Consider the following 70,256-nt stretch of genomic DNA (forward strand, 5'->3'; position numbering starts at 1 on the left):
CGGTTCTGAAGAACTCTGCACTCTGAACTAGGGATGCCAACTTGGGGCTGGGAATTTCCTGGATATTTGGGGGTGGAACCTGGGGTTTTGGGAGGGAGGGATCGTCATGGAATATAATTTCAGACAGGCCAGTCTTCAAAGCAGTCGTTTTCCTCACACCTTCACACACAAAATCGACGTCTGTCACATTCAGATGGCAGCCCTGCTGGGATCCTCACCAATACTACGCCGGCACATTACAACATCCTAGGTGAGGCTTGAATTGTAATGAAAGGCCAGGAACCCACTAAAGAATTAGCAGCTGTGATATTAAACAAAATTAAACAATAAACAAACAAATAATAAAAAATACCATGATTTGAAGACAGATTCAGAAACTATGGCACAAACCAGCTGAAGGTGTCATCAGCATCCTGGGCACCATTCCAAATACAGTTGGGCTGCACTTGACACACCTGCCAAATCGACAAAATCAACACCTGTCAGATTAAAAAAGGCAGCTCTACTGGGATCTACACGAATATTATGCTGATACATTGCAATGTCCTATGTATGTATGTATGTATGTATGTATGTATGTATGTATGTATGTATGTATTTAATTAATTGAATTTGTATACCAGGGCGGTATCCAACAATCATATACAACCAGCTAAAACAATCACATACAACATTTAGATTAAAACAGTCAATCCCCACTAAAACGGAACCATAAATATATAATTTCCATACTTTCAGACGGCATTAAAAGTACTCCCTCCCTCCCTCCCTTGCGCCCATGGGAGGCCAGCTGTTTATTATAGCAGATTTTCGATGTTATCCCGGCTGGCCAAACACCTGACAGAACAGGCCCTGCGGAAACTCCTAGGCCTCTGGCTGGGCCTCAAACTGTAATGAAAGGGGAACCAGCAGCGAAAGAATTGGCAGCCGTGATATTAAACAAAATTAAATATTAATAATAATTTCGTATACTAAGGGTTGTAAACAATGTATGTTTAATGTATTATCGAAGGCTTTCACGGCCAGAATCACTGGGGTGCTGTGTGGTTTCTGGGCTGTATGGCCGTGTTCTAGCAGCATTCTCTCCTGGCGTTTCGCCTGCAGATCCTCTGAAGATGCCAGCCACAGATGCAGGCGAAACGTCAGGAGAGAATGCTGCTAGAACACGGCCATACAGCCCGGAAACCACACAGCATCCCAATGTATGTTTATTCGGAAAGCTGGGCTTTCTCTCCAAGTATGCAGCGAGGATCGAAGCTTTGCGGTGTTACATTCTGGGTGACAAACCCGATGGACTTGCGCATCCCACCATAAACGCGCAAACTCCAGCGCAGGTGGTAGAGAACTGCTGCAGGAGAGGAAAAAACACACGAGACCATGCTTTGGAACTCTGCGAAGACGCAGGAAAGAGCTTTGCAACGCCGCCGCCCAATCACAGCGCGTCTTGTCCCCTTTGGAACGCCCGCATTGGACAAGAGCTTTTCCGAACGCCACAGGTGGGAACCTTGTTGCCCAATCACAGAGCAGCCTGCCATTCCGGCTTCCCCTTCTAGGGTGGGAATGGGGCGTTTGCCCGTTTCAAATATGGCCGCAGGAGTGAGGGCTGGGGGAGGGAAGGTGCTTTGCTGGAAACCACTTCCCGGGGAAAACAGGGTGGGGAGTAAAATGGCTGCCCCCATCCAGCTCGCAGATGTGACCGTGTAGTGGAGACCAGTGCAGCAGCTGGTGCAGCCTCTTGTCCTTTGCACGCTGCTTTTGCACGGTTGTTGGTGTTTATGGGGTTGCCTCGGTGAGGTGCCCGCTTCCCAGGGAGTCCACCCACCCTCCATGCATGCCCTGCACCTTGCAAATGTAGCCTTGCCTTGGGTGCAAGAGCATGAACAGAGGGATTTCCCTGCTGAGAGTCCTGCCTGTCACTTTGCTCCCACGTGCAAAAAAGGCGCCGTCTTTGCAGACGCCAGATGTTGCTGGTGTGTTTTGAAGCTTTAAGGGGTTGGCTTTGTGCAGGGTGCAATCGGGCCCATGGGGAACGTGTTTTACCCTGCGCCCGTCCTGCACAGGGGGCCACGCCGAGAGGAGCCTCTGGCTAACCCGGGCAGTTTTGATGAGCTGCACAGGAAATGCAAAGGTAAGGCCTGTTTGCTTTACTTTTGGGGCTGGGGAACAGGTAGGGTTGGGTAGCAACTTGAAGGCTGCTGAGCTGGGGGCAGGATTTGGTGCTGCTGCTATTCTCCAAAGTGGGGTGCTGCAGAGTCTGAACTCCTGTATTGTTGGAGGCTTTCTCAAGTGGCTGCTGCCTTTTCTGGGGTGCGTAGTCGTGGTCTGGTAGTTTTTCTTGTAACGTTTCACACGCATCTGTGGCTGGCATCTTCAGAGGTTCTGGCAGGACTTCTCTGTCTCTCAAGGGTACATGATGGGCAGCATAGGCGAGGTTTCTAACTGGTTGCTGGTGGGAAGGGCTATGGCTCAGAGGTCGAGCATTTGCTTGAGCATTTGCCCAGCATCTCCAGGTACTAGGCTGATGTAAACATCTTAAGACCTTGGATATTTGCTGCCAGTCTGACCAGACAATATTGACTTTGCTGGACCAATAGTCTGGTTCCGTATAAGTTAGCTTCCTGTGTTGATCTTGTTAAATTTAGCACAGTGGGGGCCCAAGATGTTCTACTGCAGCCAAGAATCTAGTGATACTTTGAAGATGGATGGATTTATTGTGGAATCAGAAAGCTGTACACTGCTTTCTCGACCTTTAAGGAGACTGAAGGCAGATTACAAACTCCTTTCCCTTCCTCTCCCCGTAACAGACACCTTGTAAGGTAGGTGGGGCTGAGAGAGTGCAGAAGAACTGTGACTAGCCCAAGGTCACCCAGCAGGCTTCATGTGGAGGAGTGGGGAAACAAGCCTGGTTCACTAGGGTCCCATTCCAAATGTCAGGGATTCTCATTCTGTCCAGTATGGGCTGGTGGAACTCGCATTTGTTCCACAAGCTTAACAAGCTGTCGTCTGTCAATAAAGACCTCTGATTGGAATCATCGTGTCCGTTATTGGTGACAGAGTCAGGGCTTGACATGCTGAAATAACCACTGATGCACAAAAGCCGAAGCTGTTACAAAAACCTTAAGTCACCTCATTAGAAAAGGCTGAAATAGAGGCCTGTGATTTGAAAAGCTACTCAGCAGGTGCACCTGCTGAGTAGCTTTTCAAATCACAGGCCTCTATTTCAGTCTTGATAAGTTGAGGAGAAACTTTACCTGTTGAATTTCTGCTTTTGGGGTAACTTAAAGTCACCAAGATCCTGCCTTCAAGCTCTGTGTCTTATATGAAAGAGCAGAAAGTATGCCGCCAGATGAAACACCCTCCTCAAAAACGCTGATTAAAAAACTAAGCTTCTAGTCCTCTTTCATATTAAAAAAAAATATTTACTTTGGATTTATATCCCGCCCTATCCCCAAAGGGCTCTGGGTGGGTCACAGCACAATACAAACATTCCACATCTTTGCCTTCTCACTCCCTTTATTCCTGTCTGTTACCGGGTTCCTTGCCAAGAGGAAGGGGAAATCCTATTTATTTTATATTCTGTATTCTGACCACAGCCACAACAAAATCCAGATTCTGCAAAGTATGCCCTGTGACAAAAGAAGATAGCCCTTTGTTTATGTGATCCGACTTAATGCGACTACTTTTCTTCCTTATTCTAGAAGTTTTCCCTCAGCAGATGGAAGGGGTCAAGCTGATCATTAACAAAGCCCTCAGCAGCCATTTTCAGGTTCGCGCTCTTGTTACTGTCCTTAATAACGGGTGGGCGAGGAGGGTGAATTTTCGTAACCACGTTGTGGAGAAATTAGCCAGTCTGTTAGGGTTTGGTATGGCCTGCTCATTGTCGATGGGATGGGGTTAATTAGGGCTTCCTGGGGAAGTGGGGTTGAGGGAGGGGTAGGACCATAAAGCGGGGGCCTCCAACATGGTGCCCACCTACACCTTTTCTGGAGCCTGTCACGTGTTTTTAGGAAGTGAGCAGGGCCCAGCAGGGCTTTTGCCCAGCAAGCCTTTTGACTGACTACTGGTTTAGCTGTGCGGATTTTTAAAAAAATCCTGCCTTGGCAACGGGTGCCACCACAGCACAAGGCCATGCACTGTGTTACTGAAATTAAACTGTGTCAAATAGATGTTGGAAGCGTCAACAGCAAGAGAGGTCTTTCTTTCATATGTGGTGGACACGTAAAGAGGCTGAGACCTTTTCGGAGATGATGCTTAAAGAAGTACAAAAGATTCTAAAAACAAAATTTTTTGAAAAAAACCTGAGGCTTTTTTGTTGGGAGTAATTGGGGAGGACTTTCCTAAGCAATATAGAACCCTATTTGTGTACATGATGACTGCAGCAAGGACTTTGCACATGCAAAAAATGGAGAGATAGCAAGATACCGACAAAAGAGGACTTGATTCTGAAAGTCACAGAATATTTAGAAATGGCGCAGTCGATGACATTATTAAGAGACAATAGTTTGGACAATTTTTGCTATCTGAGAGTCCTTGGATATCTTAGTCACCATCTGCGAATGCTTTGAATGTTTTAATTATTTCTTTGTTAAATTGGAAACTGTTTTATGACTGTGGTTGGAATGATGTGTCAACCCCCCTGAGATTTGCTCTGACTGGGTAAGCTGGGATATTAAATTTAATAAAATATCTTTTGCTCCATCCTTTTAAACTGGTTATCTCTCTCCAGGTGTCCCACACCATCCACATGAGCACAATTGGGCAGTCAAATTACCACCTAAATGCCACATTTGTCGGGGATCAACAGACCAGTCCCACAGAGGTTAGTGAACAATTGTTTCGTTGTTGTTGTTGGTGTTCCTACACATGAAGCCTGCTGGATGGAACAGTTCTCTCAGAACTCTCTCAGCCCCACCTACCTCACAAGGCGTCTGTTGTGGGGAGGGGAAGGGAAAGGAGTTTGTAAGCCACCTTGAGTCTCCATACAGGAGAGAAAGGTGTGGTCTAAATCCAAACTCTTCATCTCTTCTTAGCCTAGCCCTTTACATGCTATCCTGGCCAGGGGTACTTGGCATGCAGCAGGTTCAGGTTCGGCGTCTCCGGTTAAAGGATTTGGCAGCAGGTGATGTGAAAGACACCTGGAGAGCAGCTGCCAGTCTGAGTACACAATACAGACCTTGACAGGCCAAGTATAAGGCAGCTTCATGTATTCATTATAGTGCCAATTGGCCATGCTGGCAGGGGCTGATGGGAATTGTAGTCCATAACATCTGGAGTGCCAAAGGTTCACCACCACGGATGTAGGGGTTCTAAATTCCTTGCCTGCAATGGCACAGTCCTTTCTTCCCTTTCATTCTGGTGTGTTAGTAGTAGATCAGTGGTTCTCAACCCTCCTAATGCTGCGACCCTTTAATACAGTTCCTCATGTTGTGGTGACCCCCAACCTTAACATTTATCCATTTTACAGATGGAGAACACTGAGGCAGAGAGTCTTAGGCGACCCCTGTGAAAGGGTCGTTCGATCCCCAAAGGGGTAGTGACCAGTGGTGGGATCCAAAAATTTTAGTAACAGGTTCCCTCGCCAGCCCCCCTCAGCAAAGGGGGTAGAGGTGTACCTAGGCAAACCTGAGCCCTGGGCAAAACCTGAGTTGGATGCCCCCCCCATGGGCAGCCACCCCACCACGACCCCCCAAATTTTTTTTGCACCAGGTCATTTCTAAATCATCATCACATTATAGAAAATGCCCCAACTCACAAATCTGAACACAGCAAGGGTGAAACACACAGGTTCTTTGATAGAGACTGGTGAGATAAAAGGTATGAAAGGCTGAGAATCAATGAATTGCAGCATCTGAAAGGGATTAACCCAGTTCAAGGAGTTACATTATTAGTCACAATTCCTATATGGAACCTTCACGTTCAAAGGCAGGATGCCTCTCGGGGAGGCGAGGGTGTGGAGATGGAAAAGCGAACCCAATTAGTAACCCCCTCTCAGCACACACAAATAATTAGTAACCCACACTCGGGAACTGGTGAGAACCTGCTGGATCCCACCTCTGGTCGTGACCCACAGGTTGAGAACCGCTGTAGTAGATGGAGCCACAAAGGACTCTCATGCTGTTCATTCCCTCTGCCAGAGGTGGAGTAATACTTCCAAGGGATGTGTGTGTGTGTGTGTGTGTTCTCTGCTTGTTGACTTTGGCTTCCTAGAGTGGTCAATTCGCTCTTCAGCCTGGCTTCCACTTTCCCGGTTCATTCCGCCTTCCTTCCTGCTTCTGCCTTAGGCCTTTCCGACCCTCATTGGGGATCTCAACACCGCTGGAAATCTCAATGCTCAGGCGCTGCTTCTATTGGCAGAGCGAATCCGGACGAAGGCTGTCTTCCAGGTACATGCCACATCTGGCCAGGCTTGGATGGGTGGTATGGATGGGAGGAGTTGCCAATTTCCAGGTGGGTCCTGGAGATTGCCCAGATGTTGTCTGTAGGCAATAGGAAATGGCTACTTTGGAAGGTGAAGGGCACCTTGGTGTGTTCTACCTTGCCCTCCTCAAGCTCCCCCCCGCCCCCAAATTTCCAGAAATTGGCAACTTCACTCTCAAGATTGGTCTGGGCCTCTTCATTATTGCGAGGCTAACAATTCAGTTGCATTCTTCTCTTGGCATGCCGTCTGTGCCGAAGAATAATTAGCGGGTAAGAGGGTAAAGCAGACAGCTCCTCGTTCGAATTGTGCCTCCTTTCTGGGCTGTTTCCTCCTCCCTTTTCTCGTTCTGTTCCAGACCCAGCAATCCAAATTTGTGACTTGGCAGTTTGATGCCGAATACCGGGGCAATGACTACACGGCCACCCTGACGTTGGGCAACCCGGATTTGATCAGCGAGTCGGGTGAGTGCTGCCACTTGACCAGTGGGGATAAAGTTGCACCTTGTTCTGGCGTCTCAGCTCGCAGCTGCCCAAGGCTTATAGGGGGCAGGACCAACCTGCGCGGGCATGGTGGGGAAGCTGGCCCGCTTGGCGTGTGCCGTTGGCACTTTGGAGCGTATCTATCTCCTCCTTTGGAGTCGTCTTCTTTGGAGGTTTCTAAACTGAGGTTGGATGGCAGTCTATCAGGAGTGCTTTGCTTGGGTCTTCCTGCATGGCAGGCAGGGGCGTAATGCCCATTGGGCAAGGTGGGCAGCTGCTCAGGGCACCACCTTGTGGGGCGCATCAAAATGCAGGGTTCGTTTTGGGGTATTTTTAGTGGTTTTCCGTTTTTGGCCTGCAGGGGGCTCAGTTTTTAGGCTAGCGGCACCAGAATTTCAGCGTATCATCGGGAGACTGTCCTTATGCTACTCCCCAAGTTTGGTGAGGTTTGGTTCAGGGAGTCCAAAGTTATGGACTCCCAAAGGGGGTGCCCCCATCCCCCATTGTTTCCAATGGGAAACAGGCACCAATGTCCTGGTGCAAAAAAAATTTGGTTGTGATGGAGTGGCTGCCCATTGGGGGGGGCATCCAACTCAGGTTTTGCCCAGGGCTACAGTTTGCCTCATTACGCCCCTGATGGCAGGGGGTTGGACTTGATGACCCTTCTGGTCTCTTCCAACTCTATGATTCTACCTGTCCTTTTTTAAATACGTGATAACCCTGTATCACGTGTGAGAACTCTGTGGACATTTGCTTCTGTGCTGTCTGTGTGGCTACCAGTCCTGCCAGAATTTCTGTGCCTGCTGGTGAGGGAGCCATCCGATTTTCAGTGGGAATGCTGCCAGATGTGGTGCTTCTGATATTATGTGATTATTTCAGGGACTCATGCTGAGGTGAAAATGAAGGTGAAAATCCTTGCCGGTACAGAATAGAAAACCCATGCTGCGTGTAACTTGGCAACCGAAACCCACAATAACCGGGGCCCTGTCACTTGTTTGTTTGTTCCGTAGAGTGGGATAGAGAATTGCCATCCTTGGAGGGTGGCGGTAGAACCGTGGCTCCTGCGGTACCCCAAAACCATCACAAGAGGGCGCAGGAATTCTATGACCCCATAAAATGAGCCTGTATCCTAACCCTTGGGAAACCTAGCAACTGTTGCTAAGGACAGGACAGGCTGTATGTAACCTAGCAACTGCCTCTGAAAGGGGGTGGATAACCATGACGTCTCTGTGGCTTAGAGAAAGTTGGAGCATCGCGCCTCCAAAAGCAGCTTATCTGCTGTTATGTGGGAGGGGGAGCACCGGAATCCTGCTTGACTACTGTGTGATGTACAGCAATGTCACCTCAGGGTGAGCAGGGGGTATCATAACCTCTGAGCAGTCTTGGGGGGGTTATCACTAACCCTGGGGTGTTTCTGGAGGCAAAGCTGGGCACTGTGCAGTGTGACATGATGTCACTTCCGGTCACGTAACCAGAAGTGACATCACATGTTGCCTGGACTCCAGCAACCCCCCCAAAACTTGCTAGATCAGGGATGCCCAACATGGTCCCAATGGGCGCCACCAGTACCTGCTGACTTACCTGGCGCCTGCCAAGTGTTTTCAGAAAACGGGCGGGCCCATGTTGGGTTCTGCCCAGGAGGCTTCTGATTGGCTGCTGGAAATCTGGCTGCGCAGAATGAAATGTTTCACTTGCGGTAGCCACCACAAGGGTTAGTTCTATTTTCTCACCTCTCTTCGTATTCAGTTTCTTGGATCATCCCTCTTCTCCCCTGCGCTTGAGTTTTCTCTCTGTGTGTGACTTTGCCTCGTGCAGCAAGCAATTTTGTCACTGACTCGGCCTCCTGAGGCAGCCATTTTGAAGTTGCATCTGCCGCCTTTTGTCAGAATTCCAAAGGTGCCCCCAGGCTCAAAAAGGTTGAGGACCTCTACTAGAGTTTCCCAGTACTGTGTGATGTCATTTCCTGTTACATCACTACAAGTAATGCTGTGAAGTCACACTTTCACCCACGTTTCTCTAGGGCTAAATGGAAGGTCTCCCACTGTAGCTAGAGACTTAATCACAATAGTTATAGACCACTGTTCTCCAGTGTGGGCTTAACCAGTCATTCAGGTGCCTCAAGTTCTATTTTTTGTCCTCCTGGGGTAATTCCTAAAGCTCTGAATAGCTGTATTTTGGGAGGATGACCATTTCCTGTCTGCCATTTTGCAACAGAACAGTGGTTGCTGTAATGCTCTCAATGGGGCAGGGAAGCATTCTTGATGTATGACAGTCACTATGTTTCCTTCCGTCCAGTTATTGTCGTTGCACACTTCCTGCAGAGCATGACTTCGCGATTGGTTCTAGGGGGTGAACTGGTCTACCACCGGCGGCCAGGTGAAGAAGGGGCCATTGTCACATTGGCCGGGAAGTATACAGGTTGGTTCCTGCGGTGAATCTTCCAGGTCTGAAATCGAGAAGCCTCCCTTTCTATGTATCTTTTGTACCTTGCGTGACCTGTGTGGCTTTGGAAGGGCAATTTTGTGTCAAATAAGACCAGCAGAGGGGCACAAGAATCTGATTCGAATCTTTGGAAGAGGACCACGGTTCGCCTTAGGGGTGTCAGCCCTCAGGCGGGACTTGGGGATCCTCCTGAATTTCGACTCAACTCCAGACTACGGGGATCAGTTCTCCTGGAGAAAATAGATGCTTTGGAAGATTAACTCTGTAGCCTTGTATCCCACTAAAGTCCCCTTTCTCCCCAAACTCCATTCCGAAATCTCCAGGAGATTCACAGCCTGGATCTGATAATCCTACCTGCCCATCTCGTGCCCATGGACGGGGGGACCTGGCAAGCTTTCAGCCATGTTGGATTGTACCATTTCAGAATGTGGGGGGGGGGGGGGGGGGGGATTGAATGTTTTAAATAATTTCCCTGTGTCATAAACTAGTGTTGAGACCAATAAAGATATCCATGAAGAGACAGGCAGAACAGAAATAGCTATTGTCTAGTTCTTCAGCAGAGATTGTCTTGTAGACGTTATGAAGAAGAAGAGTTTGGATTTATATCCCCCCTTTCTCTCCTGTAGGAGACTCAAAGGGGCTTACAATCTCCTTGCCCTTCCCCCCTCACAACAAACACCCTGTGAGGTAGGTGGGGCTGAGAGAGCTCCAAGAAGCTGTGACTAGCCCAAGGTCACCCAGCTGGCATGTGTGGGAGTGCACAGGCTAATCTGAATTCCCCAGATAAGCCTCCACAGCTCAGGCGGCAGAGCGGAGAATCAAACCCGGTTCCTCCAGATTAGATACACGAGCTCTTAACCTCCTACGCCACTGCTGCTCCTGATCCCTGTAATGTATTAATCAAGGCTATAAGCAATTAGAAAAAAAGATCTTTCATATTTTTCCCCCAATAGTCTCTGGATACGGATTCCTTTTTTTGACCCATTCTAGCTCCTGACCAACATTACAATAAAGCTAGAACATTACACTTGGAAAAGAAGACCTTGTTTAAGAACTTAACCCTCTTGCCGTGCCAGCTGTCTATGTGTGGGAGATTTTTTACATGAACAAGTATATCTCCCTCCCTCCCTTCCCAATCTGCCGTAATAAACTCCAGGAAAGTCTCAATCTCAAGGGTTTTTTTTTAAAAAAAAATCCCTGAATGTGTAATATATCTTTTCATTTACAAAATTAAACTGTTCAGTTGGAACGAATTCCAGTCTGGAGTGTTTAAAATATCTGATCAGAAGAATCCTTGGCCTACATTTTGTATTAGAGGGGGGAGACCTATATGCTCTATCCCTGTCCCCATCTAAATCCAATTTTCTAAGCACATAGAGCCGGAAGGGGACTCAAGGGTCATCTAGTCCAACCCCTTCTTCACTCCCCCTCTTCACTCCCTCAGTGACCCCAGCTCCATGCCAAGAAGAAGATAAAAAATGCTCCAGAATTACTAGCCAATCGAGTACACTGATATCCGGGTCTTTCTCCGAGGAGTTCACGATTCTTTGTTCCTCATTTTGTCTTCAGAACAGCCCTTCGAGGTAGGCTTGGCTGAGTGGTGGTGTCTGGTCCATGGACTCGCAAAGTCCCAATGCTTTTCCAACTCTAACCACTACGCCAATGCTCCCCCTGTCAGATCAATCATACTACAATGTATACACGGCTTACGTTACCCCCTTTCTTCTTCCTCTTGTAGCTCTCAAATGGGTAGCCACGCTTAACCTCGGCTATGGTGGGGCTCACGCCAGCTACTACCACCGAGCCAGTGACCAGGTGAGATGAGAATGACAACCTCCACCCCATCTCTGCGATCAAAAACTAGTCCCTTGTTTTTTTTATCTCCATCTTCTCCTCTTTACAGATACAAGTGGGGGTAGAATTTGAAGCTAGCACGCGACTGCAGGATACGAGCTTTGCTTTTGGTTATCAACTGACCCTTCCTCAAGCGAATATGGTTTTCAAAGGTGAGCAAAGAGTGGAGATTCTCTCTGGCCTAGGCAGGAAGTGGTCACTTGCCCTTGACATTTCCCATACGGCCATGCTTCGTAGAGTCTCAGTCTTCATGCATTATCAATTCTGGACACTGGTGTGGCATTTATATATGACATAGGGGAGCCTTATTTTTTTTGTGGTGGTCTCCTGACTTATTTTAAATAGCTAGTGGAGGTGGAATTGGAAAATCTCCAGAGACAGGGCTGGTGGTGGTGGTGGGGGCACTTACTAGCAGCAGGGAAAGGCCTAGGCCCTTGGTGTGAACCTTTGGCACTCCAGATGTTATGGACTACAATTCCCATCATCCCCTTCCAGCATGGCCAATTGCAGGGGCTGATGGGAATTGTAGTCCATAACATCTGGAGTGCCAAAGGTTCGCCACCACTGGCCTAGGCTGACATTGCAGTGACATCACTTCCCACACACACGAGAAGTGATGTCACTGTGCTGCCTGCAACGAAGGACATCTGGACAAAAACACTACAGCAGATGTCTTTTTACCATAGAGCAGTGGTGGCGAACCTTTGGCACTCCAGATGTTATGGACTACAATTCCCATCAGCCCCTACAATTGGCCATGCTGGTAGGGGCTGATGGGAATTGTAGTCCATAACATCTGGAGTGCCAAAGGTTCACCACCACGGCCATAGAGTTTCTGCCCAAATATCAGAGTGTTCCACGTTGCCGGAAACTCAATGATGTCACTTCCAGTACACACTGGAAGCGGTGTCGCCTTGTCACTGACCGTGTCAGAGAGATGCTGGCTAATTTCCCCCCACCCCCTGCTGATAGTAAGTTCCCCTCCACTAGCCAGCTGCTATGCCTGGTGGGAGCCTGCCAGCCCTAAGGAATTCCTTAATTGCACCCATGCCTGTCTCTAACCAGAATTTTTAGCCCTGAAAAGGAGCCAATTATATTGCTTGTGACATCACAGTTTCTTTTGGTTCCCCAAATGCTTTTTCTTCTGCCCTTCCCAGTGGAAAGAAGACCATTTTGACTGTCCATGGCCAAAGCGGGTGGGGTTTCTGTGCCTCTTCAACGCAGGACACCATCTTTTTCCTGACAGAGTATGGATCCTCTTCTGAGGCAAAGTTCCCTGCAGTGCTCCTTGAAAGAGGGCAGAAAAGACTATTGCGATACGGAGCTGCCTGGGTTTTGCCTGAGATCTTGGGGGAAGCCGGGGAGAGAACCGCTGTTGTCTTTTGAGGCTTTTAAACCGTTCCTTTCTTTTTGAGGTTTCTTGGATAGTAACTGGTGTGTGGGGGCCGTGCTGGAGAAGAAGCTGCCGCCTCTGCCCGTCACCCTGGCCTTGGGCGCCTTCCTGAACCACTGGAAGAATCGGTTCCACTGCGGCTTCAGCGTCATCGTTGGCTGAGAGCTCTGGGACTTGTCTCGGTGGGGAGGGACGCCGCTGGGTCCAGCCATTGCCGAACTGATTGGTACGGCTGGCCCAGCTGTGTGTGAGTGTGGTGGGCCGGTTCACCACAAGACTTGCACGTGGGGTGGGGATTTGGGGCACGCCACGCCCTCCCCTGTGGAGCCTTTGCGTGGTGTCCTGCCAGAATGGGGCTTTCCAGTCAGCCTACAAAAAGACGGCGGGTGCTCAAAGGGACGTCAAAAAGCGACTGTGGATTGCCCCTGTCCCGATCGGCAGGGTACCAACTTTGCGGCGGGAGATGTGGCAGGAGACAGAATGATGTCCTCCGATTCCCGCCCTCATGGATGTCTTCCTGCCTTCGTTCGCTGGGGATCGGAGGATGCCGACCTCACAGAATCAATGTTGTTTCTACGTCGGACCGGTGCCGGAGTTCGGGATGTGGGAGAGAGGCTGTTTATCTCCCCTCCTATCACGCTACGATTGGTTTGTGGGTGCTGTGTACCCCCCTCCCCCCTGAAATGGTTGCTGATTCCGTGTATGATACCTTGGAACGTGATTAAAATCATACTGGAGACTATTCCTTTCCTTTCCCAAAGGCCATTTCACTCTCAGGCCTTTTGAAAACCTTTCAGCTGCCTTGGAATCATTGAAACACAGAGTTGGAAGGGATCTCAGGGTCATCTAGTCCAACCCCCTGCACCTTACTGAAAATGTGCACCCCCAATGACCTCCTCCGTTCCCAGAGGATGGCCAAAAAAAAAAAAAAAAAAAAACCTCCAGGATCTCAGGTTAATCTGGCCTGGAGGAAAATTTCTTCCTGACTCAAAAGTGGCGATCAGAACTGTGACCGGCTCATAGTCACCCAGCAGGCTTCATGTGTAGGAGTGGGAGAAACAAAACCAGTTTCCCAGACAAGAGTCCACCACTCATGTGGCGGAGTGGGGAATCAAGCCTGGTTCTCCAGATTAGAGTCTGCCGCTCTTAACCACTACATCACACTGGCTCTCTGAGCTGCAGATCTTTCAGGCAGGTGCTCAAGTTGTTCAATCAGTGCTGAACAGATCAATTGGTTGGCTTGTATCTGATCGTGGTGACCAAAAATGGCGCATGTGGCTGCCAAACGTGTTCCTGGCATTCCTGATTTAAATTTAGAACTGTGCTTGAATATATATAGAGAGTCCCTAAATTCAGAAGTTCCAGTGGAGTCAGTATGTGTGTGTGTGTGTGTGTGTGTGTGTGTGTGTGTGTCTGTCTATAAAATATACTGACTCCGCTGGAACGTCTGAATTTGGGAAACAGTGAGACCAGGCCCGTCCTGGCTACATAGCAGCAGACCCATGGTCTGTGATCCCTGTTTTTAAAACATGAATATTTAGATCAGCGTTTCCCAACCTTTTCGATGTTGCGGTACCCTTGACCTCACTCTTCATATCTCAGGGTACCCCTTGAGATTCATTTGATTTAAAAAAAAAAAACATTTTTAGGGTTTTTTTCCATTTTTGGCCTGTAGGTGGGGGGAGTGGCAAGCAGGGGGAGGGGAGGGAAAGCAGCGTTGACAGCCGCTTTGTTTGTTTGCCTAAATTTGGCATGGATTGGGGGGGGGGGTTAAAGGGAGAGCTCCCTTTAAATCTACCCCCCAATCCCTGCCGAATTTAGGCAAATAAAACAATGCTGTTTTTCAGTGTTGTTTAAAGGGAGCCCATGAGGCTCCCCCCCTCAAAATCCATTTAATTCCGGTGGTGGTGGTGGTGGGGGGGACAGCAGTAACATTGTCATAGTACCCCTGGGACGTGCTCATTGCACCCCAGGGTACCACAGAACCCTGATTGGGAGTCAATGATTTAGATGCTGCTTCTCATCCCATGCTTTGAAAGTGTAGGGGATACAGTCTTAAAACTTGAGGACTGGTATATCAATTTAGAGGTAGGGAGGTGTCTGTGACTGAGAAAGAGATGGCTGCAGAGGTGGAAAATAAAACCAGCTTTTTTAATTCATCTTTTGTGGCTGTGCTGAAGCGGCCATTTTCTCCAGGGGAAGGGATCGCTGTTGTCTGGAGATAAGTTGTGACTCTGGGAGATCTCCAGATTAGAGTCACACTGGCTCTCTTAGCTGCAGATCTTTCAGGCAGATGCTGAAGTTGTTCCGTCAGAGCTGAACTGATCGCTTGTTGGGCTTGTGTGGAGGGTGGCAACCGTGAGATCGAACCTCCAACTGTTCCTGAATGCCATGAAGATTACTCTCTCTGTTGAAATGAACATCATCTACTCTTGAGTAGGAAAAATGATTTTTGACTGTGAACCTGGAGGACGTGTGATGGATCTAAGCAAGGGGTGGAAGGGATGGATCTTGGGCCTTGTCCTCGGGTCCTGTGAGCAGAGTTCATGGTTGCTTAGCAACGCTGCCTTTAGCCAAGTAACTCTGGTCACTGAGGCCTGCAGGCCTAGAGCAAAACCCAGTCACTTAAGTTCTGAGGCTGGGGAAGGGAGTAGAGTGCTCTGATTGTAGTTCAGCACACTAACAGCTACACCACACTGTCTCTTCTGCACACGGGGGGGGGGGGGAATATGTTCTTCCTTGGGGAGCAGCTGTGGATTAGTGGCAGAGCATCTATGGGGCTGCAGAAAGGACCCAGGTTCCATCCGTGGCACCTCTAGCTGAAAGGCCACGGTGGCAGGTGACGTGAAAGGCCACTGCTTGTGACCCTGCGGAACCACTGCCAGTCTGAGTAGACAGGACCTGCCATCTGTCTCAGTATAAGGTGGCGTCAAGTGCTCTTGTCAAGGGAAGGGGGCTGTGCCTGAGTGGCAGAGCTTTTCCTTGGCATGCAAAAGGTCACAGGTTTGATCCCAGCAAGCTGACTGCACTACTATTGAATGTGCCCCCTGTCCCCTGATAGCTGTGTTCTCAGTCCACACACTGGATGTCCGCCATACAGGAACCAATGTGGGAGCTTATATTTTCGCCTTTTTTAGTTTGGATTTATACCCTGCTTTTCTAAACCATAAGGAGTCTCAAAGCAGTTCACAAACTCCTTTTCCTTTCCTCTCCCCACAACAGGCACCTTGTGAGGCAGGTGGGGCTGTGAGAGTTCTGAGAGAACTGTGATGAGCCCAAGGTCACCCCAGCAGGCTTCATGTTTAGGAGCGGGGAAACCAATCCAGTTCGCCAGATAAGACTACCGCTCAGATGCAGAAGCGTACCAAGGGCAAATGGTGCCCGGAGACAAATTGTCTCCAGGACGCCCCCAGGCTCTGCCCCCACCACCCTAGCTCCACCCCTGATTCCACCAGGCTCCACCCCCACTGCCCTCAACCCTGCCCATGTCACCATGGACATGGGCAAAGTCTAGGGTGCCCACCTCCCCCCCAGACTCCCCCTGCTGGCTGGGTTCTCAGCCGGCAGCCTGCAGTCTCTTTTGAAGAGAGGGGGGAGTCCAGAGTGGGGTTGAGGGTGCTCGTCGTTTTTTGCGTGCCTCGAATGGGGTCGAGGCACGCGAAAACAATGAGACAGCAGGACTTCCTGGTCACGTGGGGGCCCGATTTTGCGCCCCCCCCCCGTGTGACCAGAAGAGTGGCGCCCGGGGACAAGGGGTACCCCTTGTCCCTAGGCAGATACGCCACTGCTCAGATGGAGAAGTGGGGAATCAAACCTGGTTCTCTGGATTAGAGTCCGCTGCTCTTAGCCACTACACCATGCAGGTTCTTTAAAAAAATCAAAAACTATTTTAAAAAGATATTATTTTCCTATATATGTTTACCGAACAGTGAACCCCAAGCTCAGGTTGTCCTGGGCTCCCCAGTTCAAATGTGTTTGCTTTCTGTAGTGACTTCAGCGGCTTTGAAAACAATAGCTCTTTTAATGGTTCTTAAAATGTGGGTGAAATAGAACCTCTATTCGCAGAGTACCTTTAAATACCTGTCAGGAGATAATGCTGTTGTCTTTATGCCCTTTGCAGGGAAAATGGAACTGGTTGGCCATAGCTGGAAACAGATTACTAGAGTAGACAGGTTCTGATTCCACAAGTCTCTCTTTCATTTTATGCTTCCGGCACGGGGCAGAAATGGTAGTGGAATTTTTTTTGTACCATCAAGTCACAGCTGATCCCGTTGAGTTTTAAAGGCAAGAGGAGTTCAGAGGTGGTTTGCCATTCTGCCTCTGCGTCACGGCCCTGGTGCTCCTTGGAGGTCCATCCAGATCTCCAAGGAGTCAAGGCTGAGAGAGTCTGTGACTGTCCCAAGATTCCAACGCAGTGTATTGTCGAAGACTTTCACAGAATCCACTGGCTGTTGTGGGTTTTCCAGGTTGTGTGGCTGTGGTCTGGTGGTTTTAGCTGCTAATGTTTTGCCCGCATCTGTGGCTAACTTCTAGAGACACAGGAAGATGTGTTTCTCTCCATGGCACAGTTGGGATTCAAACCTGGCTTCCCCAGATCCTAGTCTGACAACTTCACCACTGCACCACCACGCCTCTGGTCCTGAAATAGCCGAACCATATTTGTTAAAGAAGAGATGAAGAAGAGTTTCGACTTACACTCCCCCTTTCCTCTCCTGTAAGGAGACTCAAAGGGGCTTACAAAATCCTTTCCCTTCCTCTTCCCACAACAGACACTCTGTGGGGCAGGTGAAGCTGAAAGAGTTGAGAAAACTACCCCAGATTCACCCATCAGACTTCATAAGAACATAAGAACAAGCCAGCTGGATCAGACCAGAGTCCATCTAGTCCAGCTCTCTGCTACTCGCAGTGGCCCACCAGGTGCCTTTGGGAGCTCACATGCAGGAGGTGAAAGCAATGGCCTTCTGTGGCTGTTGCTCCCGAGCACCTGGTCTGTAAAGGCATTTGCAATCTCAGATCAAAGAGGATCAACATTGGTAGCCATAAATCGACTTCTCCTCCATAAATCTATCCAAGCCCCTTTTAAAGCTATCCAGGTTAGTGGCCATCACCACCTCCTGTGGCAGCATATTCCAAACACCAATCACACGTTGCGTGAAGAAGTGTTTCCTTTTATTAGTCCTAATTCTTCCCCCCAGCATTTTCAATGGATGCCCTGGTTCTAGTATTGTGAGAAAGAGAGAAAAAATTCTCTCTGTCAACATTTTCTACCCCATGCATAATTTTATAGACTTCAATCCTATCCCCCCTCAGACGTCTCCTCTCCAAACTAAAGAGTCCCAAACGCTGCAGCCTCTCCTCATAAGGAAGGTGCTCCAATCCCTCAATCATCCTCATTGCCCTTCTCTGCACTTTTTCTATCTCTTCAATATCCTTTTTGAGATGTGGCGACTTCGTGTGTAGGAGTGGGGAAACAAGTCTGATTCACCACATAAGAGTCTGCCGCTCGTGTAGAAGTTGAGAATCAAACCCAGTTCTCCAGATAAGAGTCCACCTGCTCTTAATCACTAAACCTCACTGGGCTCTTCCAGTTCACCAGCTCAAGAGTTCGACTATCCATGTGGTGGAGAGTTTTGGGGGGAAATGGCTTCTTCCAGGTGTGAATTTGCAGCGCAGGTCTAAAATGCTTTATGTGTTCATCCCATCAGGCATTTAATCATGATTTCTCAGGAGTTGCCCCAAACCGTATGCTGGGGTTTGGTTGGGAGGGTGCCGAGTCAGTTAAATGTAGGGACAGCACTACCCGGGCACATTACTTTTCACCATCACCCTCGCCTCTTATAAAAATCTTCCTCGGTTTGTCAGTGTCTATATAGACACAGCTGTTTCTCCTTTGCCAACAATTTTTTTTTTGCAAAGATAACCCTGAATTTCTCATCGCTTGTGGGGGCGGGGAGGGGGGGCATGGCGGATTGTGCTTCAGTGACCTCAGAAAACCCGAGGGCTTACCCTGGGCGGCTTAGAAAAGGATCAGTGATCAGACAAGAGTGGATCATATGACACCCAGCTAAGCTGCGATCAGCTGGGTGGGGGTCGAGTGCAAGGATTGGATTGGCTGCTATTGGATTAATGGGGGAAGGAGGATTACACGGCTGGGGGGGAGACCACCCAGCTCAGAACAGACAGGAGAAATTCCAGATCTGGTGCAATATCCCCAGCGCAAAGCAATAAGGATAAGGTTGCCCCGTTTTGCAAACGATCTCCAGCGTTTGGATTTTAAAATCAGAGGATTCGCCTCAAGCAAGATGTCCCAGGGAGGAGGTCCCTTTTCAGTCTAGGTGGCTCCCCAAGCAGTAGATATCCCAGATGCAGGAAGCCAGTATCCACCTTCCTGCCTCCGGCTTTCAGCTGATAATCTCCGACAGCAGGGGCGTCATGGAGGTGAAATTCTTGTTGTGGTCGATGTGAAGGATCTGCCGCGTGTTCTCCACTTTCAGCGTCCGCAGCTCTGCCAGCAGCAAGAGAAGTTTGGCGTAGAGGAACCTGGGGAGAGACGAGGGGTCGGGGGTCAGAACTTGCTGCCCCAGATCTCTAATGCTAGGAGAGGTTGGATTTATACCCTGCCTTTCTCTACTGTTTTGTTTAGTTTAGTTTATTCAATTTATATCCCACCCTCCCCCAAAGGGCTCGGCGGCGTACAACAATAGTATAAGTAACAATATCAGCAATATCAATACTACTAGCAAACATCAATAAGCATCACAATACACAAAAAAAATTCATAGACATGGGGAATAAAGTCAGCAAAATAACAAGTCACAATACCGTACATTACAAAGTATACCATCACACAAAATTTATCAAAAACATGACACATTAGCATATATAATGTAACAGTATCAACTACTGTAAGGAGACTCACAGGCAGAGGTGGGATCCAGCAGGTTCTCACCAGTTCCCGAGAGTGGGTTACTAATTATTTGTGTGTGCCGAGAGGGGGTTACTAATTGGGTCCGCTTTTCCGTTAGAAATTCCATTAGGTCCAAAATTCATAAAGTCCTGTTGTTTCCTATGTGACTGGTTAGCGAAGGTAGAAAACAGGATAATTCTCCCTGTTGGGCTGTTTTTAAAACATGTTTTAGAAATATGGTAAAGTTCCTTGTTTGAGGAAAGTATCCTTCTTTTGATTTCTAGAAACAAAATTAAGTATTTGAAAGTATTATTTGACAGGCAGTCAATTAGAGGAGAAGTAGTTGTTTCTGTTGGCAGTAGACGATAGGACTTGCTGTAATGAGTTTAAATTATGGGCAGAAAGATACCAGCTGGAAATTAGGAACATTTTTTACAGTAAGAGTTTTTTACAGTAACAGAGAAATTATTAATGCCCCGCCCCCAGAATGCCCGGCCACGCCCCCGTCGTGCCCCACCCAGTCCCATTGGCGCTACACCACTGTTTGAATCCCACCACCATGGGAACCTGTTACTAAAATTTTTGGATCCCACCACTGCTCACAGGGGCTTACAAACTCCTTTCCCTTTCTCTCCCCTATCTCTGCCTTGTAGGATATGCGGGGCTGAGAGAGTTCTGAGAAAACCCAAGGTCACCTAGCAGGCTTCGTGTGGAGGAGCGGGGATACAAATCCAGTTCACCAGATAAGAATCCACCACCCTTGTGGAAGAGTAGGGAAACAAACCTGGTTCTCCAGATTAGAGTCCGCTGTTCCTAACCACTACACCACGTTGTCTCTCAGCTAAACAAGGTTGGCCTTGGCTAGTCCTTGGACGGGAGGCCATCAAGGAAGTCCACAGCTGACATACAGAGGCAGGCAATAGCAAACAACCTCTGCTCCTCTCTTGCTTTGAAAAACGCCATGAGGGGTTTCTACAAGTCAGCTGCAACTTAAAGGTATCTTACACATGTGCCCATGTCCGTGCAACAGCCTCTCTGCCCCAATATCTCATTAAAATTCTCATAGAAACCATAATGGTGAAATGCTCATCTCTAGAATGCATCTATAAGGGGCACATCAATTTCATGTGTTCCTTTTGTGACCCTGGTTTTCTGGTATTTGCTCCTTCTATGTCCCTTTTCCTATTTTGGGCCTTTTTTTTCCATTTGGAGGAAATAGCCTCATTAAAGGTTGCTCTGAGCTGCTTGGTTTTCAAGATTCAACTCCCTCCTCAAGCGCCCTAGGAACAAATGAGGTCGTTCTAAGCAGGGTTTCACTCACTGAAGTCCGTGGAAGTCAACAAGCAAAGAGCATAATTCTGCTCAGAATGGCCCAGTGGCTGCCAGCATCTTAAAAAGGAAAGGTAGTCTCTTGAGCAAGCACCCAGTCATTAGAAGAAGAAGAAAAAGGAGGATTTATACCCCACCTTTCTCTTCTGTAAGGAGACTCAAGGTGGCTTACCAGCTCCTTTCCCTTCCTCTCCCCACAACAGACATCCTGTGAGGTGTGTGTGTGTGGGGGGGGGGGCTGAGAGAGTTTGGGTGGCGTTGCATCACAATGTTCACTAGGTGGATGATGTTTACAGGATGGTTTGCCATTGCCTTCCACAGTCATCTACATTTTATCCCCAGCAAGCTGGGTAATAATTATTTTATTGATCTTGGAAGGATGAGTCAGCCTTGAAGAAGAAGAAGAAGAGTTTGGATTTATATCCCCCCTTTCTCTCCTGTAAGGAGACTCAAAGGGGCTGACAATCTCCTTGCCCTTCCCCCCTCACAACAAACACCCTGTGAGGTGGGTGGGGCTGAGAGAGCTCCGAGAAGCTGTGACTAGCCCAAGGTCACCCAGCTGGCGTGTGTGGGAGTGCACAGGGCTAATCTGAATTCCCCAGATAAGCCTCCACAGCTCAGGCGGCAGAGCGGGGAATCAAACCCGGTTCCTCCAGATTAGATACATGAGCTCTTAACCTCCTACGCCACTGTTGAGCCAGCTACTTGAAACTGACTCCCATTGGGATGAACAGTAAGGCGTGGTAATATGCGCCATCCTGCCTTTTGGGTTATAGTTCACACTGAGGCTCGGTGTGAACTGTAAGCCAGCTTCATCTCTCTGGCGCACTGAGGCTTATCTAGAGAAAATGTACCCTGGTGCAAAATCTGACACACCCCCTCCACATGGGGCTCCCCTACGTGACTAAATGGTTTCAGCCCAGGGACATTTGACCCCATATGTCCTCCTGGACGTACCGTTGTGGCTCGGAGACAAGAGTGTTGCCTTGACACACAGAAAGTACCAGGTTCGATCCTTGGCATCTCTAGTTAAAGAGATTGGACATCTCCCTGAAACTCCGGAGATTTCCATTCAGACAGTATTGACTTCGATGTCTGAGTCAGTAGAAGTCAGGTTCTCACCCAACAGTTGCCACAGGGCTTTTGAAACGAAGCAGGCCCAGTTCTTGCTGAGTCAATGAATACCACGACAGACCAAAAGCTGTAGAAAGCATCCTAGAAAGCAGGGTAGCCGCTTCCTACTCACCTGCCTTCAGGCAAAGGGTGCCGCTGGTCAATGTAGTTTTTCAGAGTGAGGGCAATTTTCTCTTGAGTCTGGTCAATCTGGTCTCTCTGGGTGACGTCCACGTGGTCTGCAAAGGGGCAGGGCTTGAGCAGTAAGAGACAAGGGGAAGGAGAAACGGAGAGGAAAAGCCGTGGGTCGGGCCTGACCCCGAGGGGGCATGGACAGCCCCTGTTTGCAAATGAGACAGTGTGATGCAGTGGTTAGCGTTGGACGAAGATCTGGGGAACCTGGGTAAATATCCCCACTCTGCCACGGAAGCTCATTGGATTACCTTTGGCTAGTCACATGCTTTCAGCTTGTGGGATAAAATTGAGCAGAGGAGAAGATGGCTATGAGACTTGGGGAAAAAATGGGGCAGAAATGAAATAAACCAATTTAAATGGAGATATTTTGGGCATCGGTGGGCTGTCTAGCCATAATGGGGCTGCCCTTGGCCGCCAGAACAGGGGTGTATGTGTGAGAACCGGGAAGGAGATTTTTTAGTGTGGCTCGCTTAAAAACAGTAGATAATTGATTTTTTTTGTTTTAAAAGGAAAGGTCACTTAGAACATGCTCAGAAGTCAATTGACTTCAGGACCCATCAAAACGTCTTTCACATCTGGGGAAAAGTGCTAAGCGTACACTGAGCCTGGGTAGCCCAGATTGGCCCGATCTCATCAGATCTTAGAAGCTAAGCAGGGTTAGTTCCTGGGACGGGAAGCCACCAAGAAAATGCAGAGTTGTTATGCAGACAGGTAATGGCAAACTACCTCTGTTCCTCTCCTGCCTTGAAAACCGTATCCCAGTGATGGTGAACCTTTTCGAGACCGAGTGCCCAAATTGCAACCCAAAACCCACTTATTTATCGCAAAGTGCCAACCCGGCAATTTAACCTGAATACTGAGGTTTTAGTTTAGAAAAAACTGTTGGCTCCGAGGCACGTGTTACTCAGGCATAAGCTTAGTGAAGCAACCGTGCAACGCTTCAAATGGGTGAATCACGATCCTAGGAGGGTTTACTCAGAAGCAAGCCCCATTGCCAGCAACCGAGCTTACTTCCAGGTAAAGGATCATGCCCAGGCCAGCCTAGATGTGTGTGTGTGTGTGTGTGTGTGGGTGGGTGGGTGATTTTCCACCCCCTCCCACATGATGAACTCTGTGCGCGAGTGCCCACAGAGAGGGCTCTGAGTGCCACCTCTGGCACCCGTGCCATAAGTTCGCCACCACTGCCCTACCCCCATGTGCTCAGGGAATCAGAGTGCCAGATTCCTTCCAACCAAGGCACACGAGTTGTTCTGGGCAAATGTGACTCAGCAGATCTTACAATCTGCCTTTGGGCGAAAGGGGCGTCATGTGTGTGAGTGTTACCTGGGTAGAACAGCACCAAAGCTTGCAGCAAGACGTATTCGGCCTCGTGCAGCCTCAGTTTCTTCAGACTGATGTGAAACTTCAGCAGCGGCTCCAGGTAGACCTGCTGGAATCCAGCTGCAAGAGAAGCAAAGTGAACAGGTGGGTGGGTGGCTGCGGGTGGGTTCAGTTTCATGAATTAGTTCAAGAGACACTGTCGAAGGCCACGAAGCCAGGGACACTGGTATAAGCACATAAGAACAAGCCAGCTGGATCAGAGTCCATCTAGTCCAGCTCTCTGCTACTCACAGTGGCCCACCAGGTGCCTTTGGGAGCTCACATGAAGGATGTGAAAGCAATGGCCTTCTGCTGCTGCTGCTCCCGAGTACCTGGTCTGTTAAGGCATTTGCAATCTCAGATCAAAGAGGATCAAGATTGGTAGCCATAAATCGACTTCTCCTCCATAAATCTGTCCAAGCCCCTTTTAAAGTTATCCAGGTTAGTGGCCCTCACCACCTCCTGTGGCAGCATATTCCAAACACCAATCACACGTTGCGTGAAGAAGTGTTTCCTTTTATTAGTCCTAATTCTTCCCCCCAGCATTTTCAATGAATGCCCCCTGGTTCTAGTATTGTGAGAAAGAGAGAAAAAATTCTCTCTGTCAACATTTTCTACCCCATGCATAATTTTGTAGACTTCAATCATATCCCCCCTCTCCAAACTAAAGAGTCCCAAACGCTGCAGCCTCTCCTCATAAGGAAGGTGCTCCAGTCCCTCAATCATCCTCGTTGCCCTTCTCTGCACTTTTTCTATCTCTTCAATATCCTTTTTGAGATGTGGCGACCAGAACTGAACACAGAACTCCAAGTGCGGTCGCACCAAGGCTTTATATAAGGGCTGTTGTGGCTTTTCTGAGCCGCGTGGCTGTGGTCTGGGAGTTTTTGCTCCTAACGTCTTGCCACATCTACGGCTGACATTTTCAGAGGCAAGTCACGTTAAGAGGTGTTTCTTTCTGTGCCAAGTTAGGAGCAAAACCTACCAGACTGTGGCCACGCAGCCCAGAAAACTCCTCCACAGTCTGATGATTCCGGCCGTGAAAGCCTTCAACAATACGTCTTGGGTGTTCTTTGCTGAAATAAAATTTGTTGTCCTGGCCACATGAGGGTGCATTCACACAACAAATCCATGGCTGTGCTGTGGCTTTTGAGGACTTGTGTGAACACTACAAACTATGACAGCTTCTGGAAAGAAAGCAAGGTCAGGCCGTGACCTTCAAAGATGTAGAAGGCTTCCCTGCCCCGCTATTCGTATTTTGGAGCACTTTGGGCTGGCAACCGGAGAAAAATCCATTTTCACGATGTGCATCTTACCGCTTCTATGTAGGGATGGAGTGCTGTCCGTAGAGGGAGAGTAGCATGGTGTAGTGGTTAGCAGCTAAGGACTCTAATCTGGGGAACTGTGCTTCATTCTCCATCCCTTCCCTCTAATCTGGTGAACCAGGTTTGATTCCCCACTCTTCCACGTGAAGCCTGCTGGGTAACCTTGGGCCAGTCACAGTTCTCTCTGAACTCTCCCAGCCCCGCCTACATTGTTGTGAGGAAGTTTGGAAAGTGATTGTGAGCCGCTTTGGACACCTCAAAGGTAAGAACATAAGAACATAAGAACTAGCCTGCTGGATCAGACCAGAGTCCATCTAGTCCAGAACTCTGCTACTTGCAGTGGCCCACCAGGTGCCTTTGGGAGCTCACATGCAGGAGGTGAAAGCAATGGCCGCCTGCTGCTGCTCCTGAGCACCTGGTCTGCTAAGGCATTTGCAATCTGAGATGGAGGAGTTTGGATTTATATCCCCCCTTTCTCTCCTGCAGGAGACACAAAGGGGCTTACAATCTCCTTGCCCTTCCCCCCTCAAAACAAACACCCTGTGAGGTAGGTGGGGCTGAGAGAGCTCCGAGAAGCTGTGACTAGCCCAAGGTCACCCAGCTGGCGTGTGTGGGAGTGTACAGGCTAATCTGAATTCCCCAGATAAGCCTCCACTGCTCAGGCGGCAGAGCGGGGAATCAAACCCGGTTCCTCCAGATTAGATACACGAGCTCTTAACCTCCTACGCCACTGCAGATCAAGGAGGATCAAGATTGGTAGCCATAGATCAGGGGTAGGGAACCTGCGGCTCTCCAGATGTTCAGGAACTACAATTCCCATCAGCCCCTTTCAGCATGGCCAATTGGCCATGCTGAAAGGGGCTGATGGGAATTGTAGTTCCTGAACATCTGGAGAGCCGCAGGTTCCCTACCCCTGCCATAGATCGACTTCTCCTCCAGAAATCTGTCCAAGCCCCTTTTAAAGCTAAAAGGTACAGAAAAAACTGAGTATAAAAACTAACTCTTCTTCTTATATGAGCAAAATTATTTGTGGCTACTGAAGAAGAAAATATAATCCACAACCAGCAAAGCACCACGGAGAGCCCCAGCGGAACCAAGTTAATAACAGCAGCGGAAAATCGCCCCCCTCCACCCTTCGCCCGGGCCTTCCCACAGCTTACATAAGGCACCATCTTGGATGGTGTAGCAGTGTTGACCGCACTCCCACGCGTTGGTTTCTTCGTTGAAGACTGTGTTGAACCGGATCTGGCAGATCTCAAGAGTCGCCCCTTTGAGGAGCGAGATCTGATCTTCGATCAGCAGACTTCTAGTGAGAGACACAGAAAGTTGCAAGCTGTGGAACTAACTCAGCATGGAACCCACTCACTAACCAGGTAAAGCACACAAGCCGTGTGGAGCACTAGCTTCCAGACCTCTGTCCAGTGCTATGTAGATAAAAGTATTAGGGTCACTGACAATCCCTTGTTAGAATCTTTAAAAATTTACGTTTTATTTTTAAAAAAATATTACTGTGTTGAATATGATTAGCTGTTCTGAGCCTGGCCTCTTGAGACGGGAAAGGGCGGGATATCAAGTCACATTAAATAAAAATAAATCCAATCATCAGTTGGTGGGCTGGGATTCTCAAGTGGTCCATCTGCACCCAGGGAAATCATCCTGGCAGTAGTCCCGTGATAACGGCAGATGGAGGGGTAGAGAGAATAAGCAGGAGAGAGAAAAGCAACGCAGAAGAAGAACCTGGACAGTTCATAGTGGGGTCCTTGTTGAAAATCAACTGGGAGAGTTACATTGTGCTGGAAGTTGCTTCCACACTGGGTGTTGCGGTTTGTTTTGGTGCTGCTGAGAAGTGGGTTTTCCACCCTGCTTCTACAGAGAATTGTGTTACCCTCTGATCCCCCTTCTGGTCTTTCTATGATCTTTCTGACAGTGCAGTGTAGTGGTTAAGAGCAGGTGAATTCTAATCTGGAGAACCAGGTTTGATTCCCCACTCCTCCACCTGAGTGGCAGAGGCTTATCCAGTGAACCAGATGTGTTCCACAAGACTCCCACATTCCCCTGCTGGGCTTAATCTTGAGCTAGGTTACAGTTCTCTCTAGAACTCTCCTCCAGCCCCACCTGTCTCCCAAGTGTGTCTGTTGTGTGTTGAAGGGTTGGTTGTAAGCCACCCGAATGGAAAAAAAAAAAAGACCAGACTCCTGACCCATTCCACCAGTATCATTTCCATTTTCCCTTCCCTATCCTCTGTGGCTACTGTCCCTGCCCTACCTGAACCTCTTCTTTAAAAATTATAAATTTTCATATCACTGCAGTGTGGCGTAGTGGTGAAGGTGTCAGACTAGGGTCTGGGGGAGCCCAGGTTCGAATCTCCCCTCTGCCATGGAACTTGCTGTGGTGACCTTGGCAGCTCTGGTCAGGCATTTCCTCTCAGCCCTGACCCCGGGTAAGTATTCGGACGGGAGACGCCCAAGGAATACCAGGGTGGCAATGGTCAGCCACAAAACCAACTCTGAACGTCCTTGAGTCTTCGAGGCCTAGAGCTGGGGAGGCGAACCTTTGTCTGTCTCCGGCCATGTGTTGGGCTCATACTTCCCATTCAGCCCTGCCACTTGGTGTGGTCTCCATGGTCCTGGCAGGGGTCTGATGGGAATTGTAGTCCATAACATCTGGAGTGCCAAAGGTTCACCACCAATGGCCCTAGAGAGTTGTTGTAAAGTTCAAGGTGACCATCTGGGGATGTGGTCACCAAGAAAACCAGGATGGGCGGAAGGGAGGAGCTGCACGTTGACAGCCACAGGAGCTGCCTTCTGGGGTGCTCCTGCTTCCTCGCCCCTGTCACAGGGCGGGAAACAGGGGCTCCTTTCCTGTGTGCAGTAAGGCGCTCCCTGCTAAGCTGCGCTGGAGGTTGCCGTGACTGCCTCATGCTCTAGAAGGCAGTGTGCCTTTCCAAAACCCGGGATATTCGAAAACCTGCAGGGACGGGATGTTGTTTCAAGACGGGACTGTCCCGCCAAAAGCGGGACGTCTGGTCAGCCTACATAAGTCAGCTGTGACCCGACAGCAAAACATTAAAAGCATTTATTCTGATTTGTCGTGGCTGGTTTTTAAAAACTCTGAAAAATCCCCCCTAAGCAGCTTAGGAGAGATGACTGGCACAGGAAATCAGGGCAAGGAAAATGCAGCGGGGGGTCCCTTATCCGCAGCAAAGGGAAAACTCCACAGAAATGGCTATAAAATAGCTCAGTGGCAGAACTTCTATTTTGTAAGCAGAAGTTTCCAAGTTCAGTCCCCGGCACCTCCGGTTGAAAATGTCTCCCTGAGGCTTTGGACAGCTGCTGCCCATTGGAGGAGGATGATTCTGGCCTAGAACAGCCAGGATGAGTCAGAAATGTGCAGTTTTCAAGCTGTTGTGGGGGTGGGGTGGGGGTCAGGCCCTCTGAAACATGCTTCTTTCGGGCTTCTGCATCAAGTGCCAGGTCATGCGGAAAGTCTGCCCTACAGCTGCGCTTGGCCCTTCCTGCGCTTTGACGTCACGTGAGTCATTTTGATCCACGGTGGTGGCATATACATTGCAGTGCCCTTGAACGAACCTTGTGCGCCCTCTGAAGTTAATCTCCAGGGTTGTTAATTAATAATTAAGTGCCGTCAAGCTGCAGTGGAGTCCTGCGACCCCTCATGGGGCTTTCAGGGCCTGAGATGAGCAGAGGTGGTTTGCCACTGCCCGTCTCTGTAAAGCAACCATCATACAATATGCCACATTTCTATGCTCCTGGATTATTCGTGCTCCGTTTTATGTATGTATGTATTTATTTAATTTGTTTGTACCCCAGCTTTCCACTTAACTGGGACTTTCAGCAATTTGTATCGTTCTCCTCTCCTCCATTTTATCCTCACAACGACCCTGTTGGGTAGGTTAGTCTAAGAATGTGGGACTGGCCCAAGGACTGGCCTCCCTCCCTTGCATGCCACCCCTCCCCCTCCCTCCCCTTTGCCGCCCCTCCCTCCCTCCTCCCCCTCCTTGTAACATGCCACCCTCCCCTCCCTCTCTTGCATGCCACCCCTCCCCTCCCTCCCCCTCCACCCCTCCCTGCCCTCCCTCCTTCCCCTCCCTCCCCTTGCATGCCACTCCCCTCCCTCCCTTGCATGCCACCCCTCCCCTCCCTCCCCCTTGCCACCCCTCCCTGCCCTCCCCCTCCTTCCCCTCCCTCCCTTGCATGCCACTCCTCCCCTTCCCTCCCTTGCATGCCACCCCTTTCCCTCCCTCCCCCTTGCCACCCCTCCCCTCCCCGCCCTCCCCCTCCTTCCCCGCCCTCCCCCTCCCTCCCTTGCATGCCTCCCCTCCCTCCCCCTTGCCACCCCTCCCTGCCCTGCCCTGCCCTCCCCCTCCTTCCCCTCCCTCTCCCCCTCCCTTGCATGCCACCCCTCCCCTCCCTCCCTCCCTTGCCTGCCACCCCACCCCTGCCCTCCCCTCCCTCCCCTCCCCCTCCCTTGCATGCCACCCCTCCCCCTCCCTCCCTCCTTGCCACCCCTCTCCTCTCCTCCCCACCCTCCCCTCTCCCTCCCTCCCCCCTTGCCACCCCTCCCTCCCCTCCCTTTCCCTCCGCTAGGGTGGGTGGGCCATGTCCCCTCCCTTGCCTGCCACCCCTCACTCTGTCCCCTCCCTTGCCTGCCATCCCCTCCCTTGCCTGCCACCCCTCACTCTGTCCCCTCCCTTGCCTGCCATCCCCTCCCTTGCCTGCCACCCCTCACTCACTCACTCCCCTCACTCACTCCCCTTCCCCTGTTTCCCAGGGGAGTAGAGAGTGTCACGAACAAGCCTAGTTATCTACCAAGCGTGTGAAAACGTTAAAGCGAGATCAAGGGAAGAATGCGCCATTACCGCAGTGGGAACATATAGCAGGCAAAGCACATATATCTAAAAGCAGCTACACTGACAGGAACGCCTCTCAATCACCGAGATGCAATCACCGTCTACGCTTTGTGGAGCTGGCGCATGGAGTGAGGAACGCGTCTCAATCAACTGGGTGCCGCCCCTGACGTCCTGCCAGCCGTGCAAAAAAACGGGTAACTGAAAATCCCGGCTCGGGTGAGGAAACCAAAGGGCCGGAGCGAATCTAACCTAAAAGTCGGTATGGCCTTGGCGAACTGGATGACCTGCTGGATCATGAAGGTGCTGAGGTCGGCAAAGAGCGGCAGCAGGGAGAAGACGTCCGGGAGGACCTCCTCCGGGTAGCTCTCCAGGTGGTCTTGCGTTCCAAGCGGGCAGTGGGGAGGGGCGGCGGGGTCCTGGGGGCTCCAAGACTTCGGGCCGTGGATGTACAGGCGCACTGGAGGCTGGAGGGAGAGGCTGGTTAAAGAGGAGACAGACGAGTGGACGGCTCTTGATAAACACAGGCCCCTGTCAAGTGGCTAGCCCTTATGAGAAATGGGCAGAAGCGTTAAAAGCAGGGGCAGAGAACTGCCTCTGAAGAGGTTTTATGAACTGGAAGAGAGTCGTTTTACTCCCTCCCCACCCCTTCCTCCTCTGAAATCAATGCGTAACAAATTACAGTCAAAGGCGGTGTGGGCAGGCAGGCTAATAACAGCTACTTATAAATATTACCATTGCAACAGGTCGTTTCCCCCTCTGGTTCCAAAGAATATAAGCCGGCCCTGAAGGATTCCTTTGCTAAGGTGGCTGTTTGAGCATATCCATGAATGTTAAATACCAGCGTGTGTGATTAATTTCTATGATGGTATTTATGGATTGTTGCGACTGGGCTGTTAAAGGTGCCCAGCTATATTTTTCCTGGCTGGAAAAAAAGGTGGGACGAAATCAGCTACAGAGAAGTCTCCATCCAAAGCAACCTGGCTTCAGTCCTGCAGAGACGGCTCCTACAGCTACATCCCATAGCAAAAATTGAAAAACCCAAGGGAAAGAAGGGCTCGGATGAGCCAGTCATGGTCGTGGGCTTGGAAGGCTTTGAAAAAAGGGGTTGGGTCGATTTGTGGAGGACACATCTATGATTGGCTATTAGTTGTGATGGCCAAATGGTACCTCCGGCTTCTGAGATGCTGCAAGAGGTCAGGGAGGCATTGAAGAAGAAGAAGAAGAAGAAGAAGAAGAAGAAGAAGAAGAAGAAGAAGAAGAAGAAGAAGAAGAAGAAGAAGAAGAAGAAGAAGAAGAAGAAGAGGAGGAGGAGGAGGAGGAGGAGGAGGAGGAGGAGGAGGAGGAGGAGGAGGAGGAGGAGGAGGAGGAGGAGGCGGCGGCGGCGGCGGAGGCGGAGGCGGAGGCGGAGGCGGAGGCGGAGGCGGAGGCGGAGGCGGAGGAGGAGGAGGAGGAGGTGGAGGTGGAGGTGGAGGTGGAGGTGGAGGTGGAGGAGGAGGAGGAGGTGGAGTTTGGATTTATATCCCCCCTTTCTCTCCTGCAGGAGACTCAAAGGGGCTTACAATCTCCTTGCCCTTCCCCCCTCACAACAAACACCCTGTGAGGTGGGTGGGGCTGAGAGAGCTCCGAGAAGCTGAGACTAGCCCCAGGTCACCCAGCTGGCGTGTGTGGGAGTGCACAGGCTAATCTGAATTCCCCAGATAAGCCTCCACAGCTCAGGCGGCAGAGCAGAGAATCAAACCCAGTTCCTCCAGATTAGATACACGAGCTCTTAACCTCCTACGCCACTGCTGCTCCTGGCGCCAATGGGCCCTGCTGGTGGGCTTCCTTGTGGCATCTCTAGGGAAAATGTAGCCCAGTGAAAATTTGAGTTCTCCCCCCAGATGGGCCGCTGTGTTCCCCCCCCCCCCATGACCAAACAACTTTTTTTGCACTAGGTCTTGAAGTCAGTTTATTGACTGGGGGGAGGAGGAGGAGGAGGGGGGGAGCAATTTTTCACCCCCACGTGACAAAATGGTTGCAGTCTGGGGACATTTGACCCCATATGTCCCCCTAGGTGGTACGCCCCTGGGCATCTCAGAGGCCACCCTTGGAAACACACTGCTGGTCGCAAGTCAGACCCAGCAAGACTTGTCTTATGTTTTTATGAGCAAGTGGCGCTGGTGGGCATCAGAGAGCCCACCAACATTATACAGGGCAGCACTCACTTTTCAAAAGGTGGGTGGGGCTCTTGCTCAGCGCAGCTTCTGATTGGCCATTGAAGATCTGATGGGCTATGCAGATTAAAATGTTTGCTCAGGTGGCATCGGGCATCACAATGTCAGCTTGCGTCTGTATCTCGCTCCTCTTTCCCAATGTCTTTAAAGTACCCCTCCTCTTCACTGCATTTGGATTTCCCCTGTGTGCGCGGCCCTACCTCCTTTTGGCAGACATTTTTTGGTAGTGCCCATCACCCTGCATCAGAATTCCAAAAGTACCCACAGGCTCAAAAAGGTTATAGAGAAGTGGTGGCGAACCTATGGCACTCCAGATGTTCATGGACTACAATTCCCATCAAGAGCCAAGTTAGAGGAACACAGATGTGCAGGAGTCTCTTGCTGCAGTCCCCAAAACAACAGCTGCAGGCGTTTCCACATTCTTAATTTCCTCACCTCTACATTCCCATTTCTATTTTTCCCCCACTTTTGCACAGTTTTTTGATCTCTCTGCTGATCAATCTGACACAAGGCAGCTTGAAATGCCGTGTATCTTCCTACAGATTTAAACTGCAGGTTTTTATGCTACATTTAAAGCTGCTTTATGTCACATGGACCACTAGAGGGAGCAAAACGCATATAGAACTGGGGGGAAAAACCGCCGAAACATGAATTTAGAAAGGAGGTAACTGAGAATGCAGAACAGCCGGACCACTGCTACTGATTTATTTATTAGTAATTTACTATTAACTTCATTTTTAGACCACTTTTCTCACTGGGACGCCAGGCGAACGACACGATATAAGAGCTATTCAGTCAGCGAGCAAATTACAAAATGTGATTGTAAAAAATGTGATTTTTAAAAATGGACCAATGTATTGTCGAAGGCTTTTGTGCCAGAATTGCATTTGCGTTCTTATTTGCAACCACGCTTCCAAGTCCATTTGCAAATGCAACTGTAAACAAAGTCCTCCCAGGCCCCTTCCGCACATGCAGAATAATGCACATTCAACCCACTTTCACAATTGTTTGAAAGTGGATTTTGCTACTCCGCACAGTGAAATCCAGCTTCAAAGTGCATTGAAAGTGGATTGAAAGTGCATTATTCTGCATGTGCGGAAGGGGCCCCAGACACGTGCAAATATGCCTCACCCCGCTGCGAGGTGGACAAAACGTATACCCCACCACACAATCACTGCACACTGTGCCTCGGAGAGAAACACACATCACCCGGACATGCCTCTGAAGATGCCAGCCATAGATGCGGGCGAAACGTTAGGAGCAAAACTACCAGCCTATGGCCACACAGCCTGGAAAATCCACAACAGCCAGTATCACTGCAAAGATCCTTAATAAAATAATGCAAAGTTCCAGGTCCAGGTTCGAGGCAACTTCAATTAAAAGGATCGGGTCGTAGGTGACGTGAAAGATGCTCTTTGATATCAGAGTGCCACCGGCTGCCAGACAAGGGGTTTGATTCTGTCCAATTCTGCAGATATTGCCCCAGTAGCTCACCTGATAGTGGATGAATTGGGAAAAACTGGAATCAAAGTGCTTCTTGTGTGCCTCCATCAGGATCTCAATCAGTTGCTCTTGCTCCGTGGTTAATCTGGGCTCCTCGGGTGGCTCCAACCCCACCGGGGGACTCAGTTCTGGATGCTGCTTCTGCTGCCGCACCGCCCGGCGCAGCTGCAAGGCCTTCTCTGACATGATCACTAGAGCAGAACAGAAAGATGTTGCTCAAAAGCATGTCGATCTGGCACCTGCCCCACCAAGCCCAGCTCCACAGGGTGTTTATTTTCATGTAAAGCCTGACCCAAAATGTAGAATGCCGGAGGGGAGATGCACATCTTCAAAAGGACATCTGTGCCATTCAGAAATGTGCAGTCCCCAAAGAACATCTATGGCCGTTCCAAAATTCAAACACACCTGCATCGCTGCTATCAAAATGTCCAGTTCTGAGGAGTCCTTTCTTCTTTGAGTAGGTTTCTATATGTCATGGAATGTGACTTAAATTTGAGTCCTGTAGGACCTAAGAGACTAACAAGCAGGGCTGCCAATCTCCAGGTGGCACTATGGCATTATATCCTGGTAGCACTCCATGAACTCCAGGTAGCACTATGGCATTATATCCTGGTAGCACTCCATGTGCTCCAGGTAGCACTATGGCATTATGTCCTGGTAGCACTCCATGAGCTCCAGGTAGCACTATGGCATTATGTCCTGGTAGCACTCCATGAGCTCCAGGTAGCACTATGGCATTATATCCTGGTAGCACTCCATGAGCTCCAGGTAGCACGATGGCATTATATCCTGGTAGCACTCCATGAGCTCCAGGTGGCACTATGGCATTATATCCTGGTAGCACTCCATGAGCTCCAGGTAGCACTATGGCATTATATCCTGGTAGCACTCCATGAACTCCAGGTAGCACGATGGCATTATATCCTGGTAGCACTCCATGAGCTCCAGGTGGCACTATGGCATTATATCCTGGTAGCACTCCATGAGCTCCAGGTAGCACTATGGCATTATATCCTGGTAGCACTCCATGAACTCCAGGTAGCACTATGGCATTATATCCTGGCAGCACTCCATGAACTCCAGGTAGCACTATGGCATTATATCCTGTTAGCAACCCATGAACTCCAGGTAGCACTGTGGCATTATATCCCGGTAGCACTCCATGGTCTCCAGGTAGCACTATGGCATTATATCCTGGTAGCAATCCATGAACTCCAGGTAGCACTATAGCAGTGATGGCGAACCTTTTCGAGACCGAGTGGCCAAAGTGCAACCCACTTATTTATCACAAAGTGACAACATGGCAATTTAACCTGAATACTGAGGTTTTAGTTTAGAAAAAACGGTTGGCTCCGAGGCGTGGGTTACTCAGGAGTAAGCTTGGTGGTAGTGCGTGGCTTTGGTTTGAAGCAACTGTGCAACTATTCCAATGGGTGAATCACGACCCTAGGAGGGTTTACTCAGAAGCAAGCCCCATTGCCAGCAACCAAGCTTACTTCCAGGTAAAGGATCACACTTTAGTTCTTCGCATGAAAATTAGTGGGGTTTAACAGCACTTAACAGGGTTACCTACACTGCTTCCCCCAAACTAGGTCTTAGGTTTAATGCTAATAATTGAGCCCAACGGCCAGCCTAGATGTGTGGGGGGGGGGGGACTCTGTTTGCGCGTGCCCACAGAGAGGGCTCTGAGTGCCACCTCTGGCACCCGTGCCATAGGTTCGCCACCACTGCACTATAGCATCATATCCTGCTGAAGTTCCTCCCCTCCCCAAACACCACCCCTCCTGGGCTCCACCCCCCAAACCTCCAAGTATTTTCCGACCCAGAGCTGACAACACCACCAACAAGAGTTTAAGCACATAACCTATCAGGAATCAAAGCTCCCTTTGCCAGACAAAAGCACTGACTCTCAAAACCTTATGCCCTGAAGCTCTTGTTGGTCTCTCAGGATCTACCGATCTCAAACCTAAGGCCCATTATGCATGCAGAGCTTTCTGCAATGCTCCCAGGCCTGCAGTGCCTTCATGGTGGGATCTCCTTGCATTTCCTTGTTTGAACACAAGGAGGTAGCCCACTGCCTGCCACTCGGCTGGCGCGCTTGCCTGCTCCCACTTCCGGGTTGCTCCCCCATCAAAAGTCAAGAGCGAAGGTTGCCTTTCTTGTTTTTTTTAAAGCCCTTTAAATGTGATGTCAATATTCCTTATACCAATATTGCGCAGGGTGCTCTAATTGTTTTTGAATTTTGGGGGAAAATGCTGGCCATCGATCCCTGTGAGGAATCTGTGGGGAAGGTCCCCCGCGATTCCTTGCAGGGATCTACGGCCAACATTTCCCAAAAATACAATAGCAACAAAAGAAGCCTGCACAATATTGATAAAAGGAATACTAATATCACACTTAAAGGGCTTTTAAAAAAACAAAAAAGGCAACCTTTGCGCTTAGCTTTTGAAGGAGAGAGACCCGGAGGGATCATTGGGGTCTCCCCCTCTTGCTAACGGAGGGGTTTCTGGGATCTGTGTCATTGCAGCTTGGTTGGCATCAGTACAGAAATCTGTGTCTTGTAAGAAGAAGAGTTGGATTTATATCCCCCCTTTCTCTCCTGTAAGGAGATTCAAAGGGGCTTACAAACTCCTCCCCCCCCCACAACAAACACCCTGTGAAGTATGTGGGGCTGAGAGAGCTCCAAAGAACTGTGACTAGCCCAAGGTCATCCAGGTGGCGTGTGTTGGGAGTGCACAGGCTAATCTAGTTCCCCAGGTAAGCCTCCACAGCTCAAGTGGCAGAGCAGGGAATCAAACCCGGTTCTCCAGATTAGAGTGTACTTGCTCTTAGCCACTACATCATGCTGGCTCCCATACCCTCGCTGCAGAGCAGAGCGCCAGTGTATAATCGGCCTAAGTTTTTACTGATTCTGATTGTTGGCCCCCAGGTTGTAATTTTATTTGTGGCCTGGTGGTGGCAGTGGAGAGCAAGCCCAATTTGTGAAAGGGAACCGCTCAGATGAAGCAGGAGAGCAGAGAATCCCTTATTGTGGACTAGCAGATTGAGATCTGGGCCAGCTGAGTAAATCCCTCATCCCCTGGAGTAGCAGTCCGGGTCTCTGGGGTCATTTCATCTGGGCGTGATCCAGAGATGAGACTCTGAAAGAGCAGCCCGGTTCATAACATAACACCGCCCAGAGCCCCTAGAGGATGGGGCGGTATAAAAGTTTAATAAATAAATAAAAAAAATAAAAAAATAAGGGGGAACGGTGGCCCGTTAGATGCTCTCCTCCTGGGGATTTGTAGATCTAAGGGCGGTGTTTGGAATTGCAGCCAGTAACGAACTGGAAGCCAGTGGAAAGACTTCACGTGTGAAATATATTCTGAAGGCCTTCTTCTTGATGTGATTGCTAACACTCCCCCCTAGATCAGGAATCTACTGGAATCAAAATCAGTCTTGCGGCCACTCCCCTAATAATCTGGTAGAGTTTGTGTCGTCTCAGCCTTCAGTGGCCATTCTTCCTGGTGCCAGTGGCTGTCCTGCATGTGAACGAGGGGGGAATGCCCATTAGGTACATTTTGGGAGAAATCCTGCTGGGCTGTCAGTCAGAGGGACTGCCCCTCCACCATTGGGACCACCCTAGACCCGAGTTAGGCCAGATGTGTCTTGCACGGGGCAGCTAGCAGACTCACCACTGCAAATCACCACTCCTCACCCCCCTCTTCTTCCCACCAGTGTGATGTAGTGGTTAAGAGCAGGTGGATTCTAATCTGGAGAACCGGGTTTGATTTCCCACCACCTGACTGGTGGAGACTTGTCTGGTGAACCAGCTGTGTCTTCGCGCTCCTACATTCCTGCTGGGTGACCTTGGGCTAGTCACAGTTTTCTCAGAACTCTCTCAGCCCCACTTACTTCACCAGGTGTCTGTTGTGGGGAGAGGAAGGGAAAGGAGCTTGTAGGTCACCTTGAGCCTCCTCAGCAGTGGCGTAGGAGGTTAAGAGCTTGTGTATCTAATCTGGAAGAACCGGGGTTGATTCCCCGCTCTGCCGCCTGAGCTGTGGAGGCTTATCTGGGGAATTCAGATTAGCCTGTGCACTCCCACACACGCCAGCTGGGTGACCTTGGGCTAGTCACAGCTTCTCGGAGCTCTCTCAGCCCCACCTACCTCACAGGGTGTTTGTTGTGAGGGGGGAAGGCCAAGGAGAATGTCAGCCCCTTTGAGTCTCCTGCAGGAGAGAAAGGGGTGATATAAATCCAAACTCCTCCTCCTCCTCCTTCTTACAGGAGAGAAAAGTGGGGTATAAATCCAAAACTCTCTCTCTCTTTCTCACCTCCCATTGGGGAGTCGGGCCTTTTTTCTTGGGTGGTTTGCATCTGCCCCTGGATGTCAACGTGAGAAATTTATTTTAATAATTATTTATTTTAATAACTATTTTAATAATTACTAATTTATTTTAATAAATTATTTTAATAATAATTAATTTTAATAATTATTTATTGACTTCATTTGTGTCCCGCCTTTCTCCCCAGTGGGGGTTCAAGGCAGCTTAAACCATTCTCCTCTCCTCCATTTTGTCCCCACAACAGCCCTGTGAGGTAGGTCAGGCGGAGAGGATGCGATTGGCCCAAGGCCGCCCAGCGAGCTTCCACGGCAAGAGTGCGGATTTGAAGCTGTTTCTCCCCGATCCTAGTCCGACACTCTTAACCACGACTCCACAAGAACTCTCTGAAGCAGGCAAGGAAAAGGACCCGGATGGACAGTAAGGGCTCCGTTCACTCCCAGCCGTCGCAACTGGCACCCCCTGCTGGACTTGTTCTATTGTTGGCTGGTCTCACCAGGCACTGCTCAAAAAGGTTCAGATATGGGAAGAAGAGCTGCTGCCATAGCCGAAGCAAGGGAAAGAAGCAACCCTGGAGACATGGTGTTGTGGGTTTTCCGGGTTGTATGGCCGTATTCCAGCAGCGTTTTCTCCTGACGTTTCGCCTGCATCTGTGGCTGGCATTTTCAGAGGATCCTCTGAATGGATGGCCCTGGTGGTCTCTTCCAACTCTATGATTGTACCATGATGGTACAATCATAGAGCTGGATTTGCTTGTCCACAGTAGGAGTACCCAACACTGCATCAAGGTGCTGCTGCTGCGTCGCCTTCCCTTTCGCACCGACGTGTTTCCTTTTCTTCCTCGCGCCTGCTCCTCTGCTAGGGCTGGACGTCTGATCAGGATTCTGCAGGGGCTGCCTGCTAATTGATCCTCTGAAGATGCCAGCCACAGATGCAGGCGAAACGTCAGGAGAAAATGCTACCGGAACACGGCCATACAGCCCGGAAAACCCACACCACCCTGGCGATTCTGGCTGTGAAAGCCTCCGACGATACCTAGAGATGTGGTTTTTCAGCTGCATTCTGAATCAGTGGAAGATTCTGAGCAGTCCTCAAGGGCAGCCCTGTGTGCAGCATCCTGCAGCAGTCTAGACCAAAGGTCACTAATGCGTTGACAACCATGGCAAATTCTACACCCCCTCGTCTCCTGGCAGAGGCGTACTGGGGGGTAAACGGCGCCCGGAGACAAATTGTCTCCAGGATTCCCCCAGGCTCTGCCCCCCCACCACCCCAGCTGCACCCCTGATGCCCCAGGCTCCATCCCCCACTGCCCTCAACCCCGCCCATGTCACCATGGACATGGGCAAGGTCTAGGGTGCCCACCTCCCCCTCCAGACTCCCTCTGCCGGCTGGGCTCCCCAGGAGTTGTCCAGGGGTGCTGAGGTTGAGGAGGCAATCTCTCGAGGCAGCAGGAAGTCCTGCTGCCTCGTTTTTGCGTGCCTCGACTGGCAGGGAAGGGGTCGAAGCGCGCGAAAATGACGAGGCAGCAGGACTTCCTGGTCACATGGGGGGCCGATTCTGCGCCCCCCAGGTGACCAGAAGAGTGGCGCCCCTTGTCCCTAGGTAGATACGCCACTGTCTCCTGGGCCCACGCTTTGCTTGTCCACGGCAGGAGCGGCCAACACTGCATCAAGGTGCCGCTGCTGCGTCGCCTCCCCTTTCGCACCGACCTTCCCTGTGCGTGCGTGTTTCCTTTCCTTTCCCGCACCTGGTCCTCTGCTAGGGCTGGAAGTCTGATCAGGATTCTGCAGGGACCGCCCGCTAATTGAATTGCGAGCCCCCCCTCTTCGCAGTGCCCGCTGGTCGAAGCTCCTTAATGGGATTCTGCACAGGGGTCAGGTGTGAGTGAGCGGTGGCAGCTGGCGTGCGGCACGGATCTGGATTGTGTTTCTCCCCCCACCCCACCCCCACCCCCCCAGCACTCAGCAGCTAAACAGAAGGCGGACTGCAGCATGGCACGGCCCACCAAAGTTAAGACTGCAATGCATCACCGTTCGCGCCTCTCGCACACGGCTCTTTCCCCCCACAGCCTGTTTTCTCTCGACACTGCTCTGAGGTGCAGGATCAGCCGCTGTTTCCCCCCACCCTCACCCCATGAGGGGTTTCTGTTCAGGGTCCCCTTCCGATCTGGCTTTGTCTGCTTTATTAGGGAGGGAAATCTGCTACCGTGAAAGGAAGAGAAGAATCTCTGATCTGATCTGGTTCTCTCATTCCCACCCATTAACACAGCCTGACCCTGTTGGGCAGCCGATGCAGAGGAGAGCTGGCAGGGCGGCCTCATCCATCCAGCTCTCTGGCACGGTGTGTGGCTCCCCGAGGAGACGATGCGGCTTTGGCTGACAACCGCCGCCTCCTCTCCCTCTCCGCCCCGTCTTGCAGCTGCTCCCTCCTCGCCAAAGACTGCTTTAGAGCAAACAAGCGAAAGGATTTCCCGCACATGACATTCAGAGCCCACCCACCGACTGCGAAGGCGGCTGCTGGCAGGAGCAGGGGTGTCCCTAGGGTGGGACAGGAAAGCTTTCAGTCCTGCGGCCCTCTGAGACCCCCCCAAAACCCACAGGGAAGGGTCTCTCTCTCCGCATCTGCTTTTCAGACTGAATGCTGGGGAATCCTGGGTTTCCTTCCTTGTGTTTATATTAAACAATTATCTCCGCTAGGCTTGCATTTTGCTCTGCCTGCAACACCACAGTCAGGGCTGTCAGACAGTGGAATGCGCTCCCGCAGAGAGTGGTGGAGTCTCCTTCTTTGGAGGTTTTCAAACAGAGGCTGGATGACCATCTCTTAGAGGTACTTTGACGGTGTCTTCCTGCCTGGCAGGGGGCTGTATGGCCGTATTCCAGTAGCATTTTCTCCTGACGTTTCGCCTGCATCTGTGGCTGGCATCTTCAGAGGACTCTCTGGCCCTACTGGTCTCTTCCAACTCTATGATTCTACCAGGATGGAGGTGTTGAGAGCCGCTCCCGTCACTGGCCATTGTGGGAGGAGGGGCAAATCCCCTGCGCCACTGCATCTGTGGCTGGCATCTTCAGAGGACTCTCTGGCCCTACTGGTCTCTTCCAACTCTATGATTCTACCAGGATGGAGGTGTTGAGAGCCGCTCCCGTCACTGGCCAGGGAGGAGGGCAAATCCTCGCCTGCATCTGTGGCTGGCATCTTCAGAGGACCCTCTGGCCCTGCTGGTCTCTTCCAACTCTATGATTCTACCAGGATGGAGGTGTTGAGAGCCGCTCCCGTCACTGGCCAGGGAGGAGGGCAAATCCTCGCCTGCATCTGTGGCTGGCATCTTCAGAGGACCCTCTGGCCCTGCTGGTCTCTTCCAACTCTATGGTTCTACCAGGATGGAGGTGTTCAGAGCCGCTCCCATCACTGGCCAGGGAGGAGGGCAAATCCTCGCCTGCATCTGTGGCTGGCATCTTCAGAGGATCCTCTGGCCCCACTGGTCTCTTCCAACTCTATGGTTCTACCAGGATGGAGGTGTTTAGAGCCGCTCCCGTCACTGGCCAGGAGGGACTTCCTCCTGGGAGGCTCCTAACTTCCCTCAAGCTTGACGTCTGTCTGAGATGGACCAGACTGGTCTGGGGGGAATGGAAGGGATGCTTCATGTCCTGGCACTGATGGCAAGGCACAGACAGCCAGAATGGGGCGAGGCAGTTCCACCTAGCCCCGTGGTGGCGAACCTTTGGCACTCCGGATGTTATGGACTACAATTCCCATCAGCCCCTGCCAGCATGGCCAATTGGTAGCCCCGTCAAGCCATCTGTGCGTGGGAAGAACAGAGCATGTCTGCAGGGCGATGCTGGAGGGTTTTAGCCTCCTGCGTGGCCCTCTGGCACAGATGCCAAAAGTAGAATCATAGAGTTGGAAGAGACGACAAGGGCCGTCAAGTCCAACCCCCTGCCATGGAGGAACACACAAATGGCCATCCGACTTCTGTTTAAAAACCTCCAAAGAAAGAGACTCCACCACCCTCCGAGGCAGTGCATTTCACTGTCAAACTGCCCTTACCATCAGAAAGCTCTTCCTAATGTTTAGGTGGAATCTCTTTTCCTGCACCTTGAGTCCATTCCTCCCGGTCCAAGTCTCTGGAGCAGCGGAAAACAAGCTTGCTCCCTCTCCAACGTGGCATCTCTTCAAATATTTAAACACGGCTGTCATGCCACCCCTTAACCTTCTCTTCGATCGCATGAGGAAGTCTGTCGATTAGTTCTAGCGTGGAAGATCTACACGCAGAAACCTGTCGCTGCTGGAACCAAAACCAATTTTGCACAGTTGAATTGGCAAGTTCCTCGTGAGGGAGATGCAGGGTCTGAATATTTTTTAAAATAAAAAAAAACGGCTGTGACATTGGCCTCCCAGCCGCCTTGTTTCCACATAACTGATCTTGACTGCTTCTGCTTGGTTTCTAAAAACACGGCAGCTTCCGACATTTCCACTCAGGCTCAAAGGGTATAGCCCACCCCCCTCTCCAAACAGAGGCATGTCTGGCATAGGGGTTTCAACTCTGGCTTGGCAAATCCCTGGAGATTTGGGGGCAGGATCAAGAGAGGCCTTTCCATTTCTCCTCGACTCAGTGGTATGCCATAGCATCTATCCTCCCCGGGGGAAATGATCTCAGTTATCTGGAACTCAGGCCCCTTCTGCACCTGCAGAATAATGCACTTTCAATCCACTTTCACAACTGTTTGCAAGTGGATTTTGCTATTCCGCACAATAAAATCCAGTTGCAAAGTGCATTGAAAGTGGATTGGAAGTGCATTATTCTGCATTTGCGGAAGGAGCCTCAGTGGTAATTCCAGGAGAACTCTAGCTTTGACCTAGATGATGAAGAAGAAGAGTTTGGATTTATATACCCCCTTTCTCTCCTGTAGGAGACTCAAAGGGGCTTACAATCTCCTTGCCCTTCCCCGCTCACAACAAACACCCTGTGAGGTAGGTGGGGCTGAGAGAGCTCCGAGAAGCTGTGACTAGCCCAAGGTCACCCAGCTGGCGTGTGTGGGAGTGTACAGGCTAATCTGAATTCCCCAGATAAGCCTCCACAGCTCAGGCGGCAGAGCTGGGAATCAAACCCGGTTCCGCCAGACTAGATACATGAGCTCTTAACCTCCTACGCCACTGCTGCTCTGATGGCAACCCTAGTCCAGCATTTGAACAGAGGCTTTCTAGCCCCCAAAGCAAGAATCCTGCTTCTAAACCAACTATCCTCATCGAGATTTTCATATCGAAGAAGAAGAGTTTGGATTTATACCCCACCTTTCTCTCCTGTAAGGAGACTCAAAGCGGCTTACAATCTCCTTTCCCTTCCCCCCCCCCCCCACAACAAACACCTTGTGAGGTAGGTGGGGCTGAGAGAGCTCCAAAGAACTGTGACTAGCCCAAGCTCACCCAACTGACATGTTTTGGAGTGCACAAACTAATCTCGTTCACCAGATAAGCCTCCACAGCTCAAGTGGCAGAGCGGGGCATCAAACCCAGTTCTCCAGATTAGAGTGCACCTGCTCTTAACCGCTGCACCAGGCTGGCTCTCATAATCTTATCGGTCAGAGGATCAATAAACGGCAAACAAGTATCTCGGGAATTCAGCTTGCCACATGAATGATGCATCTTCCCCTGATATGTGCAGCTACAAGAGAGAGAGCGAGGTATGTTTTCAACATGCTGCCAGTTCACGCGGGGCATAAGGCCCGACAGATCTGGGCAGCGCGCACAGCATGAAGCCAGCATTCGTGCCTTACAGCAAACCCCAGAATGCTTTGCAGCGCACAGCGGCTGCACAGCTGAAATAATTCAATGTTGCCTGGGAACAGAAAGTTTGACAACCAGCCGTCCTGGCCGCTGCGCGCACGCACGCTTTCTCAGATCGCCTCAACCTGCAGATCTTGTCTCCCCTCCATCAGCCCGGCGGAAAAGGGAGCCGGGAACCGCCAGCTGGACTTACTGTCTTTCCGCATGCCCGCATCCAGGCATTTCTGGAAGCGACACGCTTGGCACTGTCGGCGCTTGGCTTTGGTGATGGTGCAGCTGCGGTTGAAGGGACAGGTGAACTGGACGCCTTTGATGATGGTCCGTCTGCAAGAGAGGAGGCAGAAACGCAGAGAGTCTTGAGGGTTTGACAGCAAGAGAAGAGCAGAGGCGGTTGACCTCTTGTGGAAGGGGGTCTTCCGCACAAATACTAACTGCGGCTGCTCCTGCTCAGCCCCCAAACCCGACCAAGCTCTGGCCAAACTGGGCTACATTCTCTTTGTTTGCACATTGTGTGGGGAATAAAATGGCCTCCCGCTTATCTACAGCCACCTTTCTTCCCCTTATTTTTTAGTTTCCTGGTTCCAAGTTTTGGTCTTGGCCTGGGTCCATATTTTTATTTTTATGTTTTTGGAATCAGGAACGTTATAGTATTTATGTGAAATTTAGTCGCCATCTGTTTTTGGAATTGATTTTAAACCTTGATTTAGAAATGGAACAAACAACAATGATGATTGCGGTGGGTTTTCCGGGCTGTGTGGTCGTGGTCTGGTGGATCTTGTTCCTAACGTTTCTCCTGCATCTGTGGCTGGCATCTTCAGAGGGGTATCACAGAGGGAAGTCTGTTACACACGGTATCCACAACCAGTTGAATCTGGCCATGAAAGCCTTCAACCAAACAATGATGATGTTGCCCATTAAAGGGGTCACACTACATAATGGGTAATCAATGGGGCCTGCATTCTCCAGGGACAGTGTCTGTTGTCATTTACCTCAGGGTAATGACATGGAATAAAACAGACAGCCTCGTTTCCCCCAGTCTTCCAATCTGTGACAGGAAGTGCGGTATAGTGGTCAAAGTGGGACTTGGGAGACACAGATTGAAATCCCTACTTTGTCATGGAAGCTTCTTGGGTACCCTAGGGCTAGTCACACACACTCAGCCTAACCTACCTCAATGGTTGTTGTAAAGACAAAATGGAGGACGGCAAAAAGTGGTAAGCTGCGTTGGCTCCCCATTGTGGAGAAAGATGGGGGACAAATGAAGTAAATAAAAAGCAGGTCATAAGAACATAAGAAGAAGCCAGCTGGATCAGACCAGAGTCCATCTAGTCCGGCCCTCTACTACTCGCAGTGGCCCACCAGGTGCCTTTGGGAGCTCCCATGCAGGATGTGAAAGCAATGGCCTTCTGCGGCTGTTGCTCCCGAGCACCTGGTCTGTTAAGGCATTTGCAATCTCAGATCAAAGAGGATCAAGATTGGGAGGATCAAGATTAAATCGACTTCTCCTTCATAAATCTGTCCAACCCCCTTTTAAAGCTATCCAGGTTAGTGGCCATCACCACCTTTTGTGGCAGCATATCCAAAAACCAATCACACGTTGCGTGAAGAAGTGTTTCCTTTTATTAGTCCCAATTCTTCCCCCCAGCATTTTCAATGAACGCCCCCTGGTTCTAGGATTGTGAGAAAAAGAGAAAAATTTCTCTCTGTTAACATTTTCTATCCATGCATAATTTTATAGACTTCAATCATATCCCCCCTCAGACGTCTCCTCTCCAAACTAAAGAGTCCCAAACGCGGCAGCCTCTCCTCATAAGGAAGGTGCTCCAGTCCCTCAATCATCCTCGTTGCTCTTCTCTGCACTTTTTCTACGATATCTTTTTTGAGATGTGGCAACCAGAACTGAACACAGGTCGAACCACGGATCTCTCATGTACCTTCAAGGGATTTAGGCCCCTTCCGCACACGCAAAAGAATGCGTTTTCAAACCAATTTCACAACTGTTTGCAAGTGGATTTTGCCATTCCGCACAGCTTCAAAGAGCACTGAAAAAGCAGTTTGAAAGTGCATTATTCTGCATGTGCAGAATGAGCCTTAAAGACCTATTCAAATCCTGGTTACAAAGTCAGTCAATGGCCTTTGGCTGTTTCTCCACTTTTCCTTCTACCACCTTCGTTGCGCGCTACTCACTGTGTGTGTCATTTCTGGCGCGCTTCTGGGCTTCCCCACGACCCTGCGCTCTGCGTGGGGTCATCAAAAGGCGCCATTTTGAAGAGCGCCAGGAATGACGCGCGCTGAGAGGGCGTGAGACCGGCAGTGTCGGGGCGGCTGCGTTGTCGCCGCCCCTGTAGTGGGGAGTCCTGCGGGACCCCGCGCTACTTGGCCAGAGTAGCGTGCAGCAGAAGGTAAGTGGGGAAAGGCCCTTTGTCTCAGCTTTGGCCCACCCCCTTCCCATAATACGAAGATAATTCTACTGGCCTGCTGAGAAAGTCCTTGGAAGACGCTGCCCTAGAAGTGCTAAGTTTGGTTCTGACTGCCCTGTGTGCGAACCCTGTCTCCCTACCTGGAGTCTTCCCTGTGAAGACGTGACATAGGGGAAGAGCCTACCGAAAGAAGCCTTTGCAGCCTTCGCAGGTCATGACATGGAAGTGGTAACCGGAGGCCCGGTCTCCACACACAGCACAGATCTTCTCCTCGCCATCGGTGTCTCCGTCCCCACAACTCGAGATGATACTGCTTGCGATTCCGCTGCTGCTGCTGCTGCTTTCGCTATCGGATGGGCACTGCATGTCGACTCCCTGCCGATTGCTGCTGTGGGACCCCAGAAACCAGTTTGGTCAAAATACTCATTGAGACTCAAGGAGAATTACACAAGGTTAGTGTCAGAGGGATGCTATCTAGTTGATTGAGAGGCATTTCCGGAACCATGTGCCTGCTTAAAATAACACATTGCTGCTGCTATTAAGATATATGTTGGATGGGCCCTGCATGTCGATTCCCTGCCGATTGCTGCTGTGGGACCCCAGAAACCAGTTTGGTCAAAATACTCATCGAGACTCAAGGAGAATTACACAAGGTTAGTGTCAGGGGGATGCTATCTAGTTGATTGAGAGGCATTCCCAGAACCATGTACCTGCTTAAAATAACACATTGCTGCTGCTGCTATTAAGGTATATGTCGGATGGGCACTGCATGTCGACTCCCTGCCGATTGCTGCTGTGGGACCCCAGAAACCAGTTTGGTCAAAATACTCATTGAGACTCAAGGAGAATTACACAAGGTTAGTGTCAGGGGGATGCTATCTAGTTGATTGAGAGGCATTTCCGGAACCATGTACCTGCTTAAAATAACACATTGCTGCTGCTGCTATTAAGATATATGTCGGATGGGCACTGCATGTCGACTCCCTGCCGATTGCTGCTGTGGGACCCCAGAAACCAGTTTGGTCAAAATACTCATCGAGACTCAAGGAGAATTACACAAGGTTAATGTCAGGGGGATGCTATCTAGTTGATTGAGAGGCATTCCCGGAACCATGTACCTGCTTAAAATAACACATTGCTGCTGCTGCTATTAAGATATATGTCGGATGAGCACTGCATGTCGACTCCCTGCCGATTGCTGCTGTGGGACCCCAGAAACCAGTTTGGTCAAAATACTCATCGAGACTCAAGGAGAATTACACAAGGTTAGTGTCAGGGGGATGCTATCTAGTTGATTGAGAGGCATTCCCGGAACCATGTACCTGCTTAAAATAACACATTGCTGCTGCTATTAAGATATATGTAACCAGCCTGCTAAATGTAACCACTGCCAACTGCACATTCTTTCCTCGGTCTTTGCTTTATGGCTTCACATGCTTGTAGACAACTAGAAGAAGAGTTGGATTTATATCCCCCCTTTTCTGTAAGGAGACTCAAAGGGAGTCTTTTCCCATTGCATGCTACTTGTCTTAGCATTATTGTCTTTCCCAATGAATCTTGTCTCTTATAACGTGACCAAAATATGACAGCTTGCAGCTGTGGACAAGTCTACCTAGGGACCACGAGACGCAGAACCCAGACATGAATAAAAAAACAAGAAAGGTATTGCAGACTAATTCAGCCGGAAAAATCAGCAGTAGCAGAACATGTTACAAACCAAGCTAGACACAGAATGTTATTTGAAGACACAGAAATTCTGGACCACTCTGACAGCCACTATGTCAGGCTACACAGAGAAGCACATGCAGAACAATGCACTTTCAATCCACTTTCACAATGGTTTGCAAGTTAATTTTGCTTTTCTGCACGGCTGCAAAGTGCATTGAAAGTGGATCGAAAGTGCACTGTTCTGCATGTGTGGAAAGTGAGCCCGAGGGGCCTTTGACTTGTGCCCAAGCTGTGTGTGAGCAAACACTAGTGAAAAGTCATAGAGTCAGTCAGAAAGTCAGAAGGTTTTAAAAAGTCAGAACGTCAATAAACTGTTACACAAAATAAATTCAGAGAGACTGAGAGGACTATGAGGGAGAGAGAGCTGTCAGAATGTGTCAGAGTGAATTTATGTTGAGTGAAATCCTCAAAGTATTTGTTGCCTCAGTTTGATTTTGTTTAAGTTTGTAAATGTGTGGCTTGAGCAGCAGTGGCGTAGGAGGTTAAGAGCTCGTGTATCTAATCTGGAGGAACCGGGTTTGATTCCCCGCTCTGCCGCCTGAGCTGTGGAGGCTTATCTGGGGAATTCAGATTAGCCTGTGCACTCCCGCACACGTCAGCTGGGTGACCTTGGGCTAGTCACAGCTTCTCGGAGCTCTCTCAGCCCCACCTACCTCACAGGGTGTTTGTTGTGAGGGGGGAAGGGCAAGGAGATTGTAAACCCCTTTGCGTCTCCTACAGGAGAAAAAGGGGGGATATAAATCCAAACTCTTCTTCTTCTTCTTCTTGAAACCGTGAAGTTGCCTATCAGTTATAAATGAAATCTTATTTTGTTAGCAGAAACATAGGAATCCCACCCTGTTTTCTCTAGGACCACGCAGGCAAACCATTTAAGCTTATACATCAGTGGTGGGATCCAAAAATTTTAGTAACAGGTTCCCATGGTGGTGGGATTCAAACTGTGGCACAGCGCCAATGGGGCTGGGCGGGGCACAATGGGGGGTGTAGCCGGGCATTCCGGGGGTGGGGCATTCCTGGGCGGGGCTGTGGCAAGGACTCAGCCGCTGTGCCGGTCCTTGGGCATTAAACGAATGCACGCAGGCGCAGGCTGCCACACACGCCGGTGCACCTCCTGCTAGACTGCTTCAAGTTCTGCGCGCTACTGCTGAGAGGAGGGGCGTAACTAAGGCAAAAATCACGTGGCAAAATCACCAATTAGTAACCCCCTTTTGGCACACACAAATAATTAGCAACCTACTCTCGGGAACCTGTGAGAACCTGCTGGATCCCACCTCATGTTACCAAAAGGAGACAAAGGATTTTTTTGGAATTTATATTCCTGGTGGCAGCTATCATATGGGGAAGAATTAAGGGAACGAATACTAGTTGGCACGTTATATATTTATTTATTTTTTAAAATAAGAGTGGACCGTGCTTTTGGTGGCCGTGGGTGGAAGGCTCTTCTTTGTGTTTGACGTCATACTGTTTTTAATTGGGATTTTAATGTATTTATATATCAGAGTATTGCGTGTTTGTTGGAAGCTGATCTGCTGGGAAAGGGCAGAGTATAAATCAAATAAACAACACTGAAGGGAACGGGGTTGGTCACCCAGTTGGAGAACTTACAGAATGACTGGCGATGGCTTCCAGTGACAGCCAATGTGGGGCAGCCCCATAGGGTTTTCAAGGAAAGAGACATTCAGGGGAGGTTTGCCATTGCCTGTCACAACTCTAGATGTCCTTGGTAGTCTCCCATCCAAATACTAACCAGGGCCAACCCTGCTTAGCTTCCAAGATCTGATGAGTTTGGGCTAGCATGGGTAGTGTAGTGGTGAAGAGCAGTAAGCTCTGTTCTGGAGAACCGGGTTTGATTCCCCACGGACACACGAGCAGCGGACTCTAATCTGGTGAACTGGATTTGTTTCCTCGCTCCTACACACGAAACCTGCTGGGCCACTCACAGTTCTCTCAGAACTCTCTCAGCTCCACCTACCAAACAAGGTGTCTGTTGTGGGGAGAGGAAGGAAAGGAGTTTGCCAGTCACCTTGAGTGTCCTTACAGGAGAGAAAAGCAGGGTATAAACAGTGGTGGGATCCAAACATTTTAGTAACAGGTTCCCATGGTGGTGGGATTCAAACAGTGGCGTAGCGCCAATGGGCTGGGCAAGGCACGACGGGGGCGTGGCCGGGCATTCCATGGGCCGGGCATTGCTGGGCGGGGCTGTGGCAAGGACACAGCCACTGCGCCAGTCCCCCAGGCGGGAAGCAAATGCGCCGCCGACGCAAGCTACCCACTGCACGCCGGTACGCCTCACTGCTGAACTGTATCAAGTTCTTTGCGCTACTGCTGAGAGGAGTAGCATAACTAAGGCAAAAATCACGTGGCAAAACCACCCATTAGTAACCCGCTCTCGGCACACACAAATAATTAGTAACCTACTCTCGGGAACCTGTGAGAACCTGCTGGATCCCACCTCTGGGTATACATACAAACCCTTCTTCTTTTCACACACTGTCCTCCAAGGAATCATAAAATCATAGAGTTGGAAGAGACCACAAGCGCCATCCAGTTCAACCGCCTGCCATGCAGGAACACACAATCAAAGAACTCCCAACATATGTTCATCCAGCCTCTGTTTAAAAACCTCCAAAAAAGGAGACTCCACCACTCTCTGAGGCAGTTGAATTCGCTGTTGAACAGCCCTGACAGTCAGAAAATTCTTTCTAATGTTTAGGTGGAATCTCTTTTCCTGCTCCTTGAACCAGTGGTGGGATCCAAAAATTTTAGTAACAGGTTCCCATGGTGGTGGGATTCAAACAGTGGCGTAGCGCCAATGGGGTTGGGCGGGGCATGACGGTGGCGGGGCCAGGCATTCCGGGGCCAGGCATTCCGGGGGCGGGGCATTAATAATTTCTCAGTTACTGTAAAAAACTCTTACTGTAAAAAAAAGTTCCTAATTTTTTTTTTATTATTATTATTATTATTATTATTATTATTATTATTATTATTATTATTATTATTATTATTATTATTATTACTATTATTGTTACTATTATTTGCTGTTTCTTTATTTTATTTTATTTTATTTATTTATTTATTTGACTTAATATACCGCCCAATCCCCGAAGGGCTCTGGGTGGTGTACATCATAAAATCACATAAAAACATCATAAACATCCATAAATTATTATTTTAATGGTATCTTTCTGTCCATGGTTTAAACTCCTAATTTACCATATAGCAAGCCCTATAGATCTCTGCTGCCAACCGGAAACAACTACTTCTCCTCCCAATTGACTGCCTGGCTCAAATGCTTAATACTGGAAATACTTAATTTTGTTTCTACAAGTCAAAAGAAGGATACTTTCCTTAAACAAGGAACTTTACCATATTTCTGAAACATGTTTTTAAAACAATACAACAGGAGGGAGTATTCGCGTTTTCTACCTTAAGCTAACCTTCATACATAGGAAACAACAGGACTTTATGATTTTTGGACCTAATGGAATTTCTAACGGAAAAGCAGACCCAATTAGTAACCCCCTCTCGGCACACACAAATAATTAGTAACCCACTCTCGGGAACTGGTGAGAACCTGCTGGATCCCACCTCTGCCTTGAACCCATTACTCCGTGTCCTAGTCTCTGGAGCAGCAGAAAACTCCCTCTTCGACATGACATCCCTTCAAATATTTAAACATAGCTATCATGTCCCCCCTTAATCTTCGCTTCTCCAGACGAAAGACACTAGGTTCCCTCTTGTTCCCACAACAACCCTGGAAGGTAGGTTAGCCTTGAGAAAAAATGACTTCCTCAAGTTCACCCAGAGATCAGCCTTGACACAACCACAGCACTGCTGTCATTTCCCAAACTCACGGGTCAGCGGCCTTTTGTACTTAGACAGCGAAAGTATGTTACAATCAAGAGCAATCGATCATGAAACAGTCAGTATAAGAAAGCACATGCATATGACCTAAAAAAAGCATAAATTATTGGTAATGGGTAGACTGATTAATAACCCATGAAGTTTTTCAACCCAAACACTAGTGCATATGAGTCCTTTATTTGCAAATGACCCACAATGGGTAATAAGGTCTCACAATATGTAATAAGAAAACACTTGGGCATAAATCTGCACATAGTTTCTTAGGAACCTAGCCATAGTTTGCCCCAGGATTACTGGCACCTGTTCACCTCTGCCATTTCCCTTTCTGCTAAAAACAGTGGTTCTCAACCTTCCTAATGCCGCCACCCTTTAACACAGTTCCTCATGTTGTGGTGACCCCCAACCCTAACATTTATCCATTTTACAGATGGAGAACACTGATGCAGAGAGTCTTAGGCAGTGGTTCTCAACCTTCCTAATGCCGCGACCCTTTAACACAGTTCCTCATGTTGTGGTGAAAGCGCACCACCCAACCCTAACATTTATCCATTTTACAGATGGAGAACACTGATGCAGAGAGTCTTAGGCAGTGGTTCTCAACCTTCCTACGTCAGCTAATTTTAACATCACACAGTTCCCTCATGCTGTAGACCCCAACCCTAACATTTATCCATTTACAGATGGAGAACACTGATGCAGAGAGTCTTAGGCAGTGGTTCTCAACCTTCCTAATGCCGCGACCCTTTAACACAGTTCCTCATGTTGTGGTGACACCCAACCCTAACATTTATCCATTTTACAGATGGAGAACACTGATGCAGAGAGTCTTTAGGCAGTGGTTCTCGGCTTCTTCCCCAATGCAGCGACCACTTTAACACAGTTCCTCATGTTGTGGGCCCCAACCTAACATTTATCAATTTACAGATGGAACACTTTACATTCTGAAGGTCATGAAGTGGTGGGTTCTCAACCTTTGTAATGCCGCGACCCTTTAACACAGTTCCTCATGTTGTGGTGACCCCCAACCCTAACATTTATCCATTTTACAGACGGAGAACACTGATGCAGAGAGTCTTAGGCAATTGGTTCTCTAACTTCTTTGTATCTCCCGACCCTTTAACACAGTTCTCATGTTGGTATTTAACCCTAACATTTTATCCCATTTACAGGCGGGCTGCTGATGGGTCTTGAGCGGTGGTTCTCAACCTTCGTAATGCCGCGACCCTTTAACACAGTTCCTCGTGTTGTGGTGACCCCCAACCCTAACATTTATCCATTACAGATGGAGAACACTGATGCAGAGTCTTAGGCAGTGGTTCTCAACCTTCCTAATGCCGCGACCCTTTAACACAGTTCCTCATGTTGTGGTGACCCCCAAGCCTAACATTTATCCATTTTATAGATGGAGAACACGGATGCAGAGAGTCTTGAGCAGCAGTGAGCAGCAGTGGCGTAGGAGGTTAAGAGCTCGTGTACCTAATCTGGAGGAACCGGGTTTGATTCCCCACTCTGCCACCTGAGCTGTGGAGGCTTATCTGGGGAATTCAGATTAGCCTGTACACTCCCACACACACCAGCTGGGCGACCTTGGGCTTGTCACAACTTCTCGGAGCTCTCTCAGCCCCACCTATCTCACAGGGTGTTTGTTGTGAGGGGGGAAGGGCAAGGAGATTGTCTGCCCCTTTGAGTCTCCTACAGGAGAGAAAGGGGGGATATAAATCCAAACTCTTCTTCTTCTTCTTAGGCAGTGGTTCTCAACCTTCCTAATGCCGTGACCCTTTAACACAGCTCCTCATGTTGTAGTGACCCCCAACCCTAACATTAATCCATTTTACAGACGGAGAACACTGATGCAGAGAGTCTTAGGCGACCCCTGTGAAAGGGCCGTTCGACCCCCAAAGGGGTCCCGACCCCCAGGTTGAGAACCACTGTGCTAAAAGAAGCCCTCGTCTCCCACAGAAACTCTTATTTTGCCTGCCATTCCTTCCACATATCCGTTGTTCTAGCATCCCATCTACCCCTCCAGAGTACCTTAATTTAAGGAGCTCGTTTCCTTTTTTCAGTGTCAGAGGTCTGGAGTCAGGATTTCAGCTCCCAAACCGATCTGTGCTAAACCACGTGGAGTTTAAAGCCCAGCAGGAGTTCTAAATGTTGCATGGGTACAGGAGGGCAGGGAGAAATGATGTTATGTAAGCCTCCGGCACCAAAGGTCACGCGAAAGTGCTTCTCTTGAGCGTGGAACTGAAGAAAGAGGGGAGCTTAGGGAGGAAGGGAAAGAAAATAAACCTGGGGATTCTTCTTCAGTCTTATCACAAAAGAGTCCTCCAGATACGCCCGTGAGCTGAGCTATTGAAGGACAGAGCCGGAGACAGGGATAGGGGAAGTTTATCGTGCCGTTCTGTCGGTCAGCCTGCTTGGGCTCCCAATAACTGTTTCGTCTTCTTCCTCCAGCACCCCAAATCGCCCCCATGCTCTACAGAGCTTGCAGTGGTTCTGCATATTGACTCCCTCCTTGCCTCGCCCAGATATTTCCCCTCAAAATGCTTACCGGTTGGGTGTACAGCAGACAGGGTATCAAGGGGCGTGATGAGCAGTGGGTCAGGGAGGAGTGGCTGGTCAGGGGGCTGAGCCCCCCACCTCAACTCTTTCCCCAGTGGAGCCCCATGTCTCAGGGAGAGGAACCGGAGAGATTTTGCGTGGCACGGTGGAATTTGGACTTTGCACCTGAGGAGTCAAAAGAGCGGACTGGAACAGCTGAAGGGGTGTGTGTGTGTGTTTGTGTGTGGAAACACTGGGGGAAGGGAGGCCAAAGGCACCTGTGAAGGGGTGTGTGTGGAAGAAGGTTAGAAACAGATCCGATGGTGAAAGGGAGGCCTCACTAAGGCAAGGGGTGGATCATGAAAGAGATCATGAAAGAAGAACAATAATTTGGATTGATATCACTCTTTCTGTCCTGTAAGGAGACTCAAGGGGGCTTACAAACTTCTTTCCCTTCTTGTCCCCACAACAGGCACCTTGGGAGGCAGGTGGGGCTGAGAGAGTTCTGAGAGAACCGTGACTGGCCCAAGGTCACCCAGCGGCCTTCATATGGAGGAGTGTGGAAACAAAACTGGTTCACCAAATATGAGTCTGCTGCTCACGTGGAGGAGCGGGGAATCAAACCCGGTTCTCCAGAGTAGAGTCCACCTGCTCTTAATTACTACACCATGCTGGCTTTCCCGACTCCATGTTTCCCAGCAGAGTTGCAACGTTTTCGCAGCTTGAATCAGTTCCCCTAACACTGCCAGGGGGAAACTCCGTTTGTCGAACCAGAGTTGGTTCCAAGTTGTCCCTGCCCCCAAGCAGAGTACTGAGGAGCCCCTCCCCCCTTTGCCCATCACCTGAGTCTCCATTCCCTCCCCACCTACCTGCAGGTGTACCCTCCACTTGTGTATCCTTTCTGCACTCATTTGCAAGCTTTCCATGGTCAAACCCTTTGCGTTAGAGGTGCCAGCTCTGCGCTAGGAAATACCTGGAGATTTTAGAGGCGGAGCCTTGAGAGGGTGGGGTTTGGGGAGGGGAGGGACCATAGAGTCCACCTTCCAATGCAGCCATGTTCTCTCGTCTGGAGATCAGCTGCAATCGTGGTAGATTTCCAGGCCCTCCCTCCAGCTTGGCACGTTACCCTGCATGCCCTTTCTCCAACTGTACCAGATGGTCCACGTGTCACCCCCATGCTCAGAATGGGTTGACCCAGAAAGGGGTGGAGTCTCAAAGCAGCAGGAGGCTGCAGAGCTCATGTAGTTTGGAGGAGACAAGGCTACCAGACTCGGACCTTGGTTTGTATAAGCCCTTAACACCTTGTTGAGGTAACTGCAATGTTGTTGGGAACTACTGGGAAGGTAGTTGTTTATTTTTGCTATGTTGTAAATGTTGGAGTTTATTGTTTCAGGGTTTTTGTGTTTGCAATGGGTGAGAGTTCTCCTGGAAACCTTCACCATGTTGAATCCTGTTCATCAAGCCCTTGGAGTCTTCAGGAGCCAACCCACTTGCAAAGAAGAATTGGACTTGGCAGTATCAGTAGGCTGTAAATATAAGGACTTGAAAATGCAACCTGAACAGGACCTTGAAGTGTGATGTTAAATGTTGATGTTATATGTTAAGAAAGTAAACCATTTTTTTTAATTTGTTGTTGCAAACTCATTCCAAGTTCTGCCCCACAGAACCCACAGATAGAGGTTACACACGGAGCTAGGAATGCCACACTATCCAATGCTGGGCAGCATGTAAAGCCGGGAATGCTAGTGGAGAGCACTCACAAATGAACTGGCTAGAGACAGGCAGGGGGTGGCGTCACTGTTAGTGGATCCCTGGCAGCCGGCCCCCTTCAGGGAATGCTGATGCCAGCCCTGTGTTGAATGTGTGCCCGTTTACGGCTTAGGAACCGAGCCCTCAGCTGCCTGGTGGTGGTAGATGGAGAAAGGAATTGCAAGGATTAAAGCAAATAGACATAGATACATCATTCTTAGTTGCCGGTTGAGGGCTACCTTCACAAATTATACCCTGTTCGCAGGCTCTGCCTTGGAGTCCTCTCATGCGATGTGTGGTGGAGGCTCCTAGTCCAAATTTAGGTTCTCAGGTGTGTGGGGATCTGGTTCAGACCAGGATGTGGGCAGAAAGGAGCAGCAGTGGCGTAGTGGGTAAGAGCAGGTGCACTCTAATCTGGAGGAACCGGGTTTGATTCCCTGCTCTGCCGCCTGAGCTGTGGAGGCTTATCTGGGGAATTCAGATTAGCCTGTGCACTCCCAACACACGGCAGCTGGGTGACCTTCTTCTTCTTCTTCTTCTTCTTCTTCTTCTTCTTCTTCTTCTTCTTCTTCTTCTTCTTCTTCTTCTTCTTCTTCTTCTTCTTCTTCTTCTTCTTCTTCTTCTTCTTCTTCTTCTTCTTCTTCTTCTTCTTAAGTCTCCCCTCCCCCCTCCCCCCCTCCGCATAACTTCCCGTATTTGCAATAGCGGAGAGCGGCCATTTGGGCTGTTGGAATAACTTATGTGCAGCACAAGCCAGGCCCATAAAGAGGGCTGAGATTCCCTGGTGCCGTTCCTGGTCAGGAAAATGTAATGGGGGGGGGGGGGAGACTGAACTAACTCCCCCCCACACACACACACCGTGGTCCTGATAGCGGAGCCAGGAGAGAATCCCGCTCCTGGACTATGTCTGAACTAAAAACGATTGGAAAATTTATTTCTGTCTTGTATTTGTTTAGGTAGGAACTGATTTGTATTAGGTAGAAATAGGATTTGTAAGTTTCCCTGTATTTGTGCTTGTATGGAACCTCCTTGGCCCACCCGGACGTATCCCATTCACGTGTAAAGTCCCCTGATGCACGCGGACAAAGGGAAACCTCGGCCGAAGCGCCTTGCCCTGCCTAATCTCGTCAGCAGGCAGATAAGGGGACTCACGTCATCGCTCTTGGCTTCCTGACCCCGGACACCTGGAGAAAACCTTTGTGTGTCCCCCGCCAGTGGACACGTCATCGCCTCGCCCTGCTCTGGCGCGAAACTCGAGAAGGGGATGCCTATCGGACACTGATTGGTTCCTGCATGTTGCAAATGAATGATGATTGGTTGTTTTGAATGAGTGAATTTGGCCTGTCTTTGAGGATTCTCCCGGGCTCCCGACGGGAGAAAGTGTACTTAAGGGGTTGTAAGGCTGCTAGGCAGCGCAGTGTTGGTGCGGAAGGGAGGTGCTGGCACTTAGGTCAGCATCTCAATAAATCTCTTTTATATATATCCGAGCCTTGTCGGGTCTTGCTTGGGTTCCTGGGCGCTGCCGAGAGCGGGATACCTCTGGGACGGAAAGTGTTACCCTGAGCAGCGCGGTAACAGTCCTGATCCATGTTGGACCCCAACGTGCCTGAGGAGGACCTTAAGTCACACCTGGGAATTCCCAGAGCCTGTTTGCTTGACACCTTGTTTGCTGTGATATCTTGGCAACCCTCCGGCCTCACAGAAATGAACCTTGGGAGGGAACTGGGGCAATAAACCCTGGCTCAAACAATAAACACTTTCTTGTTTCAATGCACCGTCTTAAAGCAAACCAGGGGAAACGAGGATAGAAAACAACAAACCAGTTTTTTTTTCCTAACTGAGCTGTATCTTAAGCCTTAAAACAAACCAGAGGTGTTAAAACCCAGGGCTGCCCTTTCTGAATTAAGCGTGGTGTAGTGGTTAAAAGTGGGTGCACTCTAATCTGGAGGAACCAGGTTTGATTCCCCACTCCGCCACTTGAGCTGTGGAGGCTTCTCTGGTGAACCAGATTAGCTTGTGCACATTTATTGCCTGCCTCTCTGCAGCAACCCTGTATTTCCTTGGTGGTCTACCAACCCAAATACTAACCAGGGCTCAGAGTTGAGAGCCAGTGTGGTGTAGAAGAAGAAGAAGAAGAGTTGAATTGATATTCCCCCTTTCTCTCCTGCAGGAGACTCAAAGGGGCTTACAATCTCCTTGCCCTTCCCCCCTCACAACAAACACCCTGTGAGGTGGTGGGGCTGAGAGAGCTCCGAGAAGCTGTGACTAGCCCAAGGTCACCCAGCTGGCGTGTGTGAAAGTGCACAGGCTAATCTGAATTTCCCAGATAAGCCTCCACAGCTCAAGCGGCAGAGCGGGGAATCAAACCCGGTTCCTCCAGATTAGATACACGAGCTCTTAACCTCCTATGCCACTGCTGCTCCTAGTCATAGTTCTTTGGAGCTCTCTCAGCCCCACCTACCTCACAGGCAGTGGTGAGATTCAAATAATTTAACAACCAGTTGTTTACAAGCACCATTTTAACAACCAGTTTTGCCGAAGTGGTGCGAACCGGCTGAATCCCACCACTGCTCACAGGGTGTTTCTTGTGGGGGGGTGGGGGGGAGGGCAGAGGGAAAGGAGATTGTAAGCCTCTTTGAGTCTCCTTGCAGGACAGAAAGGAGGGATATAAATCCAAACTCTTCTTCTTCTTCATAAGGTGTTTGAAGGGTACTAATTTTGATTCATCTTTGTGATGCCCCCAAGGAGTGGGTGGTCGATTGGTGATTGCCTGAATTCTAATTAACTGTGAGATTTATTCTTACTGTGATAAATACAATGATTAAAAATGGGCTAAACTCCTTAGTAAACCCACAGCAGGTCTTGCGCAAGAAGTGAATCCCTCAAGCCATATCTGGCAGCCAAGCAGAGAGTTAATAATCCCTTTTCTCGCTGCTTTCTGGGGTGAGTGGGGGGACAAGCAGTTGGCAGACCATAATACGCAGCTGATGGGCTGCACTCAGCTTGGGAGACATCAGAGGGTTTACGACAGTTGCCAAAGTCCAGGGAGGGTCCAGACAGGATTGCCAACCTCCAGGGGGTGGCTGTAGATTTTCTGCCATTACAACTGATCTCCAGGCGACAGAGACCTTATACTGAAGCCCCTCCCCTCCCCATACCTGCCCTCCTCAGGCTCCACCCCCCAAATCTCCAGGAGCAGCAGTGGCGTAGGAGGTTAAGAGCTCATGTATCTAATCTGGAGGAACCGGGTTTGATTCCCTGCTCTGCCGCTTGAGCTGTGGAGGCTTATCTGGGGAATTCAGATTAGCCTGTGCACTCCCACGCACGCCAGCTGGGTGACCTTGGGCTAGTCACAGCTTCTCGGAGCTCTCTCAGCCCCACCCACCTCACAGGGTGTTTGTTGTGAGGGGGGAAGGGCAAGGAGATTGTAGGCCCCTTTGAGTCTCCTGCAGGAGAGAAAGGGGGGATATAAATCCAAACTCCTCCTCCTCCTCCTCCTCCTCTTCCTCCTCCTCCTCCTCCTTCTTCTTCTTCTTCTTCTTCTTCTTCTTCTTCTTCTTCTTCTATTTCTTAATTCAGAGAGGGCAGTCCTGGATTTTAATGCCACCGATTTGTCTTAAGGTGCAACTTAGACCCCTTCCGCTCAGGCAGAATAATGCACTTTCAATCTACCTTCACAATTATTTGCAAGTGGATCTTGCTGTTCCGCGCAGCTGCAAAGTGCATTGAAAGTGGATTGAAAGTGCATTATTCTGCATGTGCGGAAGGGGCCTTAGAAAAACTGCTTTATTGTTTTCTACCCTCGTCTTCCCTGGTTCGTTTTAAGATGGCTCTCTGTGTTAAACGTGGCTGTTTTAACCTCTGCTGCTGTTTGAACAGTTTCTAATCTTTTTTGTGCTGGAGCTTTTATATTTTATTGATACATATTTTTACGAGTTTGCCGTGAGCGAAGTCAAGTGCTTCTAATGGGCAGAGTGGAATATAAATATTTTAAATAAGCCATGAGAGCCCTGTTAACAGGGGGACGGAGAAGGAGCAGGGAAGTCCCAGTACATACGCATATTCCTCATGTAAATACAAGCTCACGTTGATGGGATGAGATATTAATATTCATAACCATCTTTGGCAGACTATTGCAATGGAAGCAAATAAAGCCAGCACAGTGTGAGTGAGATTTTTTAAAAATAAAAAATGCTTTACTAAATAGCACTAGTTAGGAAGGGAATACATGGATAGAGTACAGTAAGTAAACCAACTTTTCTAACTAAGCTGGATCTAAAGCACATAGTACAGGAGAGATCCAGTTAGAATTTAATATACAAATCTCTTTCTGTATAAAACAGCAACAAGTATATATACTAAATAGATAGATCAAAATTGAACTGAATTATATGTATTAGATTATATGTATCCTAGCTGGAAGTATATTAGTTTAAAAACTGTAATGCATAAGTTAGAATGAGTTGTTTTTAAATGGATAGATTTTTTAATGTAATAACTTTATGTAAAAACTTATATGTAACAATTTCTGTTAATCCTGCAATAACTGAAATTCAAATTGTCAATTTTTCTTACTCAATAAAAGTTAATTAAAAAAAAGTTGGAGCTGCTGAAATGCCAACCCCCCCCCCCCAAAAAAAAGAGATCCAAAGTGAAAGATGAGTAGGGAAACAAAGGGCAACAAAACCTTACCCAAAACTGCCCCTTTTGCTGAACTGACTCAAGGCGCATCTTCATTGACGCCCAGTGTGTCTCAGTTTGTTACACCCAGTGGTCAAACAAGCATTTTACTACTTATACAAAAGACACTTACATTACATGCTTGCAAAATTCAACCCAAGTGATTTCAAGCACAATTTTAATAGAGAGCCAGCATGGTGTAGTCGTTAAGAGTGTAGACTCTAATCTGGAGAACCGGGCTTGATTCCCCACTCCAGATTCCCCGCTCCAGTAGCTGCTTCGGATCCCCATGAGGGAGGAAAATGTGCTACAAATATCTAAATCACAGGTGTCAAACTCGTGGCCCTCCAGATGTTATGGACTGCAGTTCCCATCATCCCCTGCCAGCATGATGCTGGCAGGATATGATGGGAACTGTAATCTATAACATCTGGAGGACCGCGAGTTTGACACCTATGATCTAAATAAATTCCTAAATAAATTCCCTAAATCATGATTCGGAACATGTCCGGTCTGCCGTCATCTTCTTTCTTCCGTGACCTGCGTGTTTACCACGGTGCTTCTTCAGGGTTGATTCTGGCCCGGCTCCCGTGCCTTAAGCAAGCAGCCTGGCTCACAAAAACCAAGTGACAACTGCTTTTCCTATTCTTTCCACCCCATGCCAGGAAAAAAGAACCTCCCTTCTGAAATCCCTGTCAAAGGCACTGGAGCGGGACCCGGTTAAAAATGTGGCAACCTGCGCCTAAGAAAGCAGCGGAGCGGAGCTGACTGCAATCCACTGGGTGCCATCATCTTGTTCCCTAGTCTCTGATTAATGCCCCATTCCCCTGGCGATCAAGCCCAATTTCCTGCTAATGAAACTTTGAGAGAAGCTTGATTAATTCGCGCCGTACCGAGCCAGGCTGATCCGTTCTCCCCTGGTTCGCTGGCGAGGGTGGCGGTTCAGGCTGAGACGATAATTATATTTGAACAGGATGTCTTCATTTCCCCGTGACAGCTTCATCGCTTCCAAGCCTAACCCTGCAAACCCCTGGGACTCTGCTAGCGCAAGCGAAATGACGCATATCCAGCCTGTGGCTAAGAGAGATGAGAAATCCAGCCCATTTCGAGCAGGTGGCCCCGCTATAGCAAGTACCCAGGGAACACGAGGATCCCCTTCGAGGAGCGGGCTATCTAAAGCCGGTGCTTGAAATTAAGAAAGCCAGGTAGGCTGTATTTGTGCAAGCTGGTACACTGGTTTACACTGCACAGAGGAAAACAAGAACAGGATTATAGCAAGGTTCGTTGCCTGCCTGCCTCCACAGGAGAATTTGGGATTATAAACCCACAGAATAAAGATTTGTTCCATTTAAAATAGAGGGGCCAAAGAAGGCATTACGAGCAGTGGTAGGATCCCAAAATTTTAGTAACAGGTTCCCATGGTGGTAGGATTCAAACAGTGGTGTAGCGCCAATGGGGATGGGCGGGGCATGACAGGGGCGTGGCCGGGCATTCCAGGGGCGGGGCATTGCTGGGCGGGGCTGTGGCAAGGACGCAGCCACTGCGCCGGTCCTTAGGCGGGAAACGAATGCACGCAGGCGCAGGCTGCCACGCAACCCAGTGCACCTCCTGCTAGACTGCTTCAAGTTCTACGTGCTACTGCTGAGGAGCGGAGGAGGGGCGTAACTAAGGCAAAAATCACGTGGCAAAATCACCCATTAGTAACCCCCTCTCGGCACACACAAATAATTAGTAACCTACTCTCAGGAACCTGTGAGAACCTGCTGGATCCCACCTCTGCTTACGAGGTTAACCAATACCAGAGGTTAACTAGCCCCACCTTTTGTGTTCACTTGGAAGCAACAACTCATATATGAAGTATTATTTTGTACATAATTGTACTTACTTTTGTACAAATTGTAAATGTACTTTTTTTGTACCTAATTGTACTTACTTTAAAACAAATCGTAAATGTACTTTATACATAATTGTACCCACTTCAATACAAATTGTAAATGTATAAAGTTGGGGAAATGACACCATATACAGCATTGTCTATGAAATGGTGTATTTTACATTGTGGATAAAATTGCCCACATTGCTCGTGGTTTAAGCCATTGCATACAGATTTATATTGTTGCCATACCTCCAACTAGGAGCATAGTGTCTCTAGATTGAGGGAAGTAACTGTACCATTCTACTCTGCATTGGTCAGACCTCACCTAGAGTACTACTGTATGTTCATTTCTGGGCACCGCAATTCAAGAAGGATATTGACAAGCTGGAACAGATCCAGAGGAGGGCAACCAAAATGGTAAAAGGTCTGGAATCCATGCCCTACGGAAAGCTGGGAATGCCCTTCGGGAGCTGGGGATGTTTAGTCTGGAGCAGCAAAGGTGAAGAAGAAGAAGAAGAAGAAGAAGAAGAAGAAGAAGAAGAAGAAGAAGAAGAAGAGTTTTGGATTTATATCCCCCCCTTTCTCTCCTGTAGGAGACTCAAAGGGGCTTACAATCTCCTTGCCCTTCCCCCCTCACAACAAACACCCTGTGAGGTGGGTGGGGCTGAGAGAGCTCCGAGAAGCTGTGACTCAGCTGGCGAGTGTGGGAGTGCACAGGCTAATCTGAATTCCCCAGATAAGCCTCCACAGCTCAGGCGGCAGAGCTGGGAATCAAACCTGGTTCCTCCAGATTAAATACACAAGCTCTTAACCTCCTACGCCACTGCATGATAGCTATGTTTAAATATTTGAAGGGATGTCATGTCGAAGAGGGAGCAAGCTTGTTTTCTGCTGCCTCCGAGACTAGGACACGAAGGAATGGCAGGCGGTTGGACTTGATGGCCCTTGTGGTCTCTTCCAACCCTATGATTCTAACTCTTACACATGACTGAAGGCTTTCTGCGCATAAGCACTAGTAAGCTCAGTTTGCAATGTTATCCTTCACTAATTTAAAAGCCGAGAGGGTGTTTATATGTTCAGTAGATTCCAGGAGCCCTGACCTGGATAAGACTAGTTCAGATCTCAGCAATGAAGCCAGGTCAGCCCCGGTTAGTGCTTGGATGAGAGATCACATGGGAATGCCAGGCAGAAACAGGCAATGGCAAACCACCTCTGCTCCTCTCTGGCTTGGAAATCCCTACAAGGTCGTCATAAGTCATAAGTCATAAGTCGGCTGAGAAGAAGAGGTTCCAGGAGAGCAGAGCTGGCCTGCGACACGTCAGCAGCCACTGAAACACATACCTGGGCAGCTGCAGAACAAAGAAGGATACACACTGTGATGTTCAGGCAAGCCGACTGACTGGCGTATGCGCCGGAGACCACCTGCATTCACCCACTCTGCATTCTAATGGCCCATTATGCATGGAGCCTTTCCCACGGCGCTCCTTACCCTGCAGTGCCTTCGAAGTGGGTTCCCCTTACGTTTCCTTGTTCCTTGTTTACGCGCAAGGAGGTACCCCGCTGTCTACTGTGTGGCTTGTGTGGTTTGCCTGGCCCAACTTCCAGGTTGCTCCGCACAAGACTAAGGCCCCTTCCGCACATGCAGAATAATGCGCTTTCAATCCACTTTGAAATTGGATTTTACTGTGTGAAAAAGCAAAACCCACTTCCAAACAATTGTGAAAGTGGATTGAGTGTGCATTATTCTGCACGTGCGGAAGGGGCCTAAAGATTGCAGGCTTTTTAAGCCCTTTAAATGACATATCGATATTCCTTATGTTGATATCATGCGGGCTGCTATCATTGTTTTTCTTTCGGGGGTGGGTGGGGAAATGTTGGCATGTGCAGAGACGACCCCATGCGGGAACGAAGAAACGGGCGATTAAAACAAAGCCCCACTTCCGTGCTGCTTTGTTCGCTCGTATCCATGTGGATACGACGTTTAGCGTTTCACTGTATTGCCTTTTACTCAGTGAAACATTCAAAACCAGCCCTGCATTGTCTCGTATCCATGTCGATCTTGGGCACGGGAAATGAAAAAGGGACACGCGAGCATGCGCAGAGCAGCTCTACGGGGAAATGGGCGATTAAGGGCAAAACCCCGTTTCCGTGCTGCTTTGTCCCCTCATATACATGTGGATACGACATTCAGCGCTACTTTGTATTGCCTTTTACTCAGTGAAGAATTCAAACTGGCCCCACGTTGTTTCATATAATCGTGGATTTTAGCTCCACGAAATTTTTTAAAAAGGGCTGCACGTGCTTAGTGCGCAGCCCACTGCGTCCTGATTGGATGGGAGGCTCCACGTCACTCGCAAGGGCGGGTAGTTCGAATCTGGATTCACACACACACACCCAACTTCCCTACTGCTCCACATTCAGCATGTGTTTTTTGAAAAGGTCTACTTTCTTCCAGATTCTAAAATAACACATGCTTGGGGGCGGCGGGGGGGGGGGGGGCGGCATAAACAGGACGAATGCGCGTTCGGCGCTGGTGCAGTGGGAAGTTCTGCTGGAAACCTGGATATTTGGAGTGACGAGCATGCATTTAATTGTGAGTGGGGAATTGACCAAAGAAACCTAAAATAATGATAGCAGCCCACCAGACGCGTAGCTGCCATGGGACAGGGTGGGGCTTCCCCCCTTGCTACGCCTCTGCAGCCAGGTAAAGGGGACATCATCTTCCTTTCCCGCCCAAGTCCCTTTCCATCCCCCCATTCACAATGTTTGTACCCTTTCCCCCTAGTCCATAGGTGTCGAACTTGTGGCCCTCCAGATGTTATGGACTACAATTCCCATCATCCCTTGCCAGCATGATGCTGGCAGGGGATGATGAGAACTGTAGTCCATAACATCTGGAGGGCCGCGAGTTTGACACCTATGCCCTAGTCCCTCCTTTTATTCCTTCCTTCCTTCCTTCCTTCCTTCCTTCCTTCCTTCCTTCCTTCCTTCCTTCCTTCCTTCCTTCCTTCCTTCCTTCCTTCCTTCCTTCCTTCCTTCCTCCCTCCCTCTCCCCTGCATCAGGGCACTCTGAGGCAGCCTCGCAGTCCCGGGCATTCCCTTCCTTTCCCTCCACGCAGGCTGAGCCCACACAACATCAATATAAGGAATATCGATATTACATTTAAAGGGCTGAAAAAAAATCTGGCAATCTTCAATATCTCGTGTTGAACAGGGGAGCAACCCAGAAGGAGCAAAACCCCAAAACGAGGGGCAGGCCTCAGGGTTTACCCACTCTCGCTATCTGTGGGGCTTCCAGGATCTTTGGCACCGCAAGTGGGTTTGCACCAGTACACAAATCTCTGCCCCGGAAGAAACTTTCAGTCACTGTAGGCTAAATTTAAAAGAAATATATCACTGAATGACGGCTTTTTAAAACTTAGAATATAATAAATGTCAAGATTCGTTTTATGTATGTGTGTGTGTGTATAACTTTTTATTATTTTTTCTTTTATATCTGTCTTTATATGTTGCTATTTCTTTTTAATATAAAATCAATAAAATATATTATTAAAAAAAAAGAAATACTGCTCGTAAATCTCTTCGATAGCCTGGAGTCTGTCTGTATCACACAGCAATCTAAAAACACCCAAAGCACAAACAAAACATATTTCAGCTGGAGCTTTCCTAAGGCAGAACTCACTACACACCAGTACACAAAGCCTGTAAGGGCAGCAAACTGGTGGTGGGGGTGGAGAATTGCCTGGCATGGCCACAATCCATGGCTGGGGCCATGCGTTTGCCTCAGTGAGTCACGTCATGAAGTGAAAGGAGGTTTGGTATGATTCCAAGTAGGAATCAATAGAGAATAAGTTATGCCTTTCTTTTTTAAAAATTCACAATGTAGAAGAAGAAATGGATTTATATCCTCCCTTTCTCTTCTGCAAGGAGACTCAAAGGGGCTTACAAACTCCTTTCTCTCCCCCCCTCACAACAAACACCCTGTGAGGCAGGTGGGGCTGAGAGGGCTCAGAAGAACTGTGACTAGCCCAAGGTCACCCAGCTGGCGTGTGTTGGAGTGCACAGGCTGATCTGAATTCTCCAGATAAGCCTCCATAGCTCAGGCGGCAGAGCGGAGAATCAAACCCGGTTCCTCCAGATTAGAGTACACCTGCTCTTAACCACTACACTACTGCTGCACCTTCAAGCCCAAAAGGTCCTCACTGCAAGTTGATTGTTGGGCCTTTCCCCACTTACCTTAAGCCCTGTGCTACTTGAGGAGAGTAGCGCGGGGTCCCCTGGCACTCCCCACGACAGGGGCGGTGACAGCGCAGCCGCCCCGACGCTGCCGCTGTCGCGCCCCCTCAGCGCGCGGCATCCCAGGCGCTCTTCTTAACAGTGCCTTTTGATGACCCCACGCAGAGCGCGGGGGTGTGGGGACGCCCGGGTGCGCACCTGGGATGCCGCGCGCTGAGAGTGGGGAAAGGCCCACAGTTGTCATTTCAGTTAGTTTAATTGAGAGGAGGAGGAGGAGGAGGAGGAGATTGGTTTTATACCCCACCTTTCTCTCCTGTAAAGAGACTCAAGGTGGCTTACAATCTCCTTTCCCTTCCTCTCCCCACAACAGACACCTTGTGAAGTAGGTGGGGCTGAGAGGGTTCAGAGAGAACTGTGACTAACCCAAAGTCACCCAGCAGGAATGTAGGAGTGCGGAAACACATCTGGTTCACCAGATAAGCCTCTGCCACTCAGGTGGAGGAATGTGGAATCAAACCCAGTTCTCCAGATTAGAATTTACCTGCTCTTAACCACTACACCATGCTGGCTCACCACGCTGAGAGAATCCAGCCACCTCCACGCACCCAAGACCGCTCAGATCCATCCACGCCTGCCCCAGCCCCCAACGCTGGCCTGGTCTTCCAAGCCTTTCCGTTGGGTTGCCAATTTGGGGGCTGGAGCTTGGGAAAGGTGGGGTTTGGGGAGGGGCCTCAGCAAAGTATAATGCCAGAGAGTCCATCTCCAAAGCCACCATTTCCCCCCCATTTTTCCATCGCCTGGAGATCAATTGTAGTAGTGGAAGATCCCCAGCTACCATCTGGAGGTTGATAACCATACTTCAAGGTGCTACTGAACTTAAGAACGTAAGAACGAGCCTGCTGGATCAGATCAGAGTCCATCTAGTCCAGCACTCTGCTACTCGCAGGGGCCCACCAGGTGCCTTGGGGAGCTCACAGGCAGGATGTGAAAGCAAGGGCCTTCTGCTGCTGCTGCTCCCGAGCACCTGGTCTGCTAAGGCATTTGCAATCTTGCTTTTCCACTGTACACCGGCACGGCTGCCCACCTGAAACAACAATACATAAAAAGGTCCTTCTGCCAAGCTCCTTCCTGCTAGCTAAGCCCTTTAACAAAACCTTAATCGGATGTTATCAGCAAGGTTATGTTATTGGTCTCCAGTTCACGAAAAGCTGCTGCAGCTGCCCATTTCCGGGCGTTAAGCTTTGGTTCAAAGGGAGGCCGGTGGCACAGAGTGGTGAGCAGCAGCACTGCAGTCAAAAGCTCTGCTCACGACCCGAGTTCGATCCCGACAGAAGTCGGTTTCAGGGTAGCTGGCTCAAGGTTTACTCAGCCTCCCGTCCTTTTGAGGGGGGAAGAATTGGGACTAATAAAAGGAAACACTTCTTCACGCAACGTGTGATGGGTGTTTGGAATATGCTGCCACAGGAGGTGGTGATGGCCACTAACCTGGATAGCTTTAAAAGGGGCTTGGACAGATTTATGGAGGAGAAGTCAATCTATGGCTACCAATCTTGATCCTCCTTGATCTCAGATTGCAAATGCCTTAGCAGACCAGGTGCTCAGGAGCAGCAGCAGCAGAAGGCCATTGCGTTCACCTCCTGCATGTGAGCTCCCCAAGGCACCTGCGAGTAGCAGAGAGCTGGACTAGATGGACTCTGGTCTGATCCAGCTGGCTTGTTCTTATGTTCTTATGAGGTCAGTAAAATGAGTGCCCAGGTTGCTGGAGGAAAAGAGTAGATGACTGGGAAGACAGTGACAAACCACCCCATAAATATAATCTGCCTAGTAATTGTTGAGATGTGCGTCAGTAATGACACAGTGCTTTTACCTTTAAAAGGGACAGGGCGTTTTCTCCAGGATTGTTGGCAATGGACATCTCCCACTCTATTTGCCTTATGTTGCAGGGCATTCCACCCTACACCAAAAGAATGCCTAAATTTTGATTACACGTGCTTGGGAGCAAGCTTTGCTCACGTCATTCTGGCAACTGGAATGCATGCAGAAAATTTGTCTCCCATGAAAACTGCACTTTAAAAGAATGACATATACAGGTCAGTCCTGTTGAAGTGGTTATGAGTGCAGAATGGGGCAAATGGGGAGGAGGAGGAGGAGGAGGAGGAGGAGGAGGAGGAGGAGAGTAGCAGTCATAGTAGTAGTAGTTTCAATTTAAACCCCACCTTTCGCTCCTGTAAGGAGACACAGGGTGGCTTACAATCTCCTTTCCCTTCCTCTCCCCACAACAGACATCTGGTGGGGTAGGTGGGGCTGAGAGAGTCCTGAGAGAACTGTGACTAATCCAAGGTCACCCGGCAGGACTGTAGGTGTGTGGAAACACATCTGGTTCACCAGATAAGCCTCTGCCACTCAGGTGGAGGAGTGGGGAATCAAACCCGGTTCTCCAGATTAGAATCCACCTGCTCTTAATCACTACACCACGCTGGCTCTCCAGTGGTTGAAATAATATTGAAAGCACAGAACAACTGCACAGAACAGAAACCAAAGGTGAGAATCCTAGGTATCTTTCTGCCTCTCATATTGCGCTCACACTGACCCCCTGAGCTCTATGGACGTAGAAACACTTCTCATAAATACTTTGGGCCAGTCAGTGGTGATGAGCAATGTTGTGAAGTCACTGCTGACTTATGGTGATCCCTCAGGATTTTCAAGGCTCTCAGTTACTGAACCACACTGGCTCAATAGCTGAGGGCTAACCTGCTGTCTTCTTCCTTCTAGATTTTGGGTCTTGTACCCATGCTGGACTTCCCAGGTCCCTCTGGCCACCAGTGGGGGATGGCCAGATCTAGGCTGGGAAATTCCTTTGATTTTTGAAGAAGAAGAAGAAGAAGAAGAAGAAGAAGAAGAAGAAGAAGAAGAAGAAGAAGAAGAAGAAGAAGAAGAAGAAGAAGAAGAAGAAGAAGAAGAAGAAGAAGAAGAGGAGGACGAGGACGAGGAGGAGGAGGAGGAGGAGGAGGAGGAGGAGGAGGACGAGGACGAGGAGGAGGAGGAGGAGGAGGAGTTTGGATTTATATCCCCCCTTTCTCTCCTGCAAGGAGACTCAAAGGGGCTTACAATCTCCTTGCCCTTCCCCCCTCACAACAAACACCCTGTGAGGTGGGTGGGGCTGAGAGAGCTCTGAGAAGCTGTGACTAGCCCAAGGTCACCCAGCTGGCGTCTGTGGGAGTGTACAGGCTACTCTGAATTCCCCAGATAAGCCTCCACAGCTCAGGCGGCAGAGCTGGGAATCAAACCCGGTTCCTCCAGATTAGATACACGAGCTCTTAACCTCCTACGCCACTGGAGGAGGAGGAGGAGGAGGAGTAGGAGTTTGGATTTATATCCCCCCTTTCTCTTCTGTAGGAGACTCAAAGGGACTTACAATCTCCTTTCCCTTCCTCCCCCTTCACAACAAACACCCTGTAAGGTGGGTGGGGCTGAGAGAGCTCAGAAGAACTGTGACTAGCCCAAGGTCACCCAGCTGGCATGTGTTGGAGTGCACAAGCTAATCTAGTTCCCCAGATAAGCCTCCGCAGCTCAAGTGGCAGAGCGGGGAATCAAACTCGGTTTCTCCAGATTAGAATGCACCTGCTCTTAACCACTACGCCACTGTTGCTCCTTTAGGGACAAAACTT

At 49.5% G+C, this 70,256-nt stretch overlaps 2 protein-coding genes across 4 annotated transcripts; one reads left to right on the forward strand and one right to left on the reverse strand.

Annotated features, from left to right (window-relative positions):
• Positions 1-1,599: 1,599 nt before the first annotated feature.
• On the forward strand, positions 1,600-13,328 carry TOMM40L (translocase of outer mitochondrial membrane 40 like). The gene is made up of 9 exons (XM_048511655.1): positions 1,600-2,128; positions 3,699-3,766; positions 4,727-4,819; positions 6,282-6,383; positions 6,774-6,879; positions 9,193-9,315; positions 11,078-11,154; positions 11,243-11,345; positions 12,609-13,328. The coding sequence occupies exons 1-9, from the start codon at positions 2,023-2,025 to the stop codon at positions 12,746-12,748; spliced, it is 918 nt and encodes a 305-aa protein (XP_048367612.1). The 5' UTR covers positions 1,600-2,022; the 3' UTR covers positions 12,749-13,328.
• A 4,707-nt stretch (positions 13,329-18,035) lies between these two features.
• On the reverse strand, positions 18,036-54,208 carry NR1I3 (nuclear receptor subfamily 1 group I member 3). Of its 3 annotated transcripts, none has more exons than XM_048511631.1 (9): positions 54,058-54,208; positions 46,102-46,305; positions 43,691-43,821; positions 33,386-33,585; positions 29,928-30,142; positions 25,972-26,114; positions 23,454-23,570; positions 22,069-22,174; positions 18,036-19,126 (listed from the first exon to the last, which is right to left on the reverse strand). In XM_048511631.1, exons 2-9 carry the CDS (start codon positions 46,281-46,283, stop codon positions 18,988-18,990), a joined length of 1,233 nt encoding a protein of 410 aa, XP_048367588.1. In that variant the 5' UTR covers positions 46,284-46,305; positions 54,058-54,208; the 3' UTR covers positions 18,036-18,987. The 3 variants fall into 3 exon arrangements, with proteins under 3 accessions (XP_048367588.1, XP_048367579.1, XP_048367598.1); XM_048511622.1 differs by having other exon boundaries at positions 25,972-26,117; XM_048511641.1 differs by lacking the exon at positions 22,069-22,174 and having other exon boundaries at positions 25,972-26,117.
• Positions 54,209-70,256: the final 16,048 nt, after the last annotated feature.

The sequence above is a fragment of the Sphaerodactylus townsendi genome, linkage group LG01, assembly GCF_021028975.2.
Source record: "Sphaerodactylus townsendi isolate TG3544 linkage group LG01, MPM_Stown_v2.3, whole genome shotgun sequence".
In the NCBI taxonomy this organism is placed as follows: Eukaryota; Metazoa; Chordata; class Lepidosauria; order Squamata; family Sphaerodactylidae; genus Sphaerodactylus; species Sphaerodactylus townsendi.

Bases quoted from the DNA above. Each gene is read 5' to 3' on its own strand.
- NR1I3 (XM_048511622.1), bottom strand. From the start codon at position 46,283: ATGCAGTGCCCATCCGATAGCGAAAGCAGCAGCAGCAGCAGCGGAATC. The intron at 26,118-29,927 runs GTTAGATTCGCT...GTCTCTCACTAG, and splicing joins AAGGCCATACCGACTTTTAG to AAGTCTGCTGATCGAAGATC. The intron at 19,127-22,068 runs GTGAGTAGGAAG...GTCTCTCCCCAG, and splicing joins CACCCTTTGCCTGAAGGCAG to GTTCCTCTACGCCAAACTTC.
- TOMM40L (XM_048511655.1), top strand. From the start codon at position 2,023: ATGGGGAACGTGTTTTACCCTGCGCCCGTCCTGCACAGGGGGCCACGC. The intron at 6,384-6,773 runs GTACATGCCACA...GTTCTGTTCCAG, and splicing joins GGACGAAGGCTGTCTTCCAG to ACCCAGCAATCCAAATTTGT. The intron at 6,880-9,192 runs GTGAGTGCTGCC...CCTTCCGTCCAG, and splicing joins GGATTTGATCAGCGAGTCGG to TTATTGTCGTTGCACACTTC.